Source organism: Centroberyx gerrardi, chromosome 2, assembly GCF_048128805.1.
Source record: "Centroberyx gerrardi isolate f3 chromosome 2, fCenGer3.hap1.cur.20231027, whole genome shotgun sequence".
NCBI classification, from domain to species: domain Eukaryota; kingdom Metazoa; phylum Chordata; class Actinopteri; order Beryciformes; family Berycidae; genus Centroberyx; species Centroberyx gerrardi.
In genome coordinates, this window is record NC_135998.1 from 27,266,956 (window position 1) to 27,338,894 (window position 71,939).

Sequence of the window (71,939 nt, forward strand, 5' to 3'; positions counted from 1 at the left end):
GTACCTGTGGAAAAGTTCCTCTGCTTCTTCGGTAAAGAAGTCTTGCTAAAGAGCTTTTCACCCTCTTCTTCTCACTGGGGGCTCCACCCCCTAATGTGGGATTACAACCTGGAGGCCAATCGTAAGTTAAGAGCTGACCGCTTATAAACCAATGGAGGCCCAAGAACATGAGCGACAGTCCAGACCAGTCATGTTGACCCATGATTAACCGTGACCACTAAGGGTCCTATCCTGTATCACTGTCCAGTTTGACCTTGATATTTCCAACTGCAGGGACGCCACACACACACACACACACACACACACACACACACACACACACACACACACACACACACAACACACACATTCATATTCTCTCTCTCCCTTTCCACCCCCCATGAAAACATTTGCAACTACATTGTAATTTACATTTGGTTGCTTTTATTTACAAGCCTGGAGTGTAAATATCTGTACATTCCATGGGGAAGTGCATGGAAAAATACAATAGTACAACTGGAATTTTAACAGTATGTATATGGTAATGTATAAAAGCAGGGGTGTTATACACTATGAATGCATTTCAGCTTTAAAAGATTCCTGACATCAAGAATGTAACAAAAGAAATAATAAAACTAGATCTGCTACAGTTCTCAGCGAATGTGAACTACATGGAGGAAAGTTATCTGGAGGACAAAGAGGAAAAAAACATGCTATATTCATGCTATAAAAAAGTTAAAAGTCTATTGACATTCTTTACAAATCAATAGTGCAAAGATTTTACTATCTTACTAATAAGGTCTAACAAGTTTTTAAATATAAATGATTAAATGACCACATTGACAAGGAACTAATAATAACACTGAGAAATGTTTAAATAAAAGAAATTCAACTGTAGTCAATGTATAAATTGTATTTTAGCTTGTAAGAAACCTTTTAGGCCAATTCCCTTTTTAAAAGAGCAGAAAAGAAGGTTGTCATTACACAAAATCAGCAAGTTTTGTGTACAAAATTACTAATATTACAAAACTGAGACGACGAGCTGTAGCAGTTGCGCATTAGATTGTCGATAAAGATAACTAAAAAAATATAGAATTTGTAATAAGCTAATTTCCAATTTGAAATGCATGTAATCTACAAAGAGTTTTGCTGTGACATGCAAATACAATACGTAACAACTGCTGTAGTCAACATAATCTTTTAGTCTTAACAAGTAAATCAAAATCTAAACATGCTGCATGGCAGGCATGAGCATCAACAACATCAAGAAACACAGCAATCAGTAAGAAGTAAGGTAGATAAAATATTTGAATTGTACTCCAGCCATTTAGGAAACCCAGCTCATCTTCTACCCATACAAATCTATCATATAAATGAGTTATTAAAGATGTTTTTCATTATTGACAATTACTGTGTGCAAAACCCGAGAGGCAGACTGTATGATATTTACAACACGATAGCAGCAACTGGTACTTTCTACTGTATAATTGTATGGCAAAGAGTGGCGTACGGTACACTTGTTGAAATGTTTCTACTATAGTTCGTTCTCTTGACTGATATATGCATTAGATATCCACACAAAAAGGCACATTTTCACCTGAGTTTTCCAAGCACAACAATTGGCGATGCTTGATATAACGCCCCCTGCTTCATTAGGTGAGCATGAATCTCAAGTTCAGTCAACTCGTGGTTTCCCCGCAACAATGTAGTTAACTGGGAAGTGTGTGTGTGTGTGTGTGTGTGATGCACGTGCGATTAGCCGGGTGGTACGCGGGGCTCAATCTTCAGCGAGAGCTCATAGAGGGTATCTTCATCCATCACCAACGTCTTATCCATTAGGAACTGGGTCACCTGGAAGGAGGCGGGACAAGACATTTCATTTTAACAATTACATTCTAATCGCTTCACATGGCACAAAGACACTTAATGGTAAAAGCGCTGGTGTCCATTTTATGAGACGCACCTTGGGCTGGTGCTCTATCCGGTACGGGGCTTGCTGGAACTGCCGAATCTCTCGGATGATGTGGGAAATCTGAGGGAGGAGAGAAAAGAGGGAGTAGAAAACGCTTCCTTGAATAGCTCTTAGTAAGGATGATGGGGGAACGGGAGGAGGAAAAGAGCAGTTAAATGAGTAGTTCTTTCTTTACCATCCTCATCTTGGAGAAGTTAACCAGGCCCTCCTCGGTGAAATTCGGCGTTCCCTCCTCGATGAAGGCCAGGTCAGTGAGGTACATGCCCAGGTAGGGGACGCACGGCGGGTTACAGCTGCACAGACACAGTGAAAACATCAGAGGATTGATATAGAAGTTTGTGGATTTACACGACATTCACCGCTGTACTTGCTTTCAGGCGATTGTTTCTGGCGATATTTACTTTTTAAGTGTCTCTCTCAGATTCTTGAACCTCCCTTCTGATGACACTGTTTTCTGCAGCCTGTCCATGAGTGCTTTCGTCTAGGAACCAGAGAACAGACGAACACAGAGACAAAGAAAATTCATATAATATTTGTGTTGGGGAGGCTTGTTATATTAGAGCTTTTATTGAAATCGCAAAGGAATGGATTCTACGGGAATACGAGCTTCAACCTGTTTGCAGACTTTGGCCCACGTCTTCTTCAGCCTGTAGATGGCGCTACGGTTGAGCGCGGAGGTGATCTCCAGCACGCCGTTGTAGTTGTTGAGACAGCGGCAGATATCGGCCACCGCTAGCCACTTTTCTATGGAGCTGGCCCTGGAGCCCACGTCCGTGTGGGTCATTATCTGAGACGCCACCAGGTTACTCATCTGTGGTGAGAGGAGGAGAGGGAGAAATGACTTTTTCATCTTGTTAGCTGATCTTCCATGTACTGTACACCTATTTCACAATACATTAATTGTACATGTAATTGTATTAATATACAATTTTAGTTTTCTTGTATTTTTATATTGAAATCCTATTACTTTTACTTCCCGGAAAACAGCATATCTTGTGGTTACTTCATAACGTACCAGTACATGTACATAAAAATTCCAACCAATGAAACCATCAAAGATTTCTGAACAATCCCTCCTCCACCCCTCCAATCATATGAAACCTGCAACTTCACGACTTTCAAAGTGACATCAGTGGCAACACGACTGACAAAGTCTTCCTCCTCTGCTCCCTGGTCTCTGAATAGGATGACAGCGGTCCTAGAGGAGGCCAGCAGTCCTGGGCGGTTCAGACTTACGTCGTTAAAGTGCTGACTGGTCTTCATGATGTACGGAGTCCTCTCTGTCTTGTCCACCTTCATCCAGCCCTGACCGAGGAACTCCCTGGAGGACAGGACACGTTCAGCACAATACGATACAGTATTACAGTATCCACTATACTGTATGTCCTGAGTCCACATGTCAAGACCCTCCCAAAGAATGTACTCTTCCACAGCTACTACAGGAATTCTTGGATTTCTCTACTGCAGACTGTGAGAAGTTTTTAATATTTACCAACCTGTAATATCCTATTCCCCAGTTTCAATCAATAGCTCAGCTCTGCTGCGCTATAGCTTTCCACAACAGCTGCCTGTGGCTTGATGATGATTAAACTGATTAAGCTGTTGTGTCTTGTAATGTGTGCAGTTCATGTAAAGATTGTCATAATAGTTTAAACAATCTGCAGCTTACTCATCTACTCACTCATAGGGAATACTCCTGAACACAATGTGGTCCAGTAAGGTGATCTGCTCTGCTAGTTCCATGGCTGAGAGAGACTCGAAACACTCTGCCTTAGGAGTCTCCGCCTGCACACACACACACACACACACACACACACACACAAGAAAAAACACGAATGCATGCAGTATATGTTTATATTTTCATGAGTCTGGAATTTCATAGACTTCTGCACTACACAGTCACTTGAGTTCACATGTTGGGAATCCGGCTACGGCTATGGAAGTTCGTTAAGGTTTGTCACCACAATACACAGTAACTACAGCCGGTGGTTTTCATTAAGGGAAAAAACTTCTTCACTAACAGAACGACAATCTTACCACAATGAAGTGTAGCAGAGGACAGCTTTTCTGTTCCATAATCAGGAGATAAATAATTTCAAGATTTGCTTAAAAGCTCAGCACAAACACTGTTGTTTCTTATGAGTGAAATCAGTAATGAAATCCCTTCTGTTGAACACTGTAGTGATACTGACCATCTGTAATATGTCCTCTATCTTCAGCTGTGCATCATCTGGTTCTTCTTGAGAAAGGCCACTGCAGAGCAAGACAGGCATGGTTACAAAATATGTTTACAATGGCACATTGGTGTTTGTGTGTGTGTGTACGTATGTGTGTGTGTGTGTGAATATTACGCACATTTGCACACCATGTATATTGCAGTAAAATCACATACCTGCTTCTTCAGTTTTCACACTTTCACACATTTCTATTATGCATACACTAATGATATTTTATTTTCATAATGGTTCCTGTGTACATATTTATATTTTTTATTTTACAATGTACATACACACCTATATTTGTACACATATATATAGTGAATATAATTATACATACCTATAATTATACATACTTCTAATTGCCTATTTGCGTGCTTCGTTTTTCTTTTTTCCCTGCTGAATCCTATTACTGTTTGCTGCTGCAACAACCGGATAAAGTTTCATCTAGTGTATAATGTTTGTGTGCATGTGTGTACCTTAATATGTTTGCCGCGGCTTTCCTCTCTTGCGGCAGCAGGTCCGGATCTCGTAGCACCTCTTCTAAGAGACAGATCACCCCCATCTTCAGCTCACTGTTCGTGTCAAAGTCCTGGTGAATACAACATGCACACACACATTCAGTTATAACTGGAGTTTAGGATATTGAGTGTTTGCAGACTGAAGGTCCCAGAATGACTAGAGGCCCTTCTTGCTGAAGTCCATCATTTGAATATTGGAAGATTTGATGCTTAATTTCATATTGGTAATGATTTCGTGTTCTTTTGGCAGCAGCAAGAACTTCTTAAAACCTTTTTAATTATTATATAATTAACTTAAAAATATGTACATATTTTAAAGAATTTTCACATAAAATCCCACTGCCCCAAGCATTGCTCCAAGTCTTCAATATCATGCCTACAGCCACTACAGTGTATTGGTACACAGACTGCAGTGCATGTGGGAGGGATGCCCTCTAGAGGACAAAAGAACATCTTTCAATGGACCAAACAAGCGTCAGAGCTTCAGTTTCCCAAGCCCAGACATATTGTAACAACCAGGGAGGAACAGTCAAAGCTTTAGGCCAGCGCCATGATGCATTTATACCAGGTGCAGCGTTTGCACTTTTGTCTCTGCAGTACAATTACAACTTCATGTAGGCAAAAGTTAAAGTAAAGGTTAAAAAAAAAATGTGTACTGTACAAATAGACTTGACTTGCTTGAAGAGGAATACTGCTCAATTTAAGAATTCACATGTTGTTCTTATAAATCAGTATTTGCCAACATACACTCTCTCTCAAAAATGGATACCAGAAAACAAAACCTTTAATGTGATGTGAATGTACAGCTTGAAGGGCCTCCATAGAAAATAAACTGGACTATTATATCTGTTTATATACTGTTAACAGGTCCATCTGAAGTTTTATACCCAAATGTGCTTTACATTAATAATGCTATCAACTCTGAGATAGAAAATCTACGCTGGCCAACTTTTCCATGAACGTTTTTTAGTTTAGTTTAGTTCTTAGTTTATTTAACAGGAGAGTTATTTAGATTTACATCTGTGGTCCCTGGGCAGGGACACATTCAAATAATACAACTAACAAACTTATTAACAATACATCACATAAAACAACTTAATTCAAAATATACATAACATACTTTCCATGTTGGAAACAATGGTTGATTCCATACAAAGGTTAAGATCAGTGATCACATGATTAGTTTGTCTTGAGCCAATTAAGAGTATACATCATGGTAAGTAGTATCAAACTGATCTAAGTTATAGGGTGTTTTAAGGATAGGGGGGAAAAAAACATAAAATAATGCTTTTCTGACAATATTGATTGTCATATATTGTTGATATTGGTGGTTGTTTGCCTCATGATGATCACTTACTGGAGGTCAGAGTTTATCCACTTTTTTATTTACAACTACTGATGCTTTCACTGCCAGCTGAACCCCACAAGGACCAAGTACCATGTTTATGGGGGAAAATATGGGGGGGGAAATGGGGAAAATAGTGAATGTTCACTTAAAAGTCCAAGGGCACAAAAATAGCACATCTTAAAATGAAAATGACAGTCTTTAGGTCTCCCTGGTGAGGACGGTGACCTTTCAGACCGCTTCCTGGGTGGGAGAAGAGGCAGGCAGAGCAAAGAGCACCTCCGTCAGGAAAAGAGTGACAGGAGAGGGAAAAGTGCCAAGCGGGATGGCGAGAGGGGAGTAATGAAAGGGGGCGGAACCAAAGAGCGAGGACGAAAGGCTGTATTGTCCTTTCACAGGTTTACTGGGCCTACTGTACACTTTCAAGGCCAAAGAACACAAGTAAGGACTTGTACTTGTCGAAGAACTTACATATTTATCAAGGGCTTTAATTAAGATGTAAGGCAACGGGACTCTTAAGAGAAGTGGGGATATAAAAGTCGTAGACTCACCTGGGAGTGCTTGGAAACCCAGTGACGCAGCACATTGAGCACTCTGTTGGTAGCAGCTCTGCGGATGATGAATTCTTTGTCACAGGCCTTCTCAGAATTACTAAAACCTGGGGGAAACACAGAAGATGAGCCCACACAATAGCTTTAACTATTTACTGTAAATGCTTTGATGTCATTCTTGGCGTTTAAGTGCCTGTGACGACCACTGAATAGTGCCAGATTTGGCCTCCCAAGCTCTCACCCTGGGAGCTGCTGTGCCCGGCGGCAGCAGTGGCGATCGCAAAAGCTGAAGCCGGTGACATGGTGCAGCGGGAGTTTTCCCCCGATGTGACTGCAGGGACACAGAGAGACAGGGGCGTATGAGGACATGTGGAGAAACACACACGGCTGCTCTGTGTGTGTGTGTGTGTGTGTGTGTGTGTGTGTGTGTGTGTGTGTGTGTCCTTCGTACCTCCTGCCTGTCTGTAGCGTAGGTGTCTTGGTGTTGAGGGTGAGCGACAGGGAGACATGTCCCCCGGTTCGCTGGCGGCTGGCGATTCAGGAAGGAACTTGTCCAGAGATACTGACTCCAGGACAGCTGTTAGAAAAAAACACAATCAAACATGGAATTTTATTGATTATGCTGGTGTTACAGCATGGTTATAAGGCCATCTGGGTGCTTGTGTAACACAGGTAACCCCTAGTGATGCCACCAGGAAACAATAATACATAACACATGTTTAGATTTGGCTCCACGACGATCTAAAAAAACGCTGTTTGGATGGGAATCGACTGCACAACCTGGGGATGAGTATGCACCCAGCTAGTGTGTGTTTTTTTTTTCAGGCTTTTCCTGCTGAGCTCTGTTTGTCGATGTGTGTCTACTGGATAGGAAACGACAGTATTTCTGAGGATTATGGGAGGGCTCTTTATTTCATCCATTTAATAAGATGTCATTTTCCTCTTAGGAGGCACTCAGGCTGCCATGTAAGAGCTCTATTTATCTCTTCATCTCCTTTCTCTCCTCTCCACTTTGTTGTCAGAGATTTTTATTTTATTTTTTTTACCTAGTGCTCTGCTCCGCTGTTTTATAGCGTACAAGCTGTCAGCCCTGGCCAGATGGTGACGGTGGCCCCACAGGGTCAAACACAGCATCTGATCTAAGAGCAAGATTATTCTTCCGGGGGGGTAATGATGACCCATTTACGTCTCTCTCTTTCCCTGGTCCATTGGGTTGGTAGGCCACTATCAGCGCTGTGTCAGATCGAGTGAAAATGTTTGTTGTAAATGCTAATAAATAAATTATATGAAAGACAATAAAATCCTGAGCTTTGCTGTAGATGGCACTAATGCTCAAAATGATGTTCGAGGCTTTTCTATGGCAGATGTGAGACAACCATCTCATTGCTGAAACGTTACTAAACCTCAATTCCATATAGGCATAACAGTATCTGTGCCGCCACACTAAGGCATGTGCCTACACTTGCTCTGATGTGTGTGTGTGTGACCGGCAGAGTGTGAATCATATGTTTCTATGCTCCAGCTATACCCCTGCGGATGCTGCGCCTCAGCTTTCCGCAGAAGGCGTCGAGGCGAGGCAACTCTCCGCTGATGTCGTCCCCCGCAGCTGGGCTGAGCTCTGGGGAACTGGGACCGCGGCTGAGGTCCAGAGGGGCCTTGGTGGAGACGGGGGGCGGGGAGGACACCCCGGAGGCCTGGGGAAGGCTGGGAGAGCGAGTGGCGGTGGGCGGCGGGGAGGAGAAGCCGGAGGGGGGCCTCGTTGAGCCGGGGGGAGGAGAGGAGATGGAGGGGCACTGACTGGAGGTGGGGGAGTTGGCCGCGGAGGAGGAGGGGGTGGTGGAGAGGTCTAAGGCTCCCACTTTACCGCTGATGGGGGAACTGAGGGAGAGCTTCCGGGAGTGGACGGGAGAGGAGGTGCGAGAGGGAATGGAGAGAGGAGGAGGAGAGGAAAACTTCCGGCACAGTCGGGGGGATTTGCTGTTCAAGGGGTCAGCTCCCCAGGCGCCCTGGTTGGTCGCGAAGAAGAGCTCCAGAGACCTGAGAGGGAGGAGAAGAGAGGAAAGAGGAACAGAAGAGGGATGAATAAGAAACCTAATGATGAGACTAATCAAGTTTAACATTATTACACTGATATTGATACCTATCAATATCAAATCCATTGCTTAGGGAAGTTTAGTTATACAAACATTTTTGCTGCTCTGGAGGCAGAAATAATCTCAGTGGTTGAGTTAAGCACTTGAGTTTGTCACTAGATTTCGACTTTTCAGAGCTCCAATCTTTTATTCTCAAAAATAACTAGCGACAAATGGAGTGACTTTTTTGGACCATGGGGAAAAATGTAAATATGTTGACTCCTAAAGCACTTGGCGACAAATCAGTACAGCTGTTAGCATTTCTGCTACAAGCCTGTCTCCCCCCCCCCCCCCCTCGCTAAGAGCAGGGGCTGTGGCAAATAGATTGATATACAAATTAATGTATGATGTCATCTGGTGACTTATAGTAATATATAGTAATATAATTGTTATACTTTTTGAGCAGCCTAGACTTTAGACTTTGTTGAATACGTTGTTACACTTTTGCAAAAGGTACTGAGAATAGTAAGTGATCCAATTCACTTTTAGTATTTGTGTGAGTCAACCTCAAGTATAGCCTACTATAAAGTACAGATATAAACTTAATGTTAACTTAAAGTATAGGCTACCTACAAGTAGGCTGCACTTATATGAACAAAGTGGGCCAATTTAGTCCCAACAAGTAACAAAATATTATAGGCCTGCTTAACAGTAAACTAATAGTTATTACACTTCTTATACTTATGTATACTTTAAAAAAGTACAATTCAAGTTACCTTTTGTAAGGGCCAGCGAAAAAAGGTGTAAAAGAGGAGGTAGCTATTATGAAGCCAAGCACTCTTGATAACTGAAAAACGAATTTTATCTAGGTTAGCTAGTTAGCCTAGCTGACCTTCCACTAAATTCAGACTAGCCTTGCCTGAAGCCCAGCTGTCTAGGTAAGCTAGTTAGCTAGCCTGCTTGGAGGATCATAAAGCCATCATGAATGAATGAAAAAAGAGGTAGTTTCCATTTCTATTTTTTATTTAGATTTTGACTGGAGTTTCCTGCTTTGTCAGCCATGTTTGCCAGTTTGCTAACTTGCACTCCGAAACACTGTGGTTCTTTGGCTCCACCAACTGAGGTTTAACTCATTATTTCTGCCTCCAGAGCAGCTCTGCCTCTGAGAAAAGGTTTGTACAACTAAAACTCCAACCTACAAGGTGCGTATTATACAGTTGGTGAAGGGAGATTACAGTGTGTATGAGATGAGTAACCAATGCCAGGTAGAGATAGTGATGGTATTTACTTGGACTGGTCCAATGCAAGCTGTGTGATCTTCAGACTGTAGTCGGGACAGAGGGATGTGATGGACAGACGGTCAGATGAGTGGTACTGGACCCTGAGAGGGACAGTGACAGGAAGAGGAAGAGGAGCACCGGAGGAGTGGAGGGGAAGAGTAGAGAGGATGACAGATGTAGAGAGGAGGTGAATAATGAGAGGAGAGCGGGGGGAGCGAGAGAGAAAATGTAGAAATGGAAAGGCGGAGTGAACGACAGAGGCACTGTAGACAGCCATGCATGAGTCTGTTACATGAGAGAAGAGGGAGGGAGAGTGAAGATGGATGAATATGTATAATAGTAAACAAACAGAAACCGTTACAGTATTGATTACAGAAAACTTCAGGTATGTTCCTAAGTTCCTACACTACCGTTATATTTGTATTAGAAATAGCTGCATGTACCTGACAGGTATGGAGGTGAATGGCTTCTTGTAGATGTCAGCCAGCTTGTCCATGACCACGGCTGCTGTGGTGAAGATCCTGTATGTGTGGAGGAAGGTGTTGAGGAAGTCTATGGAGAGGAAGCGCAGGTCCGTCAGCCGCTCCAGCAGACGCTCCACACTGGCATATCGTATCTGCGGTACCTTGCACGAGTTGAGCGTCTTGCTGAAGCAAATGTCGACGTCATCTTTGTGCAGCCGGGCGTCGGACCTTAGAGAAGAAATAAGATAATCAATAGCCAGGTTTCTGTTGACTTATCTGACATGAGTGTCAGCAGTCTGAAAGATTGAGTTGGTATGACAAATGTTTATCAATGTTTTTCAATCAGATTGTGAAAAAGTGATAAAACTGACTAACATAATGATGCAACACATAAAAACTGATTTTTGCACTAAAAATGGAAAGTGCTGAACAGAAATGATATGATTCTGTTAGGCTCTAATCAGTTGTTGACTGTTGAATATTTAGTGAGCCCTGGCCTGCAAAAGCAAAATTAAGATAGCTCAACAATTAAACAATTTCCATCAATACGAAATATAATTCTTCTATAGTGTGTTTGTGTATAGTGTGTTGATATTTTATAGAAACTGGAATCTATACATTGAAAGATTTATAAATGTAGAGATTTGTATTTGTTGGTTTTGAGGCATCGGCGCAAAAATCAAAAGTTCAACCAACACATCTTTATGCGAGTGTCCTGCCCACACTGTAGAAGTAGACAGTACACAGTTTTGGCCAAACCAAAATTTGCAGTTGTGTGTCATCAGAGGTCAGGTTTCAGATCAGATTTTCAACATTTCCCACGCATCCGAGTGCACAGTGCCATTATGCTTGACTTACTGAGTTGCACAGGCAAATTATTTGGTGTGAGTAAGATATGTTCACCATTTAATTTATATTTACACATGCCTGTGCTGCAGCATCTGCCATAAAAAAAAGAAACTATACATCAAGACTTCGTGGGCTTAGAGGCAGAGACATAGTATGTCCGATGTTGCTGCATGCCTAGTCTAATGCATGTATGAAACATAGGTCTGACATGGATATTGCGTGTATAGTTATAGTTTCTCTTTGTTTGTCTCACAGTTTCTGTCACCATTTGTTGGAACAGTAATTTAGCGACTGAAAAAACAAAAATGTTTTCAAAAAATTCTCCAATATCCAGTTTCCTTTACACATTAACATGGTGGTTGTCCAACATTTGCTCTTGTTAAGGACAGGGCAGTGGACTGCCTGAGCGTAATAATCCACTGCATGTGAAAACAGAAAGGAAGTAATTGTTTACTGTATGTTACTATGCACAGTACAACCAATATATTCCGATGATGAGACAAATAAGATTTTGTATGTAATCTTCACTGCTACAATTTGAATCCGTCCCCACCCGTATAGGACCTTCAGACCTCCTCTTTTCTTACTTGATCATGTGCGGCACAGTAACCTTAGAGTTCTCCTCAAACACGCTGGTCATCAGGCCGTTGCAGCGGATATTATCAATACACTAGAGAACAGAAAAGTAGAGGAGACAGGGAGAGAAACATGAGAAACGTCACTTCCCTTTAATTCCATTAATTCCCCTTAATCTGGAATCGTGAAATTGCTTTGATTATACTTATTAAGCTCAATTCAAATCTGTCATTACCATCCCTCTAATCCAACACCTTTATGCAGACAGGCTTACCTGACTGATGTCACTGGTCCAGGCAGCCTTCTCCTGGCGGGACGGAGCCAGTAAGACAACAGAAAAGGGCTGACCATCAGGCGGCTCCACCACAACCTTAAACTCCAGATGGTTGAAGCCTTGGCCGGCTGCATTGTCTACAAAAATAAACACATGGGCCATGCCTGAATTAACAACATTAGTTCAAAGCTAAATCACTGGAATTGGATTGGATAAAGAATCAGAGCTGGATCAGCTTTGGTACGAAGACATTGATACTCACAGTCCTCATCACTGGCATCCAGTTCTTCAATGAGAGTGCACTCTATCAGGGACAATGCGCCTCCTTGCTGTGGGGGAAAGAGAAAGGAGGTGCTGCTTATAGGTTAGATCTAGTAGAGAGGTTAGTGTGTCTATGCTGTTTGTTCTATGTACACACTGCAAATAAATATCCATCCAACATGTCACATAGCCAATTGTTTAAGTTACTTGTTAAGATGGTTATTTTTCCCAGTGTAGCATGATAAATATGGGTGCGCAGGTGAGGCTGACCTTGAGCAGGTGCAGCTTGCCTCCAGAGGTGCGGGTGCAGATGAGGAAGTGTTTGGTGAACAGAAAGCACTGTCTTTCTCCTTCCTTCCGAAGCGACAGGGAGCCCAGGCGAACCTTACTGAGCATGCCCCGCTCACTGCTGGACGGCAGCTGGATGAGGGACCCTGGTCATGGAGAGACTCAGGAGTGAGTGAAAAGTCATAGAGAGAGAGAGAGAGAGAGTGAGAGAGAGAGAGAGAGAGAGAGAGAGAGAGAGAGAGACGTCGTAGAGGCAGCTCACCTTGTCTAACGAAGGTCTGACTGGTGTCCAGCAGGATGTCACACCCCTCTACAATCATCCTTTCGATGGCCAGATTCTTCCTGATGTTCTCCGTGTCGCTCACCTCGTCATGCATCATCCTGACAACACAAGAAATCATCATCGTCATCGTCACTACCGCCTTCGTCGTCACGTGCCACTTTCCATTCTGCAGGAACGCGCGCACACACTTACTTTGACAGCTCCTCTAGTTTGGACTTGGCAAACTCCAGACTCTTGCGCTCCACATGCTCGTGAGGTGTGTGTGCTAGCAGCTCATGGAGAGTGATGATGTACCGTGGAATCTGAAATACCAACAGAACACACAGGCATGCATGCACATGGACGGGCGCACACACACACACACACAGACAAGCATACACGTGTGGTTTGTGTGAATTAGCAGAAGTATTGAAGTGTTTGATTGGAAAGATATGAATGGGGAGTGGGTTTAAATTAAATGTGTGTCACCTGGAACATTGGGTAAGTGAGGAAAGTCTCCAACATCCGGCCCTCACAGGCAGCGTTCGACTCATACTGTTTCAGCAGCTTGTCAAAGTCTCTGTTCTGCTTACAGTTGGCCAGCACCTGCAGACTGTACTGGTGGTTACGCACAAACTCCTGGTAGATGTTCAGCATGGGCAGCAGGATGTCAAACAGGTCCGCTGGATATGAAAAACACACACACAGAAGCATGGAGATACAAAATGAAGATATCATAATGTATATATATATATATAAGTGATGCAATACTCACCCAAAACTAGAGTGGGCCAGTTGGCTATCCGAGCCTTGAGGCCTTGGTGGAAGATCTCATGCAGAAACATTATGGTTTCACTGGGGGAAGGAGAACTCATCTCACATCACTTTGCATCAGCCATGACTCTGACACTGCAATTATCAACTAAAAGTTGAAATATAAGAAGAAATTCACTGTTATATGATACAAAAAAAAACATTTTACCTGTTGAGGAATATGCTGCTAACATCGTCGTGGCTAATGGGGGGTTTCTTGGAGCTGGCAGCCATGCGGAGCGGCCTGAGGAAGCAGTTGACTAGGATGGAGAGCTGGTGGACGTACTCCGTCTCCGCTTCCACCATGTTGAAGACGATCTGGTTCCTCTTCCTCATGCTCTCGGCGTGAGGAGAGGAGATGTAGTCCTGAACGATGATCTTCCACTTCCTCCGGCAAAGCCAGCCGCGCATGAAACTCTGCACCTGCACAGCCACAACACAAAAGATTTCTGCAAACATCCATCTATCTATCTATCTATCTATCTATCTATCTATCTAGTGACATAATTTACAGTTAATCATAAAATTCTGTACAATTCAGTGATACCACCAATGTACCTTTTTGATCTTTTTAATATCTGGGTCTTCCTCGTCTTGGTTGTTCTGGTAAGGCAGCATTTTTTCCTTGGTTTTGTTCAACACTAGAATCTGGCACAACAACAGTCTCCATGTAAATATAGTATATGGACACAGAGGATGAAATATTGGTGAAAACACTGAAGGTTCAAAACAACAAATATGTCGTGGAATGACAAAGGAATAATGGTCTTCGTTTGATTGAAGTGTTACAGTGTTTACATTTAAGTGGAACATACGCTGCGTTTTGGCAGATACAGATGCATGCTTTGATGTGTATGTCTGTTTCCATCCCAGAGTGCATTTGACAGCCTGTGCCCATGCATGCAGATTTGTGTATGCACACACACACACACGCACGCACGCACGTGTGGACGCATTCATGCATACCTCAGCTTTAAGCCTCTCTATCTCGGTGTCCTGGTCCTCCAGCTGTGTGCGAAGCTGATTGGCTGCTATCTTCTCAGTTTCCATGATCTGGACCAGGTGGATGTACTTCTGCATCAGGACCTCACGCTCTATGATGATGTCAGAGTAACTATGGGCAGCGATCAAAGACAGACAAGAGACGCAGATAGTTAACCATGTACATCCAGCATGATCTGATAATTCACATTCATCATAAACTGGGCTGAGTTCATCACCAACAGCAAAAAGCTGACATCAGATCTTGCATGTGTATATAAAATATCATTATACAAGAATAAACAAAGGTGTTATGACGTGCATAGAGAGAGAGTGAGAGAGAGAGAGAGAGAGAGAGAGAGAGGTCGAGTGGCAAGATCAAGTCTGTGATGTAACCGGTGTAGCAATACAGCACCAGAGTGTGACCTAAATGTGAACCGCTGCGAGCAGAACACGTCCGTGTGCATATTGTGCACACATACAAACAAACACACACACACACACACACGCAAATACACACTCAGATGTAAAATAAATATGGAATAATGCATAGTGGTTGTGTCAAATGTGCATCACCACCAAGTCTCTGTCTTAGAGCAAACCACAGTGCAAGACAAGGTAGGGAACAGTTTATTTGATGAAATCCATGACAGTCCACAGCAAGCTAATTAACAACCAACGAAATTCATGAAAAGTATAGACGTAGGTTAAGTACTTGCATGCTGGAAAATAAGAGGGAAAAGAGATACATAAGCAAAGAAAAAAAAGATGATTAAAAACAGCAGTCAAATGTGTCTCACCTGGCCTGCTGGATGCACTCCACCCACTCGTTGCAGTCTGACTCCTCCTCTGTCCGCAGCTCCAGAGGCTTCTGTCCGTCATGGCCGAAGATGACCAGGAAGTAGTGCTGCATTAGGGAAAACAGACACGACATCACCAGGGGTACATTTCAGTCCACAGGGGTCATCTTTAACCCCACAGCCTGCCCAGGTCCAGCTGTTCCCAGCACAATAAAAGAGCTACATCTATAGGTCCATAAGCGTAGTTTAGCTGCACAGCAACGTGTGTCCAAATCCACTATATAAATACACATCAATGAATATTTTTCATTTTTCTGTATTTGTGATATTGTGCATGACCATTTAAACTTGGCTCAGATCCCCATCTTGCATCCTCACATCACAGATCTTGCCCCTCACCATTTTGGGCAGTCTAGCACAAAAATACCAAGCAGAAAACAACACAAATGCAAGCATTTGAGAAGAGTTTTCTTACCAAGACTAAATTGACTGTCATCCATTTCAAAACAATGATTAATGCAAATATATACAGTATATAAGTATGTTTTCCTCCAAAGTGCTGAATAACAGGAAACACAGACTGTCACAGACTAATCAAGCATCATTATCATAACGAAGCAATGGGAACACATACCACTTTATACAATGTTTTATTAAATAGTTAAGCATTTTAAATACACTGTTCTACATTTGATGTAAAATATCCTGTATACAATAATCTGAGATGACTGAGTAGGCTACTTACTGAGCAACCTGAATCACATGTTAAAGAGAAAGGGGGGTGAGTGTGGTTATGTTGTTGCAGTAATCAAATGCACTTTTCCTCATTTCCTCATCTCTTTGATGAACATCAGTGGCACTTCTAGTATCTGCCACAGTGAATTCCAGCATCCCAGAGTCATTCTCTTCCATAATCACTTTTGGCACTAATCAGAAACTCAACAAAGCCACCAACAGTGCTTTCAGTTTCAACAACAATCATCACATCAACACCAAAATCATCTCAATGCTCCAAGCAGCTGGGCTCACTGCTCACTTACGGGTGGAGTTCAGTGTGCAGCTGTTGAGCGAACAGAGCCACATCATGGGACATGTGGTTCATTTGGTGAGTTATCTGAATTTTTTTTTTAATTAAAACTAAAATGGTGCTTACAATATAATGTGTCCCACCATCGGTCCATCCACACTCGGACTCGGACTCGGACACTGCAGTACTCAACACTGCCCAACAAACCTGGGCCCTGCAATGCAAACTCTGACAACCGAGTTCAACATTTCAACCCTGGAAATGTTATGAATGCTGTTAGGATCAATGCTTTGTGCTGGTGATGTATCTGCTCCATCACTCATGCTTATTGTTCTACTACTCTGCTTCTTTTAGGATGTTGACATAATCCTTGCCAGTTTGCTTGTGCCAAGACCAAAGCCTCCATGACTTTGCTGCACTGTTCCTTCCTGTGGACTGCGATTGGGCGATACTGGCCTGGAGGTGCGACCACTCCTGCTGCTCCATGAATGGGTCATGTTGTCTACGAGTATCATGATGCCTCTGGGTCATAATAACCTAGATGACCAGCCACTCTGCATTGCACCGTGTCTTGCCACTCTGTCAAAACACATTAACAACTATGAGCCAATGTGACAAAGCGGGCTAGATCTAATTAAGCGACTTACATGAGCGGCTATGACAAGTCTTTGGCTGCTATGCACAAATAAGGACAGATTCTCTGGCACAATGTTGTGAAATGTTGCTTCTTTTTTTTGGTAAACACCTTCACAAACATGAAGCAAGCACAGTCGCATGTGTAAACCTGCATAGAAAAAATATTTGCACAAGTTGCTGCTACAAAAAGCGCCTTGATAATCAGCCCTCTTTTTTTTATTCAAGACATGAAACAATTTTTTGGGGTCAGAAATGACATAATATCACTGACTTCCTTTCCAGTGGAATGGTAATCTGGCACGCTAAAAATAGCAGAGAGAGGAAATTAAGATTTCTAAATTTCTGTCTGCTGATTTAGAGTAGATTTCAGCACTTCGAGAGTGTGTTGTATTTGAGCATATTGTGCTGATGCTGCACATTCATTCCTTCAGCTGTGACGTTGGGAGAAAATTATTCACATAGTAAATTTAACAATATTTCTGGTCTATTAGCTTTTTGCACACATACACATTAACAAATTCTGACAGGATCTGATAAACTGAGAAATTATCCTTGGAGTAGCCTATTAGCCTACAATCTCCTCCTTATTTTTAAACATCAACACCTTAGATCAATTTTGCCGCTCAAAAGATTTTACCATGAATAATATGTAATAAAATGTAATAGAGAAGAGGCAAGGAGGAGCATGGCCAGACAAAATTAGTGGGGTAAATGAAGTACATCCTAGAGATTAGGGAGTTGGGACATTTGGCTGTATAGACTTCTGTTAACGATGTGTTTTTGATCCTTGAAAATCATCAAGAATTATTTGATGAGTCAATTTATCAGGATAGCTTAATTAACCACAAATGTAGGGTTAGATTTTAATTGAGAAAACATCATTCAAAGGATACTGAATATCCTTACTTGTAAGATTTTAAAGGGAAAGTTCACGATTTTAGGAATCACATCCTACCGATCACTAATCAAGCTTCCTGGTAAGGCATCAGAAGGTTTTCATGCTAATGATTTTGTGCTGGGCCATAGGCGCAGCACCGTACAACGCCCCCAGTTTAACATTTTGATGTTAATCATTTTGAAGGCTTGTCCAGGGCACTGAGGGCACTGATGCCAACTTGGTGACCTTGTCACTGGATTTAGCGACTTTTCCGACCCCCTGGCAACTTTCTCAAAAGCGACTAGCGACAAATCTAGCAACATTTTCCGACCATGGGGAACAATGTGAATGTATTGAGCCACTGTAAGGCTCATCATTACTATTTGATTAGTTATTTTGGATTCTGTTTGATGATTTTATACTAGGTACCTATTTGGTTTCTAACATCTTTACAGTGGGCCTTGCCAGTGACGTACATTTCAGTTGGTCATTGCAAGCTTAGCATAAACAGAAGCTAAAGCGTTTGTGTTTCTGTTTGCAGCTGTAACGTTGGCTGCTTTGGGGTAACATACAACATACATGAATGAATTTTTTTTGTTAACTTTAAGCACTTTAAAAACTGCTATTCTTTGCATGAATCTTGTTACCAGTAAGTGAGCTATTGCCATATGCGAACGTTAGCTTAGCATAAGGCACTCTCGTTTTTTGTTTTGTGTCATTTTGATTGATTAAGTCAATATTGCCGTATGCAGTATAATGCTGTTTGTGTGACAATGAAACTTGCATCACAAGTACTGTACTGTAATGTAAAATATGCTAACAGTTGTCTCTATACAGTTTCACTATTTCCATCAATAAATCAAAATGTTGTACAAATTGCAATATAATGGCCTTTAAAATGATCAGACATGATCCACCTAAACCCGATGGATCTACCTGATATATATGGATAGACCTAATGTTTTTCTGTGCTTTGGTAGTTTGTGCCTCTTGAAGCAAACCAAAAAGTAAGATACATATTGATGTTGACAGCACCTTGCTGTATAATGTATATTTATTTATTTTTACATTGCATTATAACATTTGACAATGTATTTTCCTTTGAGGCGACCACTGGGAGAAAGTAGGCCTGTATAATAATGATGTAACGATAAGCGGGTGAGAGACACTAGCTAGCGTGTGCCGGCTACGGACCAGAGAGAGGCTTAAGGGCTTGTTTGTGTGTGTGTGTGTGTGTGTGTGTGTGTGTGTGTGCGTGTGTGTGTGTAGGGGGGAGGGCTTACATAACCATCAGGGCTTGTACAGCTCCTTGCATGGCTAATGCGGCTTCCCCGGCCGCAGGCCTGCTTTAAGCTAGAGGATAACAATAAGAGAGAGACAGACAGACAGACAGACAGAGGGGGCTTAAAGCCCTGCTTGCCCTGCGCCTGGCATCACTACTCCCAGCCACAATCATCAGCTCATCTGTCTGCCATGCACACAGATATGAGAGCTGCTACTAGCAGCCAGCTCAGCGGTTGAGCCTCAGCGTCAGTTACAATACAGGATGACAGTACATATCGTTATTTGCCCTACCTCGCTTTCACTTATGACAGAGGACAAAAACTCACCGGTTTGAATTCACTCAGGCAGCATGGATTCACTCAGTGGTAGCATCATATGTTGAGTTGTGAATTATAGAAGCCTAGACTACTGTGTATTTGAATTTCATTAGCATTACCATTAGCAATTCAGGAATGCTTAGCTCTTACGTTATTGATGCTAAAAGAGACAGCTTTAAAAGGACAATGCTAGAATTACTTCTGTCTACATCTAGTTTACATTCCCTCAACCATTTTGCAATGCATTTGTTTTTTTTTTATGTTCTTCACGTTTTTTAAAATAAACAAAATTTACGGTGTCAACCCTAGCTTGAAATTAATTGCTATCCCAGCTAACAAAGACAACCTAAACAAGAAGACAGGGATGTGACAAAGTTTGTAAGGCGACATGTTTTTGAAGGATTATTTCCTGGTGGAGACTTCCATTTCTTCCTGTGGGTGTCAGGTGATTGACAGGAAGCAGAGCGTAACGTAACGCAGCGCTGACATGAAACCACGCAACTCAGCACAATGAAATAATGATAATAACAGAAAGTTTGACAAAACCAAATCAAAGCTTCATGTTTACTGTGATGGATTCTCTCGCTCTGTGGAAGTTGTTTTTCATACTGTATAAGAATGAAGGGCAGCAAATGGCTTCTTCTGAAGGGAGGAAAATGAGCGCCGATCTCCAACTATGCTGACTGTGTGCAGAAACCAGCAGGAAGAATGTGAAGAAGAGAACTTTACCATTATTATCCTTTAAGCACAATTTTGTTGAAACTGTACAACTGTTTACAACTCGTCAAAAACTCAAACACAAACATGTGCAAAGGAGCTAGTACAGTGTTGGTGAATTCCACTTAAAAATTATGTGTAAAATTTCGTACTTCCAGTCAGAAGTCCCTGTAACTTTGGTGTAACCATTGATGACTTGTTCTCCCTTTCAACCCTTTTCCTGTCCAGATGAGGTTTGTCAGTGAAGTTGCTCTGTTCAGTTAGCTAGTGAACATTTAAGATTGATTTGTCTTATGTGAGTTCACAGGACAGTAAGTCTTGTATGTATATGTAGTTTGGAGTCTGTGTTTTGATGCAATTTTTGTTATCTGACCATTTTTCTGCATTATGTTCAAGTGGAGTAAACTGTGTTGTCTTCATAAGACAACACAAAGATAATGTTCACACCAGTTATGTAAAGGCATACACACGTGTGTGCGCGCACACACACACACACATGCACACAGGGCAATTACAGTTTAGACAGGATTTAAATATCCACATGGCTTAGGGACATTGTGACACCTAAAGCATCACTCCTGCCACACAGCTTGGCTGTAACTGCAGATAAATAAAGTCATTTATTTATCTGCATGGCTAGTTGTTCAGTGGGCTGGCCCTTTTTTGGATAGTTTTCACAGACATACAACTACATATACAGACAGACAGACAGACAGACACACACTACAGTACAAGGTAGGATACAAATATCACAGGTACAAGTAGTGTACAGTGGAGTCTCTGTGTGAGGTGCAGTTGTGTTGACTTGGTATTCAGACAGTGTCTGAGGCAAAAGGACCAGCGAGGCTGCTATTCTTAGTCAAGCACAGCAGCATCCCAGAGCGCTGCCACCCTTACCCTTACATAGTAACTGAGACATGCAAACACACAGAGCATTACACTTTCAGACTCAACGCTCACTGTTCCAGTTTGATTTTCATGAACGTTTTCATGTGAATTAACAACTCAGAAGTAAATCCCGTGGTTTAACCGCACTAATGGTAACACTATATCCTCATTTCTCATTTCTGTATCTCTGTGTGTCATGGTCACTCAGAGCAAAGCAGTCAACCATGTGTACATGTGAGCAGACGTCATCTTTCTAAGAAGCCACACAACCTTTAAAAGTGTCCTCACTACCGTCCATCACATCCCCTGCCCGCACTTGCACTCATTACTTTTCTCCTTTCTAGTTTCTGACTGCCTTAAAATCCATTCCCTTATTCATCATCATCATCATCATCATCATCATCATCATCATCATCATCATCATCATCATCATCTTCTTCTTCTTCATCACTGACCACCTTGTGTTCCTCTAAACCATGGCATTTCTATAGAAATAGAAATAGAAATAGAAATGCCTATAAATCTATTTTCACTATATTTCTCTCTCTGTTTCTACCACATCTAACTTATGTGCTACATAATCCACTTCAACTATCAACCCTCCTCACCATGGCAACACATCAATCAGGTGGCCTGCTGCATGGTTGAGTAGCTTATAGTGGGCAGCACCATTAGCATAAAGCAGGGGCGGGCAGGGGAAAAAACATTCACCCTGGATTCCAAACCTGGCCTGACCCTTTAGAATTAACTTATTAATTCAATTTTAGATTTATTATTAATTGGCCTCTCCGCTTACCCCACTTTACCCCAGAACAGAATATAACAGAGGCAGAGAATGAGGGAAATGAACAGTGAACAGGTAGAAGTTTGTGGAGTGATGGCAAAGTGGATAAAGCTTTTACCCCTTCTCATACTGAAGTGGTCTAAAGATAAGTTGAATCAAAACATCCACACAACCACTCCATCTTCAAACTGATCGTAAGATGATTACTCAAATATCCTGATGCAGTATTTATTAAATTATCTGTGCTAGTTTGAAGTACTTCAGTCTTACATAGCTGTCATATATATTACAAACCAATTGGATAGTCACAGTGAAGAGAGACAGGAATGATGGGAAAGGGAGAGGGGCATGACATGCAACAAAGGTCCCAGGTAGATGGTATCCACCTTCGCAGGACGCTCTCCATTCAGAATTCATGTTGAACTCATTTATTCCACTGATATGTAAATACCCCCAATCTGACAAACTGGTGTGGCCCATCAGTGGCCAAACAAGGATTCTTCTCTTGAGATGATTGGTGAAAGACCAAAGTCTACATCAGTTTGCTTCCAACGACATGGCAATGCATTATCATCTAGTTCCATTAGTGTCTGCATCTCTGAAGGTTGACTATGGGGTGTTTGTACCACCTACTGACCCTTCGCGCATTTAACTACTCTTTAGAAGTTTTTTAGCAAAAACCCTGAAATCCTGTGCTTTTTCAACCCCTTGGGATTACACAAGAGGCAACGCTTTGGAACATTCAATGACTCTCCTGCCTCTCCTTTAAAGCTACAGAAATGTGCATCAACAGAGCTATGTTGGGACCAAGGGCAACCTTCAGTTAAATTACCTGACCAGACCATGAGCACACAACTTTTGGGACTAACAGGACAGTATAGTTTGTAGAGTTTGAAGTGCATACAAAATGATGGCAACTTCAACTTTATGAGGATAATGGAGGATCATGATGGACAAGGAACAAGGAAATTACAATCACAGTCATGTTCATGAACAAGATTATCATGACATGAACATTCAGCAACAGGTAGAGACGGTAACTGCATAAATAATGTTGATACCAGATTAGCTGAGCTGTTAGGAGGAGAGTGAACATCAAAAGAGCTGAGTTATCAATTGTGCAGGAGTGCTTTGATGCTCTGTGATGTTTTGTCTGACTTTAATGTTCCTACATTTAAAACCCCAGCCTTAGATTCAGCACGCTGTCAAAATCCAAAGAGTGCCGTTCATTAGGCAGGGATCAAACAGTGATCTGGCTTTAGTCTGGATGTTAGATGGGCCTCATCTCAGCAGCATAGTGACAGAAACTACTCTTCTGTTGCCAAATGCTCAATATGCTCAACAAATTACAATATGACATGGAATTACATCTCCATACATAACCGACTACTTCAGAGTGTCATTGCAACAAATGTAAAATTTGCATGCTGTTACAACTATGTCATTATGCAACTTTTTCATTATAATGCACTATATGAGAACATAAGATATTGCTGCATCACCCTGTTTCTGCACCAGTGCCTCATGCCTTGGTAGGTGTTAAATGCTGCACTGCTGTACAGTCCTGTCCGCTCCATGTTTCTGATGACATCATTGGCCAGACTCACAGGACTAAGGAGTAAACAGTAGCTGCTGTGGAGTCAGGAGGCAGACGGCCTCCTGTGGCTCTAATGCCATGCTGTCAAACTGCATGGGCAGTGGCTTAACAGTGGTGTCCTCTTCCACTATCTTTGGCTGATGGTGTGTGTGTGTGTGTGTGTGTGTGTGTGTGTGTGTGTGTGTGTGAGAGAGCGTGAGAGTGAGAGAGGGATAAAGACAGACAGTTTGTTGGTGAAGAACAGATGATTGGCTGAATGTTCTGGCCTCAGTCCATCAAAGAATATCATCTGTGTGAAGTAGAAACAGCTGGTTTCTGCCTGCCTGCCTGCCTGTCTGCCTGCCTGCCTGCCTGCCTGCCTGTCTGCCTGCCTGCCTGTCTGCCTGCCTGCCTGCCTGTCTGTCTGCCTGCCTGCCTGCCTGTCTGCCTGCCTGTCTGTCTGCCTGCCTGCCTGCCTGCCTGCCTGCCTGCCTGCCTGCCTGTCTGCCTGCCTATCTGCCTGCCTGCCTGTCTGCCTGTCTGTCTGCCTGCCTGCCTGTCTGCCTGCCTGCCTGTCTGCCTGCCTATCTGCCTGCCTGTCTGCCTGTCTGTCTGCCTGTCTGCCTGTCTGTCTGCCTGTCTGTCTGCCTGTCTGCCTGCCTGTCTGCCTGCCTGTCTGCCTGTCTGCCTGTCTGTCTGCCTGTCTGCCTGCCTGTCTGCCTGTCTGCCTGTCTGCCTGTCTGTCTGTCTGCTTGTCTGTATTCATTTCAAAGAAGCTCTGTTTGGTTGGTTGATTACCAAAGCAATGCAATTAACCAAGAAAAAAAAGAGCTGCAGATAAAAGCTTGGTGGAAATTTCTGGTAATACATGGCAACGAAAACTTCCCTCAAACTCCCCTCTCAAGATATTTGCCTTTTATAGATGCCTCAAATATTACAAACACTACTTTTACTTTTACAAGTTTAGAGAAAAAAGAGGAAGCAGAGGGAGAACCTCATCTTAGGGCGATAGTGTGTGCTGTATATATGGCATGAGGATGACAGAAATATCTATAGTGTATAGAAAAGCTGGAACATATGGCTTTCCATTTCCAAAATGAAAAAAATCAATCAGGGAGACAATTTTTGGCATTTCTTTTGTCCTCAATTTGACACCAGTGGCCCACTCTCTAAAATCGCTGTCTTGCATATACAACGACCAAGAGTTGTTATTGATGAACTACTCTAATTTCTAGATTATGATTGTGGAATTCAGTTTTTCATTTTGTTTGTTATAAAGGTTTCAGAGTAGGCACTGCCCTCCTGACACGTTCCTATACCTCCTTCAAGCAAAATGACTGAATACTCTGTTATCTGTAGAGGAGCAGTGTGAGTGTTTCTCTGCAGGAGAGATGGACCCAGGTGTTGGTTGAGGGGAAATTTCAAAGGCCGTGGACAGACACTGCCTGTGCCAGTAATACAGCGAGTGCTGTCAACCGGAGTGCTGTGAACACACAGATGTACAGCAGACAGACAGGCAGGGAGGAGGGAGTTCAACCAGACTGCATTTAGAAATTAACAACAACTGCTGGCATTGTTTATTGTTTATAAGGGTTATATAGATATGACATACCTTATTTGAAATGTCATTGTACATATATAAAAATGCTAAATTATATAATTCAACAATGTGCTTCTTTAAAATTAGACTTACAGTAACCCTGTCTTTCTTTCTAAGACAGATGCGACCAGATCCCTTTAACACATCTTAACAGCATTTTAAGGTGCAGGCCAGGGTGAAATAGACTTAAGAATAATCTTGCATAGTATGGAATATGTTGTTCAGCTGTAGATGGCACTTTAGCTCAGAGAGGTTTAAATTATCACCCGTTCTCATCACTAATGGAAAAGACAGAGGGTGCACTTTAAAAGCACTATTTCTTATTTGACTTCATGGAAGCCAGTGAAGAAACTGGATGAGAAAACTCACAGAAAGTCTCGCTGTCACGCAGTACATCAAACTGTCATGCAGTACATCAATAGTACTGTAGATTCATTTGAAACTGAAAATTGTCTCAAGTCTCATGATTTAGTTTTATGTTTGATTTTTTTTTTCATGAAGCTCTTTGGTTTAAAATCCTAACCCTTCTTTCAAAGGCCACCAGGAAAACAAACAAAAAAAGTTTAAGAAAAATCAGGGGAGCATGCCAACAACCTGCCCTTGTAAGTTTGATAATAATAATAATAATAATAATAATAATCTTTTATATGGTACTTTTCAAAATGGTGTTACAATTGCTTTACAAAATAATAACTAACAAAAAACAAGTAAAATAACCAGTAAGAGAGCTTCATATGAAATAAAACAAGGTTACATGAGAAGACAATCAGTAACAGGTAAAAGAGAGAGTGAGGGGGAAGCCTGTCTGTAAAAATGTGTTTTAAGGCGTGATTTTAAAGAATGACACTGATTTTGTGCACACTAAAGTTGAGAATATACTGCGACATGTCTATTCCTTTTCTGCTATAAACCCAAGATGTTTCTGCATGTCAGCAGCAGCAGGTGGTAGAGTCTCACGCATGATGCAGTTGACAAGTCCAATACAGTTCAACAGATTACCTGCATATCGGTGAGAAGATGAGAAGATGTCACTGGCTTATTTGACACAGTCCAGCTAGTGGAAACTGAAATAAAGTGTTTCTCTACTTGTCAGCAAGGATCTGTCCACCCAACATGTGTTGTGGTTGAGAAGGAAATGTGCTTTTCCTTGGAGAACACTAGTTTATAAAATAACTTGTTTAGATGTGACCTACATTATGCCAGCTGCCCATGGGATGAAACACATCTCCATACCCTGCAGCAGCAACACAGGAATATGGGTAATTTAAAATTAACATTAGCCTTCACAGAACAAATGTTTTCGTATATGGACTGGTTCAGTTCAGGTCTACCTCATTACACAGGGGCACACTCTGAAAAGGATGTGTCATTTTCAACACATGTGTGTTACTTTTCAAGATGGCATAACACACACTGACACAAGACATGTCAAAAACATAGGATGTTTCGAATCGTGACATGTTTATGTGTTGAAATGACACATCCTCTGTCAGAGAGCACTTTTGTATGAGCGAACCTCTGCCTGCCAACACTTTAATCACATCCTACTGTGTTAAAACTAAGTTGAGAGCAAGTACCTGTCCAGTCACACATCATGTGTACACCCAGAGATGTAATGGTAGGCTAATTAAAAAGGTGGGTAAATGACCCGTGACCTCAAACAACCACCAAAATAAACAAAAATCAGTTATAGGCTATAGAAAAGCATGGCTCTAAGTGCTTTTGTCCTTAAATGACCATATCCTCATATAACTTACATAAGTTTGATACTACTTACTATGATATATGAATTTAAGTCAAAGATTTGTCAGGCTAAAAGGTGTATGACCTATGACCTCCTGTCACTGATAATTGTAAGGCAAACGCTCACCATTATAGACAATGATGTTTTCACAAAGGCATCGCTTTTTTCCTTAAAAGACCCTATCCCCATCTAACTCACATCTGTTTGGGACTACTCATGTAGCCTACTATGAATTTCTGTTATGACTCTTGGGACACAGTGGACCATGGCTGAAAACCCACAAATGTCAACCTAAAAAAAAGTGGTTAAACTCTATTTCCTAAAACAAAAAGGAGTGTAAACTGAGTCTAGGTCCCAGTAAGCGTGTCCTACCTGCTGCTTGTCCATGGGCTCCTTGCTGATGGAGGAGACTTTGGGCGCGGGTGCCCGCTCGCACGTGCATCCCTCCAGCAGGTATATACCGGAGGGCCTCGTGCTCTGCTCGTTCTCGAAATAGAAGAGCACGTTCTGGTAGAGGGCGAAGTACTTGTCGGTCCAGCGGCTGTTCTCCGTGGTCTTCTTGCTCAGGACGCCCCGCTTGGTGCCCTCTTTACGCGCAACCACCGACAGATACAGAGCGTGTCCCTCATTGTACCGTACGCTCTTCTGCATTTTATGTTCCCCCTATGTGTTGTTTTTTTTTTTATTTTGTGCCAATTTCAAATAGTAACCCGAGGCATCACATCACATCTGCCGATATCACCGTCATGGTTTTAGAGGAGAGGTACCAGAGAGAAAGTGGTTAATATCTTCGTTTGCGGGGAAAGGTAATCCAGGCTTACCATGGTACAAAAAGTTGGAGCGTCCACGCAGCGCACATCACACTCGCCAGCTCGCCAGATTGGGGTTTTATTGCAGGGTATCCTACCGAGCTGAGCCGCACAAACAACTATAGTTCACGACGTCTCCATGGTCCAAACTTTGGCAAAGAGTTAGCAGGCGCTCGAGCCGACAGCTGACGCACGAATATTTCTACACTAGCGGTAAAATTGTATAAAAAAAAAAGAGAAAGCTTATCGGCACCGGCAGCAACGTAAAACAAAAATAGATTCAGGGAACAGACGGTGAAAACAGAATCACGACCGAGATCAGCGTTAATCGGCTTTGACACCAACTTAAAGAGACAGGTCGCTCGAGCCCGCTGCGGCGCTGCTGTCTGGCCTCTGCGCGCCGAGCTCGAGCGCAACACTTTTTTTTTTCTTTTTTTTTTTTCTTTTTTAGAGGTGAACCGATGCAAGACTAAACAGGTGAACCTCAGCCGTAGTGGGTTATGGGCCAAGAGTTTAACCGCAGTGTCACAGCGGGACATAAAAAAAAAGGCAGTGGAAATGGGTTTTTGTGGCTCCATTTGGCAAACTGATATACTAAACAAAAAATATAAACTCAACATGCAACTATTTTACTTGGAGGATTTTACTTAGTTACAGTTTAGATAAAGATATTTGTGCACAAGATTTGAGAGAAATAAGCTTCTTGTGGAAAAAATATGGGATATTTTTTTTAGCTCATGAAACAGGACCAAAACCTTACATGTTGCATTCATATATTTGTTCAGTATAGGAACCATGTTAACCTCAGTTGATTTTTTTTTTTACATTAGGCTTAGCTTATAGTCCATCAAGCCACACTTGATTTAGGCTTTTCTTGTCAACATGAATGCAAATACTAATCAATATTTGTTAAACTTGGTTTTTGTAGTATAGAGAGAATTTAAAACCAAGTTTTAGGTTTTTATTTTAGTTTATAACTCATTAAGCTGCATTCACCCACTCTTTTGTGCTATTTTCCATTAAAATAAAATGTCCATTAAAATCTAAATAATTTCCATTCTTCTTTTTCTCGCATTAACTCGGATAAACCATTGTTTTTGGTTATCAAATATCCTCTGGAAAAGCATTTTAGGCAAATGATTATGTAGCATTGAATTGTCTCCCAATGAGTCTCTCTCTCTCTCCACACACACACACACACACACACACACACACACACACAGACACACACACACACACGCACACACACACACACACACACTTTAAAGGTGGACAAAAGCAGAAGTTTTTGCTTTCATGAATTGGTGATGCGGTTCAAAAGATGGTTGTTTGTCTTGAAACTCCCATCCAGCCTGAAAGCACAAACAGATGTTATAGTGCTTTAGCAGGCAGTGTGTGTGCGTGTGTACAAATGCATGCAGACAGATGTTATGAGAGTGTACGTGAATGTGCGCGTGCATACATGCATATGTGTGTGTGTATGTGTGTGTGTGTGTGTGTGTATCTCTGTGTGTGTGTGTGTGTGTGTGTGTGTGAACTAAGCTTCCAGAGTGAAAGTGTTTGCTCTTCAAGGCTGCCTACTGTACATGCAGTGGTGATCAGCTTGAGGAAGTTGTGCAGGGGTGCTAAACCTGAGTGACCCCATACACCCACACACACACACACACACACTCATGGAGACATCTGATTGGTCAGGGAGACATCTGATTGTTGTAAGGATCAGCAACACACAACACATTAACTGGTTCATGAGATAAAACAATATACTAAATACTCCTATACTACTATATGCACAAACTCACACATATCCACACTCTTACTCACTCAATCACTCACACACACACACACACACACTCCATGTAGACACGGATCAGCATCATCAAAAGACAGCACAATGTAACATGCGCAGAGACGATGCCAATCTAATCTGTTAGGCAGCTTAGTATCAGTTCACTGTGCTCAAGTCTAACCCACGCTCCGCGGTGACCTGTTGAGTAATAATGTGACAAAGAAACACACTTTCAGTTCAAGCCATAATAGAGCTTTCCCAGTGCAGCAGATCTGCCTCCACCCACACCAGCGGGCTGACTGAGAATAATCAATCCCACGCCGGTGAGGATCTGTGCCCACCTGGGAGGTAAGAACACAAAAGCGCTGCTAAGGGACCGGACACCATCCCATAACCCGCCTCAGTCCTCAAACTCTTCTGCAGAAACACAGACGCTCTAAACTTTTCCTTCAGCTTGGTCTGAGCTATGTTTACTATTCAGAAGGAAGGTTAGACCCTTTAAGAAAAAGGGCTCTGCTGTGTGTCTGGAGCATGATTTGATTTCCATATACAGTTTCCATATGTGTTGTTGTCCTGTATTGTGAGTTGTTGCTCACTGGGTATGATGTCACACCAGTTTTGGCTGTTGTAAATTTGCCATATAGTCACAGTAACATAAGGATTTTGAACAGGATTGATGTCTTTCACCATAGCACACCTAATTACATTCATCTTCAGCTGAATGAAGTTTTTATAGGGTTTAGGTGTTGTTGAAAGGATTTTTGGGTGAACAGTAAAACCAAGTCAGCTTTATTTATGTACCGCTTTAAAAAAAAAACACAAAACCAGTTTGTACCAAAGTACGTTACTAATAGGGGTGTTACAAAAAAAACAGGAAAAATACAGCAGAATTAAGACATAAGTAAGAAATAAAGCATGAAATAAGAGCAGCAGAGCAGAAAAGAACATGTCCGGCAAAGTGAAAGGCCAATGAGTAAAAATAGGTGTTAAGAGTTTAATTTTGGGGTGAACAGGCTAATATAATATGTGGATGGGCTGACCGACCAATTACCGAGGTAGATTAACCTCATCCTGTCACGTCTTATCAGTTCCACGGCATTACAGGTCGCGTCTGACCCCTCTGTCCACCGGCACAACGGCACAAATGCTGACAAATGAAAAAGTCTTATTGCGGCTTATATATCCCACAGCAACAGTGGTGGCAGGGTGGGGGGTGGGGGGTGGTGGTGGTGGTGGGGGGGCTGTACAGAGAGAAACAATCCCCTCTGAGGTTAAAGGAGAGGGCAAGGACGCGCGTGTTGCATCACAGCCGGGCGGCAGACACACGCTGAGGCCGTGGAAAATAAAAAGCACGGTGTTTTTGAGCCTGGAGGGGAACTCCACCAAGTTGGAGGATTTGCATGCTAATGAAGCAACACGTTCCACACACTTCCTCATCATCCCACAAGCAACACACTTAAGTTCTTTATATTTATACTATTTATACTGCTTGATATTCTTCTTCCACCCAGACCTTGTCAGTGAACAATGAATGGGAGACTGATGTTGAGCTACAGATTATTTGAGTTTCTATACCCAAATGAGCCTTTTACCATGGAAGTGTCATTTCTCAAGCAGAAAGGGTACTTTTTCCCCAGAAGACCCCCTTGGGTGCTCTCAGCCACCTTTACCCTGCACATTTTCCTACACCACAGCATCTGTTAAATGAAGCGGTGCTCCCCTGTACCTCCAGCGCACATACAGTCCACCATTCCACAGTATGGATGTGTATGTGACTGACTGGGCTCCACATAGTTAGTTGAAGAAGATTTCAAGAAAAAACTGGGTAACACTTTAGATTAGGGAAAACATATTAACTATTAATTAGATGCTTATTAACATGCATATTAACTATTAATAAGTGGTCTGTTAACATGCATATTAGTAGTGTATTGGTTCATTATTAGTCTTTGCAAACCACACATTAGCACCTTATGAAGCCTAGTTAAGGGAGAATAAGTATTATTGTGATACTATAAGCCCCATATTGAGCAAAGCATATAAGAGCCCAATTCATGTGCAACAGCGTCTTTACTGACTGCTATAAGCACTGATTAGGAGGCTGTTGAGGGAAAAGCCAGTTAATGGGCTATACTTGTAGAAGACAATAGTGCAGAATAAGGTGCTCATACGTGGTTTGTAATGACTAATAATGAACCAATACACTACTAATATGCATGTTAATAAGCAATTGATGTGTTCCAAGTGTTACCAAAAACTGTTCTCCATTTGAGAAATGTGCTTTCAGTATGATTTACCAGCAGTTTATATTGTTCATGTACAATCATGCCATCTGTTGAGTATGATATGCTTTGGCAAAAATCTATCAGGCTCAACCTTGAATGGCCAGGAGAGGCCATGTCTCTGTGAATCATACAGGAGCAGCCAGGCCACTACAGAGGCTGCAGAGGAGCCACAGTGAAACCACCATGTCATCTCAGTTACTACATCAACAGACTCTCTTTGTTTCAGAGTTTAATTCATTTGCCTTTGACAATTTGACGAGTCTTGTAGTTAATGGTGGTAATGACCTAATGCGACAGTGTTATTTGATGGCGAGCGGGCGGCGTGGAGTGGTCTGGGTGAGGATGTCAGGGACTTTGATAACGGTGCTCTCCTCTGTGGATACAGCCAGAGGAGGATTACGGGGGATTACCAGTACTGTATGTCTGCCACTACCAAAATAACTGCCACACATAAATCCCTAAAATTACTGATCATGATCTGCATTGTTTGTATTCTGACAACAAAATGTCACCAGTAGTACCAATTGAAAAAAAGGAAAGAGTGGACTACAGCTTTTCAGCTTATTCTTATTTCTAATTTTCTTTTGCGAATTAGTACTGCATGTGTAAGTATGGACTTGAGCAAAATATTTATGTAAATGAAAAATATATATTTTGCCTCAATATTTCAAAGCAATACAAATCTGGACGGGTATTGAATTAATAACTGTTTTAAAATGTCTAGCCATCACATTCATTTCCATAGTGACAAGTGGTAAACAATCCACAGCTTCAGGCTTTAGGTTTCTATTTCAGACATTTGGTTTATATTTGAATCAAGCGGTGAGTCTTAGCAGACTGAAATAGTGAATATTAATTCATTTTGACAGAATGTGCACGGTGGAGATAATGATACTTTCTGAGTATTTGTCAGTCAAGCTTATGTAACACACTACAGTAGATCTCTTCACAATCTGTTGCAGCATCTCTAGCAGTTATTTCTGTAAGTGCTGGTTCATAATGCGACTGGTTCTGTATCATACTATGTAACCGAATATTACATGGCCCTTACACATGATCTGATGTAACTCTCTCTTGTGTTATTTTGGGAGAGCAGTAATGCAGAAACCTAGCTGGATGTTAGAGGAGAGACGCGCCTCCTATCACAGATTTCTTGCTGAACTAGTCCTTTAACATGTCTAGCAGTTATGCCTGCAGCAATAGGTTTGGGCCTTTATTGTACTATATAACAGAAATATGACACAGACACACTGAATTTTGCTGAACATATTGTTTATCCCTGAGCAATGTTCTGTCTTCTTTAAAAATAAAAGTTATACAGTCTCTGCCAAAAGCAGCAGATGAAAAAACATCAATTCACTGACAAGGAGCAAACAACATTTTTTTGAAGATGGCACTATCAAGAAGGCAACAGGCTGCAGGTGGTTTCACCATGATCCAACTCAGAACAAGGGGCTACAAGAAGCTGTCTATGCAAAGATGTACTGAGCAGAAGTCTTCATTCCTAATGTAAACCCCCCCCTCAAAAAAAAAATATTCGAATGAAAAATACAGCTGCACAGCTCATTGACGAATTAAAATAATTTTGCTATTCATATTCATGAACAGCATGACTATCTGCACCCAGGCAGGTTTTACATTTTCAGTTTCCCTCATTATAGAGTAGTAGTAGTAGTATTTTATTCAGTCATCACACACAATACAATAAGTATAAACAGTATATACAATATACAATCTAATATACAATAAGTATAAACAGTATATACAATATACAATCTAATATACAATAAGTATAAACAGTCTAGACAGTATAAACAAAATCAACAATCTATGTATTAAGTAGTGACTGAAAAGGCACAGGCAGAAGCATAATGCTTATATATGTCTATCCTACATTCTTATCAATTTAAGCTACCCTCCAGAAATAAAAAATACTAATAAAATAAAAATCATTCACACTTGTAACCTTCAAAGGTATTTTTGCTTTTATAAAGCAAAAATAGCTTTATAAACCAGTCTTTTGAAAACCAAAAGCGAGTTACACATTCTTAAAATTATATTAGCATTGTTCTATAATTTAACCCAAACAATAGAAATACATCTCCTTTTAATCCCTTTTTTAGCTTTTTGTACGGTAAACTTCTCTGGTAAAACTCTCGGTAAAACATCTCTCAAATCATATTTGCACTCCTGCATTGAAAAAAACCTTTGTACACAGTCTGGGAGTGACTTTGTTTTAGCTCTGAACATTATTTGCATTATTTTATAATATACCAAATCATTAAATTTCATAGCATGGGATTTTATAAACAGTGGATTAGTGTGATCATAGTAACCAGCCTTATTAATAATACGTATGGCTCGTTTTTGTAGTAAGACTATTGAATTTATAGTCGTTTTAAAGGTCGCCCCCCACAATTCCACACAGTAAGATAGAAGATAGAAGATAGAAGTGAGCAGTAAATTATATACAAGGCCTTATGATTTAATATATCCCTAGATTTATACAGGATTGCTACTGACTTTGACATTTTTCCTTTAATATAGTCAATATGTTGTTTCCATGTTAATTTATGATCAATCACAACCCCTAGGAATTTTGTCTCAAAAACTCTTTCAATTTCAACATCACAGATTTTTAATTCAATATCCCCATAAATTTAGTTTTCTTAATATTGAGAGACAATTTATTAACATCAAACCAAGTTTTGATAATTTCCAGCTCCCTTTCAGTTGCACACAAAAGTTCCTTAAAATTTTTCCCAGGGCAAAATACATTTGTATCGTCTGCAAAAATGACAAATTTTAACAATTCAGTAACATTGCAAATATCATTAATATAATATTTCATTAGTAAACTCCACGTCTTTGACTTGTGGAAGTGGACCTGCTGCCTGCTGCCGCCTGACAGCAGTGAAACAGTGAAATGCATCAGCAGCTGGACTGAAGGACAGACTCACCACGTGAAGAGCTGGCGTCTCTGAAAGACTTCCTACCGCAATATCAAATGCTCTTAATCAGCAACAGTGGAAATGTTGCTCTTACTGGTGTGTGTGTGTGTGTGTGTGTGTGTGTGTAAAAATGAACATTTTACCAATGTTTATATCAGTCCACACCCATCAGAGTTAATCTAACACTTTAGAGAGTGTTGACTACCTGCTCCAGAGCCATATCAGCTCTGAGTAGACAAGCAAATCTCCAATCAACGCTTGTTAACACAAATAATTGTCACTGAAAAATCAATGGAACACTGGAAAATTTGAGCAGGACCAAAAGTAATGCCGATAATCAAGATCAAGTCCATTTGGCAAGAATGATCTACACACTAAATATTGCCCAACGTAAATGAGCATCCAGGCTGTGACTGGACATGTTGAACATCACTGTTGTTTTTTTCATCGGAAAGAACATTAGCCAAGTTTCAGAAACAAGATTCATGGGAGTCACAATTGATGAAACCCTGACCTGAAAAAAACAAAACAAAAGAAATGCCATAAAGTGCAAATTCTATGAGTTTCTTCAGCAAGATCAGTGATTTGCTTCCTCAGAGATCTCTCTTAATTACGATTAAATCTCCTCAACATTCATACTTTACAGAAGAGATTTGGTACATGAACCACTTTGAGCAGCTGGACTGAACATTCACCTCCACTCTTTCAACAGCTAAATATTACATCTGTCTTTAACATCAAATATTTATCAAACATGAATCAGAATTTCTCACCCCACCCTTCAATGTTTACTTTTAATTGAATTCACCAGTTCATACAACACTAGTCACTGCATACAACCTGCAGCTTCCTACATTACCAGTCTAGACTAAATGACACTGTCATTTCTCTATAAAATACAGAGGATCCTGACTGTGGAATAATTACTTTCACAATGCAAATTCATCTAAATCTCTCACTAGAATAAGGGTGTGTCACACTGCTTTATGTTTCCCCTCGGTAACTCCTGCCTTCTCTCTCTGAGCACACACACACACACACACACACACACACACTTCTGGCTTTTTGTTTTATCACCTCTGCACAAATCTGTACGCAAATCTATATTTTTCTCTTTTATTGTTGTATTTTATCACTGTTTTTTTTTTTTATCATTCCACTTTCTATCATTGTGCAAAATAACATAAACCAAGCTAAAACTAAAGGTGATTACACAAAATATTTTAAAATGCTGACATCTTGTGGCGAAGCCGTGAACAGTCCTGTTCATCCACATGGTTACTATGGATACAGCCAAGTGATGGAGACCCTGTGCCATAGTAGGTCATAGTCTGGACAATCAACAACTGGATTAGGTAATAGTCTGGGTCTGGACAGAGGACATCATACTTAATTATTAAAACATAGATAATAGGTAATTTGCAAAAAAACATGGAACATAATGCACACTTTCTATATCGCTTTGCTGATGCATTTTTGGATTTATTCATTCTCATTGTAAACACGTTAATTCAGAGGATCTAATGGCTGCAGTGGTTACAGCACAATTTCAACCTGCATTTAGAGATAGAACTGAGACATGTTACATCACTGGCAGGCTGTTTATTCACTGGAATATGTGAATGGACATTGTGTGTCGCTCACAGCTACATCATGACACAGTTATCTCTGTACAGGCAACAAGTAATAGGACTGATCTCAGTAAGGATGAATTATTGCTGATAAACTCTATGTTTACTCGTACTCAGTGTTTAAAGCATATGCATGCATGGTATATGCATGGAAAGTCATGAACACACACACACACACACACATAAATGAATAGCTCCTCTAGTACAATAACTACATGTGCCGTCATTCCGCCTCCCTGATGGTTGTCATGGAGATGTCATTGATAAGGTGGACAAAATAATTTTTCTTTCTCTGCATAATTGACTCCTATGCAGTAGTCTCACGTGCTTAATGGGCCCTCGTTGAATCAGATCCACATTGATCAAAAGACAAATCAGATAAGCTATGGCGTTAGCTTGTTACATGAGAGAGCTTCACCTTGCGTGTTCGTCTCTGTCACCCTTTCTGCTGTTCTCCCTCTCTCCAACTCTCTCCTTTTAAGAGCTCTGCTGCTTAGTGATGGATTAATTATTTCTTAGACCTGGCTGACGACAAGCCTGTGTGACTCTCTCTCACTCACATACTTCCTCTGAGGAGCAAATACAATCTCAAAACCTTGACTGCAGTCTGCCGTCTCCTCTGGTTTATTGTCACACACACATGCAGCACCTCAGCACTACCTGGTCAGAGAGGACGATATCTGCAGACCTGCTACAGGAGAGTAAATGTGTGCAGGAGAGGATTCATCCTGACTGAAGATTGGTAAGTAGCACAGATGTAGCAAAATGATTGCTCTCAGTCATTCTTACACAACTTTGTAAGTACATTTTGCATTATTATAACCTGTTGGTAATGACAGAATCTGGTTGATAACTCTTTGAACCAAATTGAAGGTGTTGGATATTGATGAGCTGTGTGTGGTTGCTGAAGATAATAGTGTTTTACAGTACATCATGTGATGGAGTATGTGGACAGTGATAATTCTGACTGAACTCACAGTTTGGCAGAAACATGTTGACACCCAAACAAGTGAACATCTGTCATTATTTGCTTTCTGCCTGTGTGTATGGTTAGCATGTGCTTCAGGAGTGTGTTTCAGGGCTCTGGCATGTGTACCATTAACACACACAGGTAACATATGGGCGTGTGGGCACAGACACACACACACACACACACACACACACACACTCAGTGATCTCCTGGGGGCTGAGTGTTGAGACCAGCCTCTTCAGTCGAAGTGGAGTTTCTGCCTGGATCCACAAAAGCTGCTCTGACAGCAGTCTGCTGACTGGGCAGAGGACAGAGAGTACAGTATATGAACACACATATGTGTGTGTGTGTTAATAAACAAAAATATACTGTCGGTTACTGGTGCACTACTCTGTGAAAACTGGGGCATCGCTAATGGCAACACATGTTATAAATATTGAGTGATGCGTAGCACTGCCCATCAGGTACTATTTCAGTTCACACACACAAACACACATATGAACAAACATAACACACACACATGATACTCTCAAACATGTATCATTTTATGGTCAAAGACATAGAAACTGTTTTTGGTCACATTGTGAACGCTCACTCAATTTGAACGATATTTGATTGACATGTGCAGACCATTTTCACCAAATGGACTTGATTATTGTCAATACTTATGACAACTATGACAATAATAATTTGTTCCCCCTGTGTCTAGAACACACACACGCACACATACAGTATGCATGCAGGCACACTGAAAACCCCTGGAGTGGAAATCTGTGAGGGAGCCACATACTGAGTGTAAGTTTTTTACTTACACAACTTGCATATTCCGTTCCTCTAACAATTTTAAAAGCCCACCCCGACAATGTTTTTCTCTGACCTTAAGTGAGACAAAGATGACTCTCCCTCCTCTTACGACGCCCACATGCAACACTGTGCAAGTCTCTGCTGCTCAGTGTGTCATTCAGTCTCAATACAAAATGGAGTCATTACAGCTTCATTATGGCTGGCACATCTTTGGACCACACACACACACACACACACAGAAAAAGATTCAGCCTATCTAATGATATATATATATAATATTAATTTCACATTTTTATATCTAAATCCTCAATAAAGACATGCAATTTCTCTATTTCATGGCCTGTAAATCCACAGGAAAATATTATGTTACTGTCTGAAGCACATGTCACAGCCATCTTAGCCGGTCTGATAGAGAGAAGCAAGGACAAACAGCACAATGGCTGATAGAAACTGGCTGCCTCTCCTGGGGCTGCAGAGGACAAGCACATGAAAAGGAGCTGTTTGTTGAATGGATCCTATCTGCAAGCAATAAAACCAAATATTTCACATCTCCGGTTTTTTCAAACTCCAGAACCACTGTTTTCACAGATAAATAGGGAATTAATTGATAAAAAGGAGGGGCAGATATTTAATCAGACCACAAGACATTTGAATACATATAGAAAAAAACATTTAGGTAACTTATTTCCATCACAATATTTTCAAATGCAGAGATGGTTGGTTTTGGTTTGAAATTAACAAACCCATTTTTGCACAAATGCATTTTCAACTTGCTTTAATTCTGCATAATTCTCTAAAATGATTCTTTTATTCCCCACAGAAACCTGTCCTGCTGCATCTCCAAAGCCACCGGTTCTGGCTGAGCCCTGGGCCGGAGAGGGGGAGCCATGGAGGGAGAGGGCAGTATCTCTGGGCTCGCTGTGGACTCGGGCAACCCCCTGCTGAGAGCCGTCTTCCTTCGCCGCCTGCGCCTCACGCGGCTGCTTCTGGAGGGGGGGGCTTACATCAACGAGAGCGACGGGCAAGGGCAGACGCCCCTGATGGTGGCCTGCAGGACCCAGCACACCGACGCCCAGAGCGCCAGCCGGGTCAAACTGGTCCAGTACCTGCTGGAGAGAGGGGCGGACCCCGACATCCAGGACAAGGCGGGGCGGTCGGCGCTGATGCATGCCTGCCGGGAGCAGGCCGGGTCCGAGGTGGTGTCTCTGCTCCTGGCCAGCGGGGCGGACGTCGGCCTGGAGGACCGGTCCGGGACGTCGGCGCTGGTCTACGCGGTCACGGCCGGAGACCAGAAGGTTCTGAAGCTATTGCTTGACACCTGCAAGGCCAAGGGTAAGGAGGTGATCATCATAACGATTGACAAGTTCCCCTGTGGGAAGCTGCAGGCCAAGCAATATCTCAGCATGCTTCCTCTTGGTCCCCTTGATCAGATGGATAAAATGCCCTTAGCAGCGCCTGCATCTCCCTCTGAAATCCAGCTCATCACTTCCCCCCAGTGCGTCTCCTCTTTCTCCAACCCTTCTCCCAAGCAGGTGTTCTCCTTTAAGGAGAGCCAGTGTTCTGGAGGGACTGGGGTCAGCTCTCACCCGTGTTCCCCGTCGCGGCTTCGAGGGCTAGGCCAAGGGGAGCTGGGCAGACTGCAGCAGCCCCTCCTGAGGTTGAACTCTGAGCCCTGGCTGAAGATCCCAGCTTCTCTGTTGGCCCAGCAGCCTCATGCAGCCCGCTCGTCCACAGAAGACCTTCCAGACCTCGACCTGAAGGAGGACCTCTCTCTCAGATGTCCCATACTGGACAGGGACGCTGGGAAAAACTGCTCCACTGATAGCTTAGACAAGTCTGAAAGAAGATTGGAAAAGGAAGAAGAAAGTGAGATTCAGGGAGAGGGAGAGTGCATTGAACTACTAGGGCATAAAACATCTTTACCGGGTCTCTTCTCAACCCACTCTGCCTCCCATCCTGACCTCCACTCTCAAACCCTTGGCACAAATTCAGTCACCTCCTCTTCCTCCTTTTCCGGCGGCAGAAACCTTGGCAGTCCGCTTCACAACATGGCATCGTCCAGCCTGCAAAGCATCATTCAGAGGCGCAAGCTGGGCGCCGACATCTACAGCTCCGATCCCCAGCTGGCCGCGCAGAGCCGAAATCTTCCCGAGGAGCCCCAGCAGAGGGCGAGAGACCCGGCAGAGAGCAGGAGACTGCTCATGCTACGGTCCTCCACCACGCTGGGCTCCAGGGAGTCGCTGGCGGGCCCGGGTCTGACCAGAAGCGTCCTCTCTGGGTTCGAGCGCAGGGGGTCCGGGGCCTTCTTCTTAGACCACAGCTCCCAGTCCCGGCCCAGGTCGCTGCCGCCTCTGAACCTCAACTCCCCCAACACCTCCAGCAGTTATGACCCCAGCTCCGGTGGTAGGGGTTCCTGTGGGAAAGAGGCGGGTCTGAAAGCGTTCCTTCCCTCTGCTCCCCCTGGGCCTCCCAAGGAGCTAACCAGGAGGATGCTGCTGAGGAGACACTCCATGCAGACGGAGCAGTTCAAAACAAAAGCTTGATGGGACATTTGCCAAACGCAAAGAAAGGACCATCAGAGTTCATCAGTGTGCTTTAACGTAAAAAAGTGTTGTCATGCAAATTTTCCGCGCAGTCAAATTCAGTGAGGGAGACCAAAGAGGACAACTGAAAAAATAAATCCCTGATGGATACAACAATGTACATAACTGCCTCCCTCCGCTTCAATATGCTGGGTTTTGTCACTGTAAAACTGTGAACATAGCTTCAGTGTGCTACAATTTGCTGAAGCTAGAGGGCTTTCAGGTTAGTTTTCTTTTTTCAGATTGGTGTTTGATTATTTGCCACAACGCTCTTTTTAAAAGGCATCTCCCAGTAAGATTCTGATCCGTGTATTAGTGCTGCACAAGTACAGATGTAGACAAATATAAGAAGATCCAGAAGAATGTTTAATCAATCACTTATTACAATAAAGGTGTCACAAATCATTATGAAAGTACACAACTGTTCAAAAAAGCACTGAGCATTAAAAAATGCATAATCATTTATAAGTGTCATGTCTGTTCTGTACCACGCATGAAAGAAAAACACCATAATACACGTTAACTTGCTTCCAAAAATTGCTAAAAGAACATTAAGAACATCACAGTGTTTCCCACATATTTACACGTTTATATTGAAGTAACAAAACCTGAGTATGGACTAAAAATAACAATAAAAAAAGACAGTAAAAAGGACCATCTCAAGTTGAGTCATTATAAGCAATGGGTATTAAAAATGGGATAATGTGTTCATTTGTGTTCACTCCACAAACTAGTAGCAGATCTACTAGGCCATTGTATTCAGATCATTAGGTAAAATAAATACAGATTAAAGTATCCATGGCAGTTGATATTCAAAATACAAATAGTGGCATAATACAAAATAGAAAATTTGTTTTCTGTGCTTCCAAAGTACCAAGTTGAAACAACCCTTAAAAAGCTTCACCAGCTATCAGCTCAGGAAGACTGTGATCACTCCTGTGTATAGCGTGTAGGTCATCCTTTACACAACGCTTCTTAGTCTTTGTCGCTGTCAGTAACAGCTAAACAGAGCCAGACCCGGTCTAGTCCCTCAACTCGGGACAGGCGGACGGTCCTGGAGGAGCTGCTCAGGCCCTGTCGTAATCGCTGACCATCTTCTTGATGTGGGACAGTTTGCCCTTCAGATATTTACACCTGCGCTTCTTCACCTGGTAATCTGAAGACTGTGGGGAGAATGGTAGGTCGGCAAGAAAAATAGTAAGCCATTATTAGAATTATTTATGTCTTCAAAAGCCGGTATAAAATGCTAAAGCTGGATTCTTAAGTTTTCAGATAGACCTCCATCCCTGTAGATCCATTCAGTGACCCCACGTACCTTTTTAATGTCCTTTAGCCTGTGGTACTCATCCAAGGCATCCTGTGGAAAGAATGTACAGTATTGAAAACAATTCAACAACATGTAGAACAACATGGACACAAAATACCAGTGCGTCATTTTGTGGCTTATATCGGTTACTGTATCTCTGTGATATCTGGACCGTCCGATTCTCAGTGCATGACTTTGCTGTTAGAATTTGAAGCAAGGTCACTTTAATGAAAGATGCACAATGCGATTAAAATAAATATTTAACACTAGAAATTCTAAAGCAAACGGTATGCTGAGCACATTGCTTCAAAATCTTCTAACCTAAGACCTTGCTGCCAGTTACGTGACTTATTTTTATGAAAGGAACCAATTGCTGCATTGGTAGATTTTAGTTTCAGATAGATGACGATGTCCATCAACATGATATTTGGTGGAGTTCCAAACTGAATAGGATCCAATGAGCAGCAGAAGGTAATGCATCTATCGATTTGCTTGAAATGCTGGAGGTATTGAACAACAGCTCAGGTGGGTCTGAAGAAGATGAAAAATTACAGAGATAATAAGAAAACTCAGTGAGAAATGAAATATGTTCCTTTAATATCTCACCAGGTACTGCGGGCTGCCCTCCTGCAGCTCATCCAGCTCTCTGTCCACATCTGACAGGTTCTTATTGACGACGTCCAGCTCCGCCTGCAGGTCTTTGTACTCCTGGTGGTCGCGGTCAAACTCCCGCTTGTAGTCGGCGCGGTCCTGCTCATTTACTATGGGCGGAAATTCGCTGAGGCGGGAAGAGAGCGGATAAAGAGAGAGGGAAGAGGGGAAATAGCAAGAGAGGGCATATTTAAATAACAGCAGAAACGCGTCGAAATAACGTAGAAGACCACACCCCAAGTCTGACCCAAGAGTCCATCATTTCTTTGTACCTGTCGAAGTCGTTGTCGTCCAGCTCGTCTCCAGAGGAGGCGTAGTCGGTGTCGTAGTCCTGGCCGTCGGCGCGGCGCTGCCGGCGGGGACGCCGCTTCTTGGGCCTCCCCGCTGAACTGGCCATGTCTGAGTTACTGCTATGGGGGAAGCCGTTTCGCACCGGCACGTCTTCCTCCACTGGAGGGCTGAGAGAAAGGGAGGGTTGAAGTGTTCATACAGCTGTTTGTTGTACAGCAAAACTTAATAATGGTGATAAAAATGACACAAAACAGAACAGAAAAGCTGCGACTACTGCTGCTACTTAAGCTTAGGTCTGTTTTTTATTGTTATGAGCTGATTTTACTTTGTCTTCCAGTCACTCTGGAAGGAAGCCAAGATTTATTATACATCCATGACAAGTGCGATTACATAATAGGAAAAGACTGTCTGTAAAATACAAGAAACTCTGTATGGCAATCGTATCTGGTTTGAGTCTGTATTTGATCCTCCTTTTACCTCCGTTTTTTAAACAGGTGGCAAAAAGTAGTTATCTTTAGATGTATGAGCTCACATGCAACAGTCCACTTTCCCACACTCTTTCCTATGACAAGGGAGGAAGTAGAAATACAGGCCATACCGATGTGATGATGGATCACACAGCCAGCTCATCTCAGATTAATATAGTAAAGGTGACTTCCTGTTTCCTCCTACATATTTGCCTGTTTCTTGTCACCTCAGACGTATTTGACATGGCTTCATGTTGCTGAAAAATGTGATTAATTGTTCATTTTGTCTGGCAGAGACCAAATGACCACATGAATTCAGTCACCATTTTGTTCAGATTATTGTGGAAAGTGAACCTAAGAAGGAAGCTCCATTACACTGACATACAACCAGTGTCTGTGCAGTGCGCTGGCTCACTGTCCTTGCAGAAAAAGCACCACACACCCAGGTACCTGTTTTTTTTTTGCATAGGAACAAGTTCCAGCAAGCTGTTCTACAGCAGCAGTCTGGAAAAACAACATGGCTAGATCAGAATGCTCCACAGGCAAATTACTGCTGAGCATGTCACTCTCTGTACTGCCATCTGCAGCATACTGCCACACGGTGCATATTACATCATGTGCCCCATGTGGGCTACACACATTCCCTGTTACCTGCAGTTGTTCAGGTGTCACCTGGTAAATAGTGCAGAGCCCCTGTCAGTATACTCACTCTGGGCTGTAGCTGTACGGTGGTTTGTCATAGTTTGTACTGGTGTCATCCAGGTGGCTCCTGGACCCCGCTAACTTCACAGGGTAGTCAGACATTGGAAGCTCTTCTGGAGCAGCTGACACATTGTTCACCTTTGGAGATTAAACACACACATACATATATTAGCAAAGTATATCATATGTCAATCAATAGATATTTGTCGTCATTATATAGGAATGCAGTGTGGTAATGAAATCTCTGGGTAACAAATTTCTGAGCGATACATCGTTTTATATTGTTTTTAACACAAGATAAATATGTTATATGTTACAATAAGTTATTGTAAATAATCTACAGTGTGAAGTAATAATTGTGCTTTCAGCCATAACAGGTACAATAGCGGATTGTTTACCATTTTCCCTCAACTTCCCATACGATGGGCGGCTTCCTCAAACAAAACAAACAACATTTGCTGGATCTTTACCAGCTCAGGTAAAGGTAAACAGGCACGGACTTGCAGGAAGGCCGTCCTCTTTAAGTCTCTGACAACATCAAACTACACCCGTACTGTACATTCCCAAAACACAGACGGATAGGCATGAGGTGCCGCAGGTCACTGCAATGACACTGTCTCAGCACTTTCAGACTAGTTTCCACAAGTTGCAGTGAAATGCCGCGAGTTCTCAGTGTCATGTTGCTGTCCTGGTGTTATGTGTCTGCGAGCTGGTGGGCTTCATGGCTGCGAATACAAGTCAGACCTGTTCTTCCTCTTGAGTGAGCTCAACTGCAAGGAATTGGTTGCACTGAAGCCCATGATGACTGTCAACTATTAACCAATACCAATATGATTCATCTATCACTGATTAAATAAGTCAAGTGTATGTGTAAGAAGTTACAAAAGGTTTCTAAAAATAGTTTCATGATTCATGATTCATCATGACACTGAGTTGGATTTATCGATTTCCAAAACATACCGACAGTAGTAAACCTAGTTCTTATATTGTTGGAGTTCGGCCTACTATACAGCATGAGGTTGAAACTGCCATCCATGTACACGCCACACCCAGAAACCAAGTGCACAAGAGAGAGAGAGAGCTTGTTGCTCCACACTTCCCCTCCCCCTCTAACACACAGGTGACTGTCGCCAAACAGGTTGTACCACTTCAGCTGACACACACACCAGGCCTACTGCTGCACTTCATACAAGCAAGCAGGCAGACACAGACCTGTGTTGTAAAAGTCTCTTTACCCCTTCCACACCGGACCCCGGCTGGCTGGTGAAACAGTGATTCAGCTTGTCTTTCCTATTAAGCTGTGATAGCTTCATTTGATTTTACCCCTGGAGAGAGGGGGGATGAAGGTGTTAACAGACTGGATAATCAAACTCACCCATGCCTCTACATCCTGAGGTGGGGCTGTGTCGTCGATGACCTTCACTTTCCTCCACAAAATGTTGCTCTTGCCGTAGTTCTGGATTTTCTGGCGAGTCTTCAGAGCAAACACCAGGGTGATGATCAGAGCCGCAGTGACCAGGAAGCCAAACACCACCGCGATCGCCTGAAATGAGAGATGGAGCACAGTGTCGGAAAACACACACATAGACGCTCGCGACTCACACACCCCCGTGCATGTAGCTGAAAACAGCTGCTCTCACCTCCTGTGGCTCCACAACACAGTAGTGGTAGAGGTACTGGTTGACGAACACTCCTGTAGTCTGTGGCTGCTGGTACTGGGCACACAGGCCGGCTATCTGGCTTCCGTACGCCGATCCAGCGGATTGGGCCATAGGGTTCACTGCCATCAAGTACACTATGGTCGCTATAAGCATCAGCAGCGCCAGGATGGCACACACGATCACCACAGCCAGGTAGAACCTCCTGGACTGGGACAGGCCCTGCCGAGACACGATGATGATGAAGATGGCCAGGGCGGCGATGAAGGTGATGGCCGCCATGGCGATGATGAAGCCCTTGCCCTTCCGGGGGTCGTTGTAGTTCCCTCCGAGTCCGCCATAGCCGTAGTTGTTACCGGCTCCGTATCCGGCACCGCCAAAAGAACCGTACGAAGAGCTGCCGTAGCCCCCCCCGTAGCCCCCTCCGTAGCCCCCTCCGTAGCCCCCTCCGTAGCCAGACAGGCCTCCCTGGGTGTCCCAAGCTAGCGTGGAGGCGACGCAAGCGAATATGGCCACGCACAGCACGATGACAATGATGCCCATGATTTTGATGATGCCTGGAGGAGAGGTCCAGCGGTAGAAATGCTGGAACTCGTCATCTGGGTAATAGGAATAGGCCGGCTGGGCTGGGGCATTGCTGCAGATGGAAAACACACATGTGACAGGCCATACAGTTTGGGAGTGTAAAATCCAATCTGACATATATCCATATATCCACATGTAATGTGGATATATGGATGTGGATATATGGATGTGGATATATGGTACTAATAGGGCATTTTGAAACATATGGTTAAGTGATGATCAAAGGGAAGATTTATATTTACTGAAAGAGACTCACTATCCATTGTCTGACTCGTAGGGAGGCGGGCTCCCGTTGGGCCTGGAGGACATTGCTGGATCCTCTGGGTGCCTCACTTCTCTGCTGAACTGCTGTTCTGTACACAGGATCTACAAGAAGACATAAGAGTTCCTTACATCGAAAATGACTTTTGATATCATGTTACAACAACAATAAGGTGTTATGTGATTTTAAAATAACCGTTTTCAATGCGAGACTTGGCACAACAGGTGGCTGACTATTATCAGACCAGAGTTAACAGGCTGCTGTTGACGAGATGATTTTAGCTGTATCCAACAACACACCTGTGGCTCGTACAGGTAGCAAGTTAGAGATTTAATATTAGAAACCTCCAGCATTAACGACACAAATTACAGTCGAGACACTCACCTGTCGCTAGGTGCGTCCGCTCCTCCCAGGTCCGCCTGAAATATTTCACCTGAAACTGTCTGCAGATGATAAAAACAACTCAGGCCACACCCAGTTCAGCTCCGCTCACCGTCAGCTGTGACCCGCCCCCTCCCAGGTGTCGCATTACTTCTCAGCACGGGAGGGCCTTCATGTAAATGCTCCCATTACGCCTGTTGTATCAGAAGGGCCGTTCACATGAGGAAGGAACCGATACCAGAGGGTGCAGGACTTGCGGCAGCAGCTCCGTCTGGGACACACTTCCCTCTAGCACCGCTTCCTGATGACATGGCATGCCACCAGCCAGGTGTTGCTGCATTTGCAGCATGTTTCCAGTTTTATTGGAGATATGCAGCGCTGCCCATAGACCACAAAAAGAAAACTCGTGCATCATTGGGGCATTACATAGATTGAGCAGCACGCATTTTCTCAATATTGTCAGTGTGTTTGTTTCAGAGCGCAATGGGCATGACTGGATAAATAAATTAAATCACTGAAAAAAAACAAATAATAATAATCAGTCAAACATGAATGAATGGTGAAATTGTAAAATGTCTGTTTCTACCTGAGAAGTTGCTCTTTTGTAGGCTATAATATATTAAGTTTTGTTTTTATATAATAATATAATTAAATATTAGCCTACAGTAATTTGAATTGTAGCCATTTAATTTAGAGCTATATTATATACATTTGCGGTAAGTTGGCTCCTCCACCATGCTCTCTGCTGTAGTTCATATTAGTATCGCAGTGACTGCTGGGTAATTAATTGCCTCAATGGTGACTTGTCAGTGTTTGGTAGGCTACTCTATTTATAGTGACCTTATCATACTTAATGATATACGGTACATACAGTACAGACATTTGTCTAAGATGGTATCATTTTAATAGTCCTATAATTTTGTCTGTGGTGATCAATAGTGAGTTATAGTGACTGTATCCATATGGTATTTTTTATCTCATTCTATCACTATAATATGGTGTCATTATAATTTTCCTATAGTGACTTAGTGTGTCTGTGGTACTCAATAACGATTTCATAGACCTTGTTGTAGACTACTTAACATATACATATATATATATCTTATAGTTTAAACTTATAGACTTTCTATAGGCATAGTTTTGCTGTGATTTTTGTATAGTAGCCTAGAATGTATAATAGGATTAGTATGGTTCTATATAATTTTTCTCCCCAGTTCCAGAAACAGAATAAAGGAAAAGACCACAAGCTGAAAGTGCATAAGCAAGACTGTATTCTGAAGACAGCAAGCACCAGTTCATTAATTAATTTATGAAAGAACATGGACATTTACAGCAACATATTTACAATTATATTTGGTAAGATAAAAGTGAGAAATACACAGAACTTGTAATAGGGTGAGCGATTAATGATGAGGTCCACAGTCACATCACAGTGGTCAGTTCATCTCAGATGTAGTGTAAGAAGTACTGTGGTTAACATAGTGGTATGAGGAAGATAACATTAAGATATTTAGGCATAAGTAAGGCACTTAGGATATTTACCAACACTACAAAGTACAAAATGTTTAATCTACTGTATGAAATGGTTGAACAAAGGCAGTAGAGTATTAAAACACACATAACTGATGACAAAATGATTCAGTAATGCCATTATCAAACCTGTAGGACACGCATATTTACCGATTCAGATATTTGTCAAACAGTTATCCACAAAAACACAATGTGCAATCAAAAACAATCAAAACAGTCTTTACAGCAGTTCAATAACTCAGTTGGGATGGGGACATTAGAGGTGTTCATGTCAGCTGTGAAGCTTCTGCAGGCAAAGTAAATAAACCTGAAGACCTGAAGTACAGGAATATAGGTAGAAGTAGGCAGGAGGTAAACATTAATTAACAAAAATTTGCAACCTATTTCATTTTGGTTAGGAAACTGAATTTCTTTTGTATCCTTCTCTCCGTCTCCCTTCTTAAGTCCGGCAATATCTCCCACTGATTACATTAAACATTCACATCGGATCCCAGTGTTATTTATGAAATGAAGTAGTAAGCCTCAGCTACAATTACAGTCACAGTATCATACATATATTGCGTCCTTTGCATATTCAGACCAATTTAAGTATAAAAGTAAACCATTTCCCCCCTTTGGTTGCACTGTGGGCATGCACGCACGCATAAATACACGCACACATACAAACATGGTGACAGTTGCTTATATAGATAGCTGCGGTACAGATGTGAAAGACAAAGCAGACTGGAAAGATCAGTGCCAATACAACGTCCCATTAGCTGTATGCTGTGGTTCCAGTCCATTGATTCCCACTGTGTTTCTGTGGTCTGCAAGTTGGCCCACTTGAATGTCATTTCCACCACCGGTAACTGTCACGAATAGTTCTGTGTTTGTTTCCAGTGGTGTCCCAAGGCAGAGAAGCCGTAGTAGTTTAGCTGTAGCCGTCGTTCCACTCCATGACCTTATCATATTCGTGAATCTTCTGTTTGATGTGTGAGAGTTTGTTCTTCAGGTACTCACAGCGCTCCTTCTTCTCAAGAAAAGTGGGATCCTAGGAGGGTAAAGTAGAAGCAGAGATACAGATTAAGTGTGATACAGATTTTACTCTCAGACTAACTAAACAAACCAGCCACTTGCTGATCATTAACCATGCAAATTCAACAGAGCTTTGGAGCAGCTACTTAAGTCTGTAAGATCATTACCTTTTCCCCGCTCTGAATGTATTGCAGTGTGCTGAACATGTCATTTACTTTGACTGATAAGCACAATGCATCCATTGCTGCGTATGTTTCAAGAGGTAATTAATACATTCAGCTACAAAAACACACATCCTCTTTTCTGTCTAGTGAGCCTGGAGTCTTTGCTAGAGATTCACAGCCTCTAACTACAGCTACTCTTCTACTTACTCTCTAGAAACTCAAAGAGCACACAGCAGAGAACCAGCCATGTTGTATAGTATAAACTAACGTGGGCAGCTAAGAGAAAGCCACTGCTGCATACAGAATACACAAACAATCAACGGTGACAAGACAATGGACTCACATTTTTCTTCCTCTGGTACTCCTGAAGGATTTTGTTAATGCGATCGTACTCCTAGAAAAGAGAGAGGAGATTATTCAACTTAGGTCACTTCATTAAAGACTAAAATACAACACAAAAAATCCCTTTCACAAATATCAAAGCGCAGAACTGATGCCATAAAGTACTGTATGGGGCAGGGAAGGAATTTGAGGGTGGAGGGGAAGTCCAGCAGGAACAGGAAACACAGACAGAGGACGTTTCAGGACGGGGAAATGAGACAGAGCTACACAACAAAGAAGACTGGATGCAATATTCATGAGACGCAGTTTGGCTCTGTCCCATACGGTTCCTCAACACTCACATGAAACCATGGGACTCATTGATGTAATCTGTTCAGTAGGGCCCTGTTTACTGCTGTGCAGAAATGACGCACAGGATCTAACGGTTAAAAATGGACTTCAGTGGTGAACGCAGAGTAACATGCAACTGTGACATTTTAGGGAAACTGTAGAAATAGTTGAACTTTTGTTATTTTGAGTGAATTAATCCCATTATGAAAACATGATAAGACACATTTCAATATCATGGCAAGGTGTGAGGTGCAGAGCTGTGTGTGTGTGTTTGCCTGTACAAGTGTATAAGACAATCCTTGATTTATTTGCTCTTTTTTTGTTTTACTATTTTTACTGTTTCTACTGTTTATTGTCATTGACTACTCTATATTCTATATTCTAGACCTAGACTCTCTATATTCTAGACCTAGACCACCCAGATATTTTCCAGTACAGCTCTGCCAATACAATCACTTGCAAAATATGAGCAGTGCTGTTTGTTGGAAGCAAAATATGAATGTGTGCAAGTGTGTGGGCATTCATCTGTCACCTTGTAGATAAAGCCAATAACAATTTTAAACCGCTATCAGATACAAAAAATCTGCAGTTGCAAAGACACTAAAATATGAAAATATATATGCCTACTGCACATTTAGGTAGTAATAGCAGGCATTTAGGAGTACAAAAAGGGAAAAAACAACAAAAGAAATACATATAAAACGTGGCTTCAGAAACAAAACCACAAAAAATGAAAATAAGATTAAAATGGATCTCATAGTACCTCGATTTAGTGCACACAGGTATAAAGAAGGATTAATGTGGGGGACATTTTAGACCTAAAGGAAATCAGCCAGTTGCCAATATGTATACCAGCTGAGAAAATAAAGTGATTGTGCATTATTTTGGGAAGCGACAGAAATGGAAGCAACCAATCACCATCTGGCTGGTAGGGTTCTGGGGCAGGCTGTGCATCATGGAGTCCATCTCATCAAACTTCTTGAGAGTAACCTGCACCTCTGAGTGCAGCTCTTTGTACTCGGCATACTGGTCATTGAACACAGCCCGGTACTGGTCCCGTTCATCATCAGACCGGATGGTTGGATACTTACTGCAGGATGGAGATAGAGAATTACACTTCCTTAAGATTGTGCGATTCCTTTACAGCGCTACAGCACTAAGAAATAAGGTTAAGTTGTACTGCATTTAATTACTAGGCAATGCTAGATATGGTTGCTCAATTGTTTACCAAAGTAGTAATACAGTAACAATGTGGCATATACTGTATATCATGATGGCAAGGGACTGGGCTATACTTACTTTTCTATGAAATATAATTCTCTCAAGATTACAAAGATACACATAAAAATGAAAAGAAAACATTCAATTCTCATTGCAAGTCTCAGCTTGGTCGATCGGGGTGGATTTGCATGTGTGTGATTAATTTGCCTCTGTTGAGATTCAGGAAATACAGCACAGTATAACTACTGTGTTATGTGTTGTTATGTGTTGTGTTGTGTTGTGAGATACTGTAAATCCCCCTAAAAGGGATATTTCAATGTTTTCTACTGTCTTCTCTGTTTCTATCCAGCACTGGCTTAACCCATTTACATTTTTAGGATACCATTAGTCAAGTTATTCTGTAGATCTGAGCAGCACTCACGCAATGTAGTCAGGCATGATCACAGGTTTTGGAATGTGTCCTGATGGTATGGCTCCCTGCATAACCTTCGGAGGTCCTGCCTTTGGGGCAGCCTGGATAGGAACCACTGTAGAGCCTTGGACCGGCTCTGGAGCCTTGGGAACAGGACCTGGAGCCATCTGCAGAGGCAGAGCAACAGACAGAACAACCAGTCAAGTCAGATGAAATGTGGTGATTGAGCTAGCTGATAAAATAGACAGGGTGACAGTACTCCACCTGGGTATATTATAAACTGAATGACTAGTTTTTTTAAGATGTTGTCAGAATCTGCTTTGTTTGCGTTCGTTTATGTGCTAGAAGTGTGTTTGTCAGACCCGTTTCTCCATATAATGGCAGTGAATGGAGAGAGAAAAAAACGCAATTCTCTAACTCTCTACTGGAGCAACAGACAACAGAGAATCGCACATTTTGGGGTTATATCATGGCCAGGAAGCTACACAACCCAAGCTACTACCAAAGTTCACCATCACTTTGAGTCTTACATTACAGAATGCTTACCAACGATTGTGCACCTCGCATCTCTGAAGACTGCATCTGTGCAAATGGACAAACAAAAAATATAATCAAATATAGTATATAATCAGAATACACTGTTATGAGATCAAAATACAAACGCAGACCCAAACATATAAACATGTGCAGTAAACATACACAGCTGAGATCTTACCTCCTGGCCATACCTCTCCCGATATCTGCGTGCAGCTTCATGTCTCCACAGCTTCAGACACACCATGGCTCCTATCAGATACACGACCATGGTGACAAACAGAAAAATGATGGCAGCAGTCTGGCCAGCCTCAGTGCGGCAGAACGCCCCATTAATGCCGTTGTTGAACACGGGGTAGGAACAGAGACCCCCGCGTGTTGTGTCTCGGACATAGACGATCCCTGGTGAAGAGCAGAAATGCTGTTATACAAGAGGCATTTGGTCGTTTGACTTACCATGACTTGAGGTTAACTTGTCCTACATCGTGATGGAAGATGCATACAGCTGCATGTCCTACCTGCTGCCATGTATAGCACTGCCAGAGCAAGGTTTATGGTAAACTCAGTCAGAGGCCACCAGGATGAGTCCAGCAGGATGGTGCGGTAGTACATCGTCATCCCCAGCACTAATAGGATCACAGTCACCACCCAGGCCAGCCCCACCACCACCAGCACAAATGGAGTCTTAGGACCCGTGTAGTAGGACGCGCCTGTGCCGTATATTCCCCCTCCATGAGGCCCATACCCTCCTCCAGGAGAGGAGTATCCAAACATGTTGAACCACTCGTTGTCCTTGTGGACATAAGCGCAGACACAGGCAAATACTGCTGCTCCCAGTAGCAGCTCCACGCACCCCAGAATCCTCAGCAGCCCCGCCCAGGACTTCATGTAGGCGTAGCGCTGGTGGTACTCCTCCACTCGCTCACTGTAGGTCAAACCCGTGTGGTGGGTGCGCCCTGAAATGGACTCATGGGGCTCCCGCACTTCCAGTAGCTCTTTGCGGGAGTTGTAGCTGCTCCCCGACCCCCCATAGGGATCGTGGTAGGAGCCAGGAACAGAGGGGGATTGGGGAGGAGAGCAACGCACCCCCTCACTGGTGCTGTTGTTGTTGTTACACGAGGAGGCAGGCATGGGCCAGGGCTTGCTGCTGCTCCGGCCGCTGTTTCTGAAGAAGTTCTTCCAGGAGTCTGGGATGAAGCGGTGCACCGGTTTTATGTCAATGGCAGGGTCGGACTCCGGATCCGGGTTGTCCTCGCTGCCACTGGGGTCGAACTCGGGTCCCACGGGGGGATGGTCTGGCAGAGGAGGGGGAGGTAGGGGATCAGCACTCCGAGCGAGGTCACCTGCTTTCTGCTCTCTCAGGGGCTGCAGATCGTAGGAGTCTTCTCTGGGTAAGGACCCGTGGGGAACCTGGTCATAGTGGGGCGCCTGGCGGACACGCTCAGTGCGTCCGTAAAAGCCTCCTCCATATGACATGAGGATGGTGATGGTCCCTAAGAGCACACACACACACACACACACACACACACACAAACACACACATAACCACGCATATGCGCACACATGCATACACACGCAAAATATTATAATTTAGATGAAAGCCGATTTTTCTTGTTCCTCATAATAACAGGATTATACACTCTGAGTTGCTAGATTATGTCCTTATTAATGGTTTGATGCACTATATTATCATTATACATCATTAACGGAAGACAGTCATCAGCAGGCAGAGAACAAGGAAAGATAAAAGAGGAAGAAGGCACAGGATAACATAAAATCCTATTGGACCAGTTCAATGAGATCAGCCTCATATTCATGCAACATTGTTTTACTCCAAAACCAAGGATACAGGACCACCTTAATGCTAACCCCAGTACCAGAGGTCACCAGAGAAAATACGTTCAGCCAGAGCCCTGGAAAGTCAAGATGTTATCCAAGCACCCTCCATGCAAGCCCAGTCAAGAACACATTTTTGTGCCACAACCAAACAAGGAGCAGGACAAACCCCCTTCTTGTTGTAATAATCAATTAAGTATTGTACCCAGGAATGCTCAACTTGTTAGTTGTTGCGGACAGCACAAAAATACATTCGTGATAATCAATCATCCCATAAGAGCCCACTTGTTTTAATGGATATGATCTTGAGAGGTAAATTGTTTTAAAAAAATAAACATACTGTGCTTGAATACCTCTTTCACACGCAGTCACTCAACACGACTTACATTGGCTTGCAGGTCAGAATGCAAACCTTGTATGAACAGACAGTGTGCCGAGGATTGACCTGTGAAGAGAAACAAGGCTGTTGGCTCATTTATCCATTAGCTGGCTGCAGTGTGCAGTGTGGATCTGATCACTCACCGTGACACACAAGCTCTGGAGAGAGTCAACAGCAAGTCTGATTTTCTCAAACAAAACGTCAGCAGTCAGTGGTCCAAGGGCTTGTGATTCTGTGCTTCACTACAAGTTGAAACTATGAAGAGCTTGACACCAAGTAGCCTTAAGTGTTCTTGACTTCCATGTCAATATCATCAATTCTTTAGGTAGGCTGTAATAACAGCAGGTTACGTGCAGACTGGCGCCTACTCATGTTATTAGGAAAAGCTGTTTACAAGCTGGTCTTTTGTAAGGCAGGAGGCAAGTGTAGCTTGGCCTATGATATAAAAATTTGACGGAATATACATTATTCAGTGCAAAGTAACGATGTGAATGCAGTGGCATAATTCAGGAAGGCCCGACTGGCCCAACTTCAAACAAACCTATGAGCCTACATGGGTTCAGCTGGACAGGAGGCACCAAAACACTTCAGCTTGATACCTGGTAGACATGTTCGTGTTTTTCTGACTGTATTAACGGCTGCGACTTTCTAAAATATAGTTCTGGATGACTTATTTTACTCGTTAAGTGTTTACGATAACAACGGCGCCTAAAGAGGTAAACTTTACTCGAACAGCGAGTAAAGTTGCGACTGTTACAGCTGACTTTTCGGCACAAAAAAGTTTAGCCCTCAAACTAAATAATTCCCAGCCAATTCCTGCTAAATGCATGGATTCCTACCTGGCTTATTTGATATAAATATGGCTTGTAGTTCGCCTACCTTATTTTCTTCCTTTCTCTGCCGCTGCCTTCCTCCCATTTCAGTAACGTTAGACCACAGGCACAGGTTTCCCACAGACGTGACCACGTGACCTGCCCATCCCCGTGACGTCACTCAGACAGTGCAGCAGTCTACCTGTAGCTCTGTTTGCCGAGCAGTAAACCTGAGTGAGGAAATTACATCTCACATCTAGGAAGTGATACTGTGACTAATGTGTACACACACTACACTTCACCCCCATCAGCTGGCATGTGTTGAATTGGTGTAATACCTACATTCAGCTGCTTCTGCTAGACTACTACTACTACTACTACTTATAATAATAATAATGATAGTAATAATTATCATTATTTGTTGCTCGTTCCAGAGGTCGTTCCAAAGTCTAGCAGCCCTGATGTAAAGGCCTGACCACCTCTTGTTGAACAGTGTTTAGGGCCCTCAGGCTGCGATCTGAATCATATGGGGTTAAAGGCTCTGTGATATATAGCTTAGTGCCAGGCCCAGGCCTCAAAAACAATCAGTAAACTGAAACTAACAGGTCACCTGTGTAAAGATGTTACATTCAAGGTGATGTGACCAGTGTCTTTTTGTTCCAGTAAGAAAAACTAACTGCTGTTTTTTGTAAAACCAGAGGAAAGAGAGACTTTCACCTGAGGCAGGAATACAGAGTCACAGTCTAAGGAGAAGAGATAAAAGCATGGATGACCTTTAGATCACTTAAGGACAGAAACTGCTTAATTTTAGAAATATTTCATAGTTAAAAAAAACAAGATTGAACTCTCTTAGCCTGCTTGTCAAAGCTCAAATTTGCATAAAAAATTACAACTAAATTTCTTGCTACTGGCCTTACGTTGGCAAGACAAAGTACCTAATTCAGAGTGGATCAATTAGTAGACAAATATTTAGTCAATATTTAGCTCAGGGACCAATTATTATTATTATGATTATTATTATTATCATTATTACAAAGTAAGAATATAATATATATATTGGAGACACAACTTGACACAACAAGTTGTAAATGATTTATTTGAGGTTATCTTCCATCCATATATTCAAAGAATAAAAAAAAAGCCCTAATTGATACTGAGGATAAAGGCTTTAAATTTAATCAAGTCAGCACAGTGTGCTGGGTAGCAGCTTATTGCCTTAGACATTTTAATGTGCTATAGCTCTGACTGATCTGTTCATCTAAAATGCTGCTGTGTATGAATTCAGATTGGATCTGTGTTATTGTGTAGTGACCTCACGCTCGTGCTTCTCATAGTGCACAGAGGAATGTAGCACAGTGTGAGACATAAGGCCGTTCCCCAAGGCTGCAGTGTTTTGGTTTTGCATGAAGTCACCTGCTGACTCAGCGTCTGCCAGGGCAACACATCATCTGTCCTTTTACAGAAAGAAGAAACGGGACATGTGAGGACAGGATCTACATATTGAACAATCCTCCATCATTATGCTCAGGCCATGATAGATGGCTCTGAATAGATTTACAGCGTTATCAACCTGTAGTTTGCTCACACCAAATGAATATACGTATGAATATTTATGAATTAAAATGTATGAATCAACTGTGAACAAGGATGTATTGTAGTTCTCCATATATCTCTGCAACAAAGTCACCAACACAAATTCCTGTACATTTATTGTACCTGAACACAACACTGTTCGTCTTGGATATAAAATGCATTAATCTTGACCCATTTGTATACAGTGTGTAATGTTCTTGATATTCAATAGAGTTTAGCATGTAGCTGCTGTGTAATACGGTTTAGAATCACCTGCTAACAAAGCTTTACATTATTAATGGCAGAAGGTGAGTCAGTATTGAAAATGGAGAAGTCCAGACAACTGACCTGCAGTCAACTGACCTGCAGCGTCACTGCAGCACCGAAACAGGCTGCTACAATTAAACAGGCTAGCCTATTTCACAGGATGAAGACCTTATATTTGTATTGCTCAACACTTTAAGCTCTCCACACCAAGTCTCAGATTTGATAGTAATAGATAGGCGTACCTAATAAAGTGGCTACTGAGTGAAATTAGCCACATTAGGTGTACACCATGACTTCATCATTACTTCACACATGAGATCACCATTACGTCCTAATTACTTGACTGAGTTGTTGTGTCCCTTTAAGTAAAGTCATGGCATGATACAAATTCTGGAAATGCTTACTTAATGTACATCGATAGGAGACAAGTATTTGTCAGTCATGAGTTCATCATTACTTAATCAAGAGTTCAATGAATTCCTTCAAGTAAAGTCACACAAAGTTCTTTATAGTAATGATGAAAAAAAAATGAGGCTGCTATTCAGACTGTCTGGAGTGACTAGTGGGCACTAGATGGCACTGTAGTTGTAACATGCTGAGTGAGCTGCGGGCCCTAACAGTTTCCCTGCAGGGTGAAGGATAAGAGAACTGCTCGATCAAACAGGGATGGAGATCATGAGCCGAGCTACAAGGAGAGCCACTCACATGAGTCTTCACCAGTGTCAGCTCAGTCTGGGGTGCTGCCACCCAGTAAAACCTCCATCAGCTGCTGTGAGACTGCTGGAGGCGTGAGGTAGGCAATGTGACAACATAGACAACTTGATAACATGTAGCCTATGTATGTTTTATGTATGTATGTCTAACTCATGTTGGTAGTGATGAATTCAGAAGGGTAGGACTGCTGCCAGTACAGCTCAGAGTAGAACAACAGAAGCTGCATCATATGTACAATATTATCAATGGGTATGCTCCTCAATACTTGTGTTCTCAGATAACAATGGTCCATACTCAGCATAACTATAATACCAGGGCCAGTGTGCGTTCATGTCAAGTGCCTCGAGTGAATAATGTAGCTAGAAGTTCCTTTTTTTACACTGGTGCCATGTTGTGGAACGGCCTTCCATTACACATCAAGTTTTTAAATATGAGAGGGGCTTATAGAAGTCAGGTTAGGACTTTTTTATGGAACAGGGTAACAGATTTATAATGAAATCTGCAATGACATTGTTACTTTAGCTGTCCTTTTTCTGATGTGGGAGTTATTTTTTATCTTTTAAATTGTGGTGATGTGTTTTTGGTTTTTCAGAATTGTGTTTGTTTAGTTTTTATGTTCAATGTCTTGTGCTTCCTTGTGTTTTCTTTGTCTTTTAACATCTTGGGACCATGTTGGAAATAAGTGTTTTTCACTTTAACATGTTATCCTTTGGATTTTTTGTTTTGTTTTTGTCTGCTAATCCACAAATAAAATCAATCAATCAATCAATCAATCAATCAATCAATGTCTGTATGTCTGTCTGTATGTATCAATGTATGTATGTATGTGGGTGTATCAGGGTGTCACTGTTATATATATTATATATATAGTATTACAATAATTTCCCAATTGATTTTTTAAAATTGAATATATTTTTAATTAATCAAAATGTATCAAAATTTATCAATTGTTTGTATTTAATTTTCAACTTATTCTGACAATGGCCTATATATAATAGAGTTTATTTTTCAATAATTATGGGACCTATGACAACTATTGATAAGCCTTCCTTATGTATTTAAGATGGGATGTACAAGTCATGTTTAACACCTTTTCATTATGGCTGCATGATTCCCATATAGACAAATGTATAAATTGTTGATAGCTTATACCACTGCATGAGAATATGATACTGATTCTTGCATAGTTATTATTTAAAATGTTTTATTTTTAGGCATTTTATGCTTTATTGATAGAGACAGTGTTAGAGAGAGACAGGAAGGTATGGAAGAGAGGTCATACAGCGGAGGACCATGGGCCAGATTCGACCCAGATAGTTATTATTTGATCACAATAACTGTTTATTAGTTTTCTGGTTAAGGCAACTAATGGTGACTGAAAGGAATCTCACTAGATACAACTTAGTTAGAAGTAGTCTGATATTTCTGTTTTTTCTTTTATGCAGAACAACAAATTGATTTCTCACCATATTCTTATGGAAGCCTATTAGGTAGTCAGTGGTGTTAAGACATGCAATGGTGTTTGTGGAAAAACAAGTTCAGAAAGTGTTGCACTTGAAGTGTTTATCTAATTGCATGGTAAACCTTATTAAATGTTATGAGACACTAAAGCAGTTTTTTAAGATTATTTGTTTCCAGTATTTTCATCTTAAGAGCTTGTGATTTCTCAACAGAGTTACAGGGAAAACTAACAGCTACTTTGGCCTCATCCAGTGATATTGACATTTAGGAATAGGTCAGGATGTTAGAGCTTATATGGGAAATTAAAAAATGACACATGAACTTTGACCTGGAAATGATAACATATGGTTACAAACCCTCCCTTTTTGTTTTTTTTTAATCTTTTAGGCCTTTTTAATTGGGTCAAGGGTTGGGTTTCCCTGGCGTCACAAGCTTAGTATTCACAATGGCGTGTAAAGGATTAATAGTGATAATATAATAGCCTGCTTCCATGGGCGACAGTGGCTGGACAGTGGGATCTGGAAGAGGATGCAATAGGTCAGTGGTTCTCAACCTTTTTCATATCAAGGACCCCTAATCTAGTCCACATTAGGGCCCCAGACCCCCATTTGATGAGGTTTTGTCTCTTGGACCCAAATCTGAGAATATTTGTATTGCTAGATATGATTTTGTCCAGAATTCCATGACTATTTGTATTGCAGGTAGAGAGATAACAGTGACACTATGATCAAACTAGTCATTCTTCTACATTCTCTAATTGTGTTCACTTCTTGTAAATGAAATAATGGTGAAGTTTAATAATGCATCAATTTGCTGGGGACCCCCTGGAACCCCCTCAAGCACCCCTGGTGGTCCCCGGACCCCACGTTGAGAACCACTGCAATAAGTAATAGTTCATATTGGTGGATGGCTATATGTAGCCTACATGGTTTATTTCTTGTCTTGCGCTATGTGTCGGTTTTCTCGGCTCAGTTTTGCCGGTAGACGCATGTTGAAGTGATCCTCGTGCCTCTGAGCGGCCCGTACCTGCTGTCCCACTAAAGCAGCGTTTGCTTTCAGACAATAGTAGTATATCAATATTTATCATGCATCTCTGCCTCTGCCACAGAAAACATAATCGCTGGCCGGACCTTTGGAGAGAGCGAATGTTCTGCAGAGGGAGCGGGTGGGTACGACCTATTTTTCAGCATCTCGCTATATTGTTTGAAGGCTATTTTCAGCGATGCGTCTGAAAGTTGGAGTAGGCTACGTTGCAATGCTACACATGGACTTTGCCTCGCAGTGGGTCGAGAGAGAGATGAAGTCAAAGTTAGGGGTCAGTACATCTCTTTAAATGTTGTTGCAGGCTGTGGTGGCATCTTAGATCCAGGCATCCTGTCCCAGTTTTTTGAATGAATCGTCAGGTAAAACTATTTTCGTTTGCTTTCTTTTAAAGTCTTTAAGTTGTCATGTCTAAACAAGATAGTCTCATGTACCCCAATGCAAACGCGTGGCTTCTTTAAAACAGGTGTAAATCTGATGCTAAAATGAAAGTTGAAAGAATTGTTTTAATGTGTTGCTCAGCTTATTCTGGTAGTTTAACATCGTCTCGGTTTACTTGAGGCCGCGTTCACTGTTCAATTACAATATTTGAAATGGCAACACTGGGTGATGGTTGTAGACTGCAAGGGTGGGAACTGAAATCCACTATTATAGACAGATGGCGTTTCCACTGTAATTGTTGTGAAATGACAAGCACAGCATGGTTTCACCCTCAGCATCAGCAGTGGGATCCCTGACTGAAGTGACATGTTATTTTCTAACTTTCCCCAACTAAAGCAGTTTGTTCCACTGGGCCAGACAGCAACAAGCTGGAAGAGGAGCCAGGTCAGCAGCTTCCATCCCCAACACAAGCTCAAGTTTAGTTGTCTACTGCACATTTAAAGAGCTGTGTTACTCATTAATATCACATTAATCAATACCAGTTTACTTGGAATCTTATAGATGTTTTTATATGATAGAGCAAGCAATGGCAGTTGGTATTGTCAGTGATCACAGATCCTGCAAGACAAGCTGATCAGAATTCTGATCAAATCAGAATTCTACCTTTTTATATCAGACAGGTACATTTTAATGATAGAACACAGAAATCTAGTCAGGGGAAATTAACACCTAAACTAAATTCCTGTCACCCTTTCACCTGGCCATGTAACCTATGGATTAATTAGTCTGAGTCAATACTTACCACTTACATAAAATCTAAAATGGAATATAAAATGGATTTCATTTTTCCTGCATCCTGTCAGCTCTATATTTTGTGCCCAAGTGAATCATGAATCATGAATCTGCGCCTTTAATGAAAGTGAGATCAATTTATACAATATAAATAAACTAATATTTATTAGAACCAGTCCATTCCTTAAGCTTTACTAGATTTTTGTCAGCTCTCTGAATTGCTATATCTCCTGCCCATGTTTTCTAGACAATCCATCTTTTGCTTTCCTCTTAGTGTCCGTATTGATTGAAACAACCTAGATAGATAAACGTATAGATAAAACAAGGATGAGGGATTCAATCACTGTTAAATTCAATAAGAACAATGTCCTCTATTTGGGAGTCACTTAAAACTACTGCAGTGATGATGAGCACAAGCCAAGCAAAATGCAGTATTTGGCAAAGAAATTTCTCTCACATATTTAAGCACATGCCTCCCAAACAGTTCCAAGGATCTGGGCAGAAGGAAGACTGCAGTGAAAAAGTCATGAAAAGGTTTTGCCCTGCTAATTGAGATGCAGTCAGGCATTTGTTTTGTTGCACCTCTCAGATAGGTAGAATGCATTTTTGTGTGTGTTTATTTTTAGAAGGAGCGGGTCGAGTGAGATACAGTATTCAGTATCTGTGTATGGCAAAACAGATGCTGCTCGTACTTATAAGCAGAAGTATTCTAAATTTGGGCTAACCTATACCAAAGCTAAAAATACTGTGCAGGCCACAGAGATGATTTTCAGGCAACATTAAGGACTTTCATGTGCTTATAATTCAAAACTAGCAGTTCAGACTTTAGTTCTCAGTAAAGTCTGGATGCACACATTCAAGATTTTTGTAACTAGATAATTATTTTTTCCACATTGTTGAAGAAAAACCAGAGGAGGAAAACCAAGGACAAGGAATTTTCTCTCTGATGAAGTATTTTCGCTCCACTATTGAGAATTTGTATGTATTTTGTATTTATAGGAGGCTATTATTACATAAACCTTATACAAATCATCTGTCATAAAGGACATGAGATGTTGAACAAATGTGAATTTTCATCACCATTAGTTCTGAACTCATCAACTAGACATAGACACAGAATTTGCTTCTATCTCCAAAATGTCAATTTTTCAGGAACTAAGAAAAACAGCCTTAGTTTAGCCTGACTAACATGCATTTTTTAGTTTATCTAATTGGTTTTGAAAAGGTTTAACAAACCCAAGAACTGTAGAATTTCTCAACCCATAGAGGAGCTTGTAATCCTCCAGTTGAAGTTAAAACGTGAAAATTTCATTCATTTCACCTGACGACAATATGCTGCTGTCTAGTACTATTCCTTATCTTTGTATGTTTCTCTTTTTTTTCCAACCAAGTAATGATGCAATTACTCTGTTTCGATCTATAACACTGCATCTAGACATGACTAACAGAGAGCTGATCTCATAGACCAGAGTACAGAGACAGGAAAGATCACCTGCAACATATATCATCTGCTAGCAGGCTGCCTGGACTGTATTTGATAATTTGAAACAAACCTGTGTTAAATGAAACTTTTCCATGACTGTAAATAGCATAAACAGTTGTGGAAAATATTCTTTATGGTGAATCTTGGGAGTTTGGACAATTTGGACTTAAAAAAAAAAATGTTCCTGTTGTTATATAAATATCTGCACTTGATTATGGGATATTTATGATGAAACATTTCGTCTGTCCATCCTCTCCACTGTCTCCCAGGTGTGTATGCCAAAGCCGTTGAGATGGAGCAGCCAAATTACGCCAAGCAGCTTTTGATGCAGTTGAACCAGCAGCGATCCAAAGGATACCTGTGCGATGTGATCATCGTGGTGGAAAGCGCTCTCTTCCGGGCGCACAAGAACATCCTGGCGGCGAGCAGCAGCTACTTTAAATCCCTGGTTCTCCACGACAACCTCATCAACCTGGATACGGAGATGGTGAAGCCCTCAGTGTTCAGACAGGTGAGCAACCTGAAGAATCAACGTACATATCCAGTATGTATGCAGAGGTGTGACCAACTTTGCTCGAGTCCCAAGTCAGTCTCAAGTCTTGAGGCACAAGTCTCAAGTCAAGTCCCAAGTCTAAATGTAGATCAGCAAGTCAAGTCCATGTCATTAATGTCAAGTCTCAAGTCTAAATGTAGAACAGCAAGTCAAGTCAGAACAAATCAAGAGTCCAGTATCAATTTAATATCTTAAAGAAAACTAAATATCTAGGACTTTTCAATGCAATATGGTTTTAATAGGATAAAAACTTGGTAAGAGCATCATGAGTTTGATTTCTGGAATCAGTTTCAACTTCAATAAATTCAATCATTCCATACAAATTCAGAAAACAGAATTTAAATTCAGTCGTCTGCTGGAACAAATCTCATCACTTTCAATCTAAGTCATTTACACAAACACAAGATCTCAAGTCAAGACTTTAGAAACCTTTTCAAGTCATCAAAGTACAAGTCAAAGTCAAGTCCCAAGTCACCAGAACCCAAGTCAAGTCAAGTCTCAAGTCTTCTCTTCATGCATCAAGTCAAGTTTCAAGATTGTTTGTGTTTCACATGACTGATTTAAGAGTGTATAATGACAGTGACGTGGAAGTTCTCCCTCCCCTCCCTTCCTCTCTCACATTTCTTCTAGGTGTTAGACTTCATCTACACCGGCCGGCTGCCTCACTCTGACCACATTAGTGACCCGGGCGTCTCTGCCCTCCTCACAGCTGCCTCCTACCTCCAGCTGTCGGACCTCGCGACTCTCTGTCGCAGGAGACTCAAACTCTCCAGCTCAAGCAAGACTCCCTCCTCCACCACCTCTTCCCTGACCCCCAACAGGCATTTGTTCCACCCCCATCGCCTCTCCTGCGCCCCGCTGAGAGTCAGCCACAACTACCGCTCCGTGTCCATGGAGGTAGGTAGGAGTCAGAAAGAGGATCTGTCCGAGGAGGAGCTGTTTATCGCACGGTGCGTGTCTCTCAACCCACCTCCAGGAGTTAAGGTCGATAACGGTGTTGAAATGGGGCTGACCGCGAAGAGTCCGACAGGTAGTACGGCCACGGAGGAAGTGAGCCCCAGCAGCCTATCATCTGATGATTTACCTTCTAACTCCACCTCAGCTTTCTGTAACCCAAGACCGGAGCAAGGGGAAGATCAGTCCCAGCAAAAGGCTCGCAAGAGGTCCAGACCCGGCAGTGAGGGCTCTATGGAAAGGATGGCCAGTGGGCAAGGTAAGAGGCAAGTGGCAAGTGGAGAGCGGGTGCATGGAGAGGAGAGGGCATCGTCAGAGTTGGAGGACCAAGAGGAGGTTAGAGAAGGAGAGGCAGCCTTAGAGAACGACCTGGAGAACAGCGAGGAGAGCGTCCAGAGCGAGAGCGAGGAAGAGGAGCCGAGGGAAAACAAGGATGCCGGCTACATTTACTATCAACCACAGCCAGGGTTTGAACCGGCTCTGGGGGACAACCTGTACGTGTGCATCCCTTGCAGGAAAGGCTTCCCGAGCTCAGAGCAGCTTAACGCTCACGTCGATTCGCACACCGCAGAGGAGTTAAGCATCAAAGTGAGGGATGCGGAAGAGGGGAGGTCCGTCAAGGGTGAAGATCGAGATGCGTACCCAGAGAATCTGCCGTCGCAATCCACGAAGGAGGACGCCAAATCGGACCAACTTCTGCCGTGCCACATCTGTTCCGTCTGCAGTAAGAGCTACGTGGACGCGGCGTTGCTACGGCAACACGAGAAGAGCCACTGGCTGACCAGGCCGTTCCCTTGCAGCATCTGCGGGAAGCTGTTCACCCAGAGGGGCACCATGACGCGCCACATGCGCAGCCACCTGGGCCTCAAGCCCTTCGCGTGCGAGGAGTGCGGCATGCGCTTCACACGCCAGTACCGCCTGACGGAGCACACGCGCGTCCACTCAGGAGAGAAACCCTATGAGTGTCGGCTCTGCGGGGGGAAGTTCACGCAGCAGCGCAACCTCATCAGCCATTTGAGAATGCACACGTCGCCCTCTTGAAGACATTCCCGGGTGATGCCCTACTACCTCATGTTCAGAACCAGCCTTACCTCAGCTACTGCATGTGCAGGCAAGTGCACACTTGTCTAAAGCTAAACCAAGAGTTTACCCATTCTTGCAGCATATATGAATGCACAGACACATTCCAATGCAAAATAGACCACACCTCATACATACACATAAACATCTGCCTATCTTGTGGGCTTATATGCAATGAATTATGATCCAATGAATATATACAGTACCGATAGACATTTCAAATGGAAAGTGGACCAAATGTGCAGAAACTTGCATATCTTTTCTCAGGTAAAGCCAAAGTGTTTTTATCAGAAGTTCCTTTCACTAAGAATAAATTAGCATGGGTGAGAGAGCATGGGTGATCACCTAACTTGATGATTTGAATGTACATGGACGTAAATGAATGTCCAAACATACAGTCACTGTCATCAGTGGAGAGTTATTAACCAAAACTTTTCTTATGTATAAGATATGTTTTTTTTCTGTGAATCTTCAACAAACTGGATGTTTTATAATAATGTTGGGGGGTTTATTTGTTAATGCTGCTATAGTCCCTTTGCTTTTTCAATTTCTTCACTTACCATACCATAGATTTACCTTGGTAGACAGTTTTATTTGACACAAACTGATGACAAATGGAGCTTGGAAAGTGAATAGAAATCCGAAGACAGCAACCATTCTCAACATCCTAACCAAAGTGACTGCAAAAGAAAATATCGCTTTACAATATGAATTATCACTCCAAGACCAATGGATGCATGAGAAATGATCTGATTTGTGCGCTGAAATCTTGCAGAATTCATTATCATGGCCTCTGGAGTGTTTTTAGACCTATTAAAATTGTCATCCCTTCCATGGGATTTGTACAATTTATTTCAGGATCATCCCATTTGAGTCATTTGAGTATATAGGCCTATTTTGTAGAGACTTTGTAGACTGCATCTCAAGACATTTTGAACTACTGAAGTCTACTGGCAACTTTACCCCTACTCACTTATTTTGTACTGAATCCTTGATGTTGAATGAGATTATCTTTTTCTGTTTTCTTAGTTAACTTGCTTGTTAAGAATCTCTCTTGCACACATTCTTTCAACACACCTTCACTCCACGCATTATTGACAGACACTTTTGGAACATGCAGTATACTATACGCAAAGCTTGTTTACTGTTTTTTTTTTTTTGTAAAGTGGAGTCTAAGGATGGAGTTGCCCTAGCTTCGAAAAACAGCCATCAGATAGGTGGGAGCTTCAGTTTCGTTATTTGACAATAGCTATGGGAAGGCGAAAAAACATAAAACCATTAAGTTAACTTCTATCTTTTAAATGATCAGTGCTAGGAATTTGAATACATTTTGAATCATAAACTGAACAAATGAGAACATGTATGGAAAAACAGACCTTGTTCCATATGTATTTGCTAAGCTAAAGCACAGATGCTTCTTGAAAGGACGTTCATAATGTGCATACTATGCATTTAACTGGTCATTGACATAAACTCTTATGTGTCAATCTTCAGGTGAGGAGGCATTTTGAGACAAAAAATGGTTTGAAAACAATAAATACTCAGGAGCAGCTTGTGATGTGCTTTGCCTGCAATCATCCAAATATTTCTCAAACATGAATGCAAACAGCTTATTCAAGAAATAGAAATTAAGACATTACTTTGAAACAGTTCAAAGTAGTAACCTGGTCAGGGATTTTATGAACAATACCGCTTTTTAGATACTTTGATTTATGTTTTTATTCGCTGATTTTTAAATGAAGCCCAGACTGACCTCACTTTGGTATGGTGATGACTTTTACATGTATCATATGTCATTTGAATGTATTTATAGGTTTGACCTTGTTTTTATTGCTTCATAAACTCTTATCAGGGGTTGAGACAAAAGGTCTATCCGTGTTTCTATGTTTTCTGTATGATTTGTACAATAGCTCAAAGCATGTTGAATACAAATATTTTGAGAACCCAGCTAGCTCTTCATTATGTTATACCATATTTGTGTGATGTTTGGTTTTTGCCATCTGTATACACCGTTGACTGCTATTTATTGTTATAGCCCATGAACATAGTTTCTGAGCATACATTCACTTACTCTGCTGGCTATTCTTTGAAACCTTTCAGTATAAATTATGGCAGAATTCAATTGTTTATTTGCATTTTTTATTTTATATATAACTCAAGGGAATTCAATTTGTAAACTTCACTATAAAGTGCAATTAGGCCTCTTTGACTGTTAGCCACAAAGTCCATCTAGATACCAAGCTGATTAAAACACTTTTGACTGTGTGTGTGAGGCGAGTCTGAAGAGATATCTGAACCACTGATTAATGAGGGCAGTGAGGGGAGGGGACAGGCTCAAATCCAGGGGCCCCGGCCTCAGCAGAGCCTGATGAGGAGACAGAAGAGACACGGGGGTTTGGTCCGCCAGCTGCGGGACGTCCTTTGTGCACGAGTCAAAGTTGCATTCCCAAAGCCGCCTCGCCCTTTGTGCTGCCTTGCATAATCTTTCAAGTTCTCCCACTTCACTGCTTGCTGTTTAGGAGAACATAACTAAGTGGTTGCATATTATGATTTAATCACTTCTTAATAATCTATTGATTGTAGAGTACTGTTATTTTATGCATAAAAGTTCACTAGGCCTTATTGTTCTGCAGACATAATGCACACACAAGCACTTTCATGTGTTTTTGTCACTAAGCAAGGGAAGAGTGTCGCTTGTTCACTTCCATCAGCCAGATTTTTCCTAAAGTCTAACCTTGCAATGTTCCAGTCACACGCTTTCTTTTGCTAACATCAGCCTGCCATCATGCAACATAATGTGACGGCCCCCTGTGGTGCCAAGCGCTTTGCGGGCCCCGCCTCTGCTGCGGCTGAGAGGTCGGAGGTCAACGCAACAGGCTGCACTTTCATGTAACCCTCCTATCTCCATTCGCCTCCATTCTTCCCACTGTCTTGAGAGGGCGGCCAGGCAGTAGAGGACAAGAAGGAGGACAAGAAGGCCCACATGTGGCAAAGGAAAACTGTCATTAATGCAGTTTGCTGCGTTTCATTGTGAATTAGCATTTTTCAGAACATGGCTGATGCTCATGATATAAGCAGATTTAAGTTTTCTAGAGTTGAGTAATTCTGTTATTTTTTCTCATAGCATTCTTTATATGATAAACACAAATGGGTAGACAGTGTTGTCCTGCTGCATTTATATTTGCTATGGATAGATTGATGGAGAACTACATAACTACCACTGACATCTGCTCTTCCTTGTGATGTTCTCACAGAATTACTATTAAAAATGGCCAGGAAATCACTATGCATTGCAGGGGCACATGCCGTCACGCACTGACGTCATATCAAAGAGGGAAAAATTTGATAACTCACATTAAACTAACTGGTTTGTGGATTTTGTTCAGTGTAATAGTAACTGAAAATAAATAGTTAAAAAAAAACAAAAAACGAACTGGTTTGATTTTAAATACCTGTGATGTTATAGTGTTTTCAATACCTTCCAAATGTGCCTACTGATTCAACAAAAACATTAAAACTATTGTTTTCTCATTTCATTAGTTACTTTAAAAAATATAAATGCATGAGTGTGTAATAATGAGTGTATAATAAAACAGAAAATGAGCTTGTTATGACTGTGCTGTTACTGAAAAACCTCACCTGTCAAGAAGTTTGTATTTTTGTACCGGAATATAAGACCCACAGCTTAAAAAGAAGTAGAATATACAATGGCAATACAAGAAAAGAGAGCATCATGTCTCGAAACATCACAACATGGCTGGTAACTGGTAAATAAATGTGCAAATAGGAGTAGTACAGTGTGCGGACTCTACTTTTATTTTTCATTGTCTTTTCCATTTGCCACCTGCGCCTTCAAGTAGATTTTCACAATACTGACAACAGACTGCCACTGATGAAATGGTAAACACATTTAATCTGTAACTAAGATGTAATGTTTCTACACAGGATCACAGAATGACACCTCCATCTGAACAACAAAGGGGCAAATATATTCCCACAAACTGACAAAAGTGCACACGTAGATATTATGTACAGACCAAATGACCTTTTTCTACCTTAATATTCACACATAACATAACAGCGGTAGACATGAGGGATGATTAAAATATTTCAAAAGCAGTAAATGAATAAAATCAACTACAATAAAATGGCTTTTTCAAGAGATGTCAGCCATGACAACAGCAATAACAGCTCTGTAAAGTATTTGCCTTTTTATACGCCATTAAAACACAGTTCTTCTCTGAATACTTAAAGACAGGTTCACCCCTAAATTATATTATGATTTACAAACATATATGGATTTATAGATGCAACACAAAACAGTCGTCACACAAGAATCTGGAGGAAGATACAGCGACCTCATTTGTTGAACACAACATGAAAGATCATTACACATGAATATATTGCATAAGATTGATTTTTTTTTTTTTTCTCAAGTATTACTACAGTTCTGTACCAAGGGTAAGAGAAATGGCTTTTTGGGTAGAATCGTCATCAGCATCAAGAACAGCAACAGCATCAAATAAAACCCAAACCCTGGAGGTTCAAGTACAGAGTCGGACAGAACTGAAATACTCTGAGCACGAAGAGGAATGTCTCAAAACAGGGACGCACGCACAGTAAAGGGAATGCAAACATGGAGTAACACCTGTATCCTGACACATCCTTTTGAAATAGGCTAAAATAGATCTATATTTGAAACATGCAGGTTGTGATGTAGAGCAGCGAGTGACCTGCAGGTCCACACTGTGCTGTATCACCTCTTTCCTAGATTAGTTTGAAATTTGTAGTCGATCTTCTCACAATAAATATGTTTTTCATATGATATGACTTGCTCTATCAGTTCCAAGTCAATCACAGTACAGTCACTGTGATCTTTATGTGATTCTAAATACTACGACATAACTGTAGTTTATTTTCTAAATACTCTTATACTACTGAAGAGAAATTAAAGTAAGGAGGTTAGATGTTTACAGATTTGTCAATGAAATTTTGATTTTTTTCCCGACAATACTGCCTTGTGTTCTTGCCTAAAATCAAGAAAAATTAAATGTAACTGATCAGCTGATCAAACTGCAGATTGTTTTAATCTCTGATTTCTATTGTTTAATCTCTATTTAAGCTCTTGATCGTAGGCAGGTGAGACCAATGAAATACTGTGATCTATAAAGTGCATAAAAGTGGATAACAGCATAGTGTAATGAAATGTCTTGTAATAATGACAACGCCCGCTTTAACAAACACTATAAATATGGCTCCCTTTATGGACCATCGTCCTTTAGTGTGACACTTCTGTTCAGGCTTTCGCTGTGTCACAAATAACAGCATCAACGACAAAATACTTAAAGGAGAATTCGAATACTTCTGAAAGTCAGGTGTTGTGCCTTACTCTCAAGTCAAACAACCATTTAACTATCACATGAAAAGGTGGAATTTTCCTTTGATATTTGGATGCACATTGTAAAATTCTGACACTTTGTCTAAATCTGGAGGATTAGGATGACGGTGCCACATCACAGTTTCTCTCAAGAGGCTTTTATGGAGTACCCCGGGATAGAAAATTGTCTGGGACAGCAATCTCAGTTCAGAAGTAGTTTGATAACTGTTGAAAGGTGCAAAGCTAAGATCAAAGCCTGCGTCTGTTTCCATTGTTTGAGAAGAGAGCTCTGCATCGTGTGCAGAAGTTCCGCAGGAGAGGAAGTCTTCAGTAAGGAATTTGGTTCTGGTAATACTGAAGCATGTCATACGTTTTGCTCCTGTTGAGAACAAGGCGACAAAGAAGTATTAGTGAAGGGAATGGTGGCCAATGCAACTTTATACCACGTTTAAGTCATTATAACTGCAGCACAGTCATGCAAGATTAGCAAATGAGGTGCAAACGTTGAGTAATGACAAGAGAATAAAGGTAGGGGGCTCCATCTTACCTGCTGCTGAGGAAACAGCTTTGGATGATTTTGATGATGTAAGCCGCCGCTTCCTTCTCACTCAT

General features: G+C 41.8%; 5 protein-coding genes across 11 annotated transcripts in view; 2 read left to right on the plus strand and 3 right to left on the minus strand.

The window, feature by feature from the left end:
- Positions 1-470: 470 nt before the first annotated feature.
- rasgrf2a (Ras protein-specific guanine nucleotide-releasing factor 2a) lies at positions 471-27,605 on the minus strand. 7 transcript variants are annotated; one of them, XM_071898267.2, is made up of 29 exons: positions 27,327-27,605; positions 15,505-15,611; positions 14,690-14,837; positions 14,282-14,371; positions 13,893-14,146; positions 13,686-13,765; positions 13,400-13,593; positions 13,124-13,233; positions 12,911-13,029; positions 12,631-12,794; positions 12,362-12,428; positions 12,100-12,236; positions 11,837-11,919; positions 10,380-10,628; positions 9,945-10,037; positions 8,379-8,621; positions 8,113-8,288; positions 7,036-7,161; positions 6,826-6,915; positions 6,585-6,691; positions 4,647-4,759; positions 4,144-4,204; positions 3,633-3,736; positions 3,188-3,272; positions 2,565-2,762; positions 2,353-2,432; positions 2,127-2,244; positions 1,943-2,011; positions 471-1,830 (listed from the first exon to the last, which is right to left on the minus strand). In XM_071898267.2, exons 1-29 carry the CDS (start codon positions 27,603-27,605, stop codon positions 1,735-1,737), a joined length of 3,840 nt encoding a protein of 1,279 aa, XP_071754368.2. In that variant the 3' UTR covers positions 471-1,734. The 7 variants fall into 7 exon arrangements, with proteins under 7 accessions (XP_071754368.2, XP_071754376.2, XP_071754384.2 ...); XM_071898275.2 differs by having other exon boundaries at positions 8,113-8,249; positions 8,340-8,621; XM_071898283.2 differs by having other exon boundaries at positions 8,113-8,222; positions 8,316-8,621.
- An 11,475-nt stretch (positions 27,606-39,080) lies between these two features.
- ankrd34ba (ankyrin repeat domain 34Ba) lies at positions 39,081-40,736 on the plus strand. Its single transcript, XM_071899121.2, has one exon. It carries the CDS (start codon positions 39,081-39,083, stop codon positions 40,734-40,736), a length of 1,656 nt encoding a protein of 551 aa, XP_071755222.2.
- Positions 40,737-41,120: 384 nt separating this feature from the next.
- LOC139910717 (uncharacterized) lies at positions 41,121-55,769 on the minus strand. Its single transcript, XM_078286188.1, has 18 exons — positions 55,720-55,769; positions 54,815-54,906; positions 53,144-54,118; positions 52,807-53,027; positions 52,638-52,673; positions 52,101-52,258; positions 51,377-51,548; positions 50,130-50,180; positions 49,524-49,638; positions 47,317-47,456; positions 46,692-46,801; positions 45,833-46,487; positions 45,568-45,735; positions 44,200-44,330; positions 43,005-43,190; positions 42,688-42,859; positions 42,091-42,132; positions 41,121-41,938 (listed from the first exon to the last, which is right to left on the minus strand). The coding sequence occupies exons 3-18, from the start codon at positions 54,099-54,101 to the stop codon at positions 41,843-41,845; spliced, it is 3,411 nt and encodes a 1,136-aa protein (XP_078142314.1). The 5' UTR covers positions 54,102-54,118; positions 54,815-54,906; positions 55,720-55,769; the 3' UTR covers positions 41,121-41,842.
- A 7,886-nt stretch (positions 55,770-63,655) lies between these two features.
- hic2 (hypermethylated in cancer 2) lies at positions 63,656-65,911 on the plus strand. Its single transcript, XM_071899111.2, has 2 exons — positions 63,656-63,874; positions 64,547-65,911. Exons 1-2 carry the CDS (start codon positions 63,656-63,658, stop codon positions 65,909-65,911), a joined length of 1,584 nt encoding a protein of 527 aa, XP_071755212.2.
- A 3,832-nt stretch (positions 65,912-69,743) lies between these two features.
- Positions 69,744-71,939, minus strand: part of pi4kaa (phosphatidylinositol 4-kinase, catalytic, alpha a) — a 25,691-nt gene continuing 23,495 nt past the window's right edge. The window contains exons 53-54 of the mRNA XM_071897886.2: positions 71,875-71,939; positions 69,744-71,706 (exon numbers count right to left, since the gene is read on the minus strand). The exon at positions 71,875-71,939 is cut by the window's right edge and continues 19 nt beyond it. Of these exons, the coding sequence (XP_071753987.2) occupies positions 71,655-71,706; positions 71,875-71,939 (117 nt within the window). The 3' untranslated portion in view covers positions 69,744-71,654. The remainder of the gene's footprint in view (positions 71,707-71,874) is intronic.

Bases quoted from the DNA above. Each gene is read 5' to 3' on its own strand.
- hic2 (XM_071899111.2), top strand. From the start codon at position 63,656: ATGGAGCAGCCAAATTACGCCAAGCAGCTTTTGATGCAGTTGAACCAG. The intron at 63,875-64,546 runs GTGAGCAACCTG...CATTTCTTCTAG, and splicing joins AGCCCTCAGTGTTCAGACAG to GTGTTAGACTTCATCTACAC.
- rasgrf2a (XM_071898257.2), bottom strand. From the start codon at position 27,605: ATGCAGAAGAGCGTACGGTACAATGAGGGACACGCTCTGTATCTGTCG. The intron at 14,147-14,281 runs GTACATTGGTGG...GTGGCTGTGCAG, and splicing joins ATATTAAAAAGATCAAAAAG to GTGCAGAGTTTCATGCGCGG. The intron at 12,237-12,361 runs GTGAGTATCAAT...TTATTTTTGTAG, and splicing joins GGATGCCAGTGATGAGGACT to ACAATGCAGCCGGCCAAGGC.
- LOC139910717 (XM_078286188.1), bottom strand. From the start codon at position 54,101: ATGTCATATGGAGGAGGCTTTTACGGACGCACTGAGCGTGTCCGCCAG. The intron at 52,674-52,806 runs GTAAGATCTCAG...CCATTTGCACAG, and splicing joins GGGAGAGGTATGGCCAGGAG to ATGCAGTCTTCAGAGATGCG. The intron at 46,488-46,691 runs GTGAGTCTCTTT...TTCCATCTGCAG, and splicing joins TACGAGTCAGACAATGGATA to CAATGCCCCAGCCCAGCCGG.
- ankrd34ba (XM_071899121.2), top strand. From the start codon at position 39,081: ATGGAGGGAGAGGGCAGTATCTCTGGGCTCGCTGTGGACTCGGGCAAC.